Here is a 57,872-nt window from a genome sequence, read left to right on the forward strand (position 1 = left end):
GGTTAGGGGCCACTGAGGAGAGTGCAGTGGAAAGAGCATAGACCTTGAGGAGAATCCAATCCTGTGGTTGCCTCTGCCCTGAAGAGCTCAACTGGACCTCTCATCTGCTATATTTATTCCTGAGGTTGCTCTCCACTGTCCTTCCAGGAAAGTACTAGCCTGAGTGGAGGCCTCCTGGCCAGCTGGGCCTTTCACTGCTCTTAGTTGCAGCAGCTAGCCTGGTCCCTGTCCTTGACATGTCTGATCACCAGGTAAAGACTGGCTAATACCTGCTGTGTCTTGTCTTTTTCCCTCCTGGATACCTGGACTCACCAACTAGCCCCACTGCTTCTAGGAGATTTAAAGGACCAGTACCATATTTCCCCATTCTTTATTTTTCACTTTTAATCCTTTTGGAAGCCAGACGTTTAAGGTCTAGGCTATTCAAAAGCAAGCATATATATGGGGGGATTTAGAAAGGTACCACACAGATCTTACAAGAACCTCTCAGACTGATCCCTGGTGTGGAGACACCATATAACCCAAACACGCATACACTGCAACAAATTCTAAAGAAGTGGCAGAATCTGATTTCCACAGCTACCACATTATAAGATTCAAATATCCATTTAAATAAGTCACAAAGCGTACTAGAAACAGGAAAGGATGGCCCACTCCAAAGGGGAGGAGGTAAATCAATGGAAAAACAATGGAAACTATTTCTGAGAAAGATCAGATTATGGGCTTACTAGACAAAGACTTGGGGCTTCCCTGGTGGCTCAGAGGTTAAAGTGTCTGCCTGCAGTGCAGGAGACCTGGGTTCGATCCCTGGGTCGGGAAGATCCCTTGGAGAAGGAAATGGCAACCCACCCCAGTATTCCTGCCTGGAGAATCCCATGGAGGGAGGAGCAGACTTTAAGCCTAGAGTCTTAAAGATGATCAAAGAGCTAGAAGAAGATGTGGACAAAGTTAAGAAAGCAATGAACGGACAAAACGGAAAGATCAAAAAAGATATAAAAAAACGTAAGAAGGAACCAAAGTAAATTTTAGCGCTGAAAATTACAATAATTGAAATGAAAAATTCACTGGAAGAATTTGAAGGAAGATTCAAGAAGGAAGAAGAAAGAGTCAGGGAAATTGAGGACAATCTAAGTGAAATGATTGACTCTGAGGAACAGAAAGAAAAAAGAAGAAAACTGGATGGAATGTAAGGGGCCTGTGGAACACTTATACACTGTGGGAGTCCTACAGGGAGATGAGAAAGAGACTGAAGATTTCGGAAGAAATAATGTCTGAAATCTTGCCAAATTTGATGAAATACATGAATATAAACATTCAAGAAGCTCAAGAAACTCCTAATAGGATGAATTCAAAGAGATGCACACCAAGACACAGCGCAAATTATTAAAAGACCAGATTTTAAAAGCAGCAAGAAGGAAACAACACATACAAGAGGTTTTCAAAAAGACTGTTATCAGATTTCTCTTAGAAACCTTGGAAGCCAGAAACAGTGAGTTGATATATTCAAAGTGATAAAGGAAATGTTTCCCTGTCAACCAAGAATCCAATATCTGGCAAAACTGTCCTTCATTTATTAGGTGAAATTAAGACATTTCCAGATAAGTGAAAGCTGAGTTTGTCACCAGTAGACCTTTTCTGCAAAAAATGCTAAAAGGAGTCCTTCAGGTTGCAGTGAAAGGACAACTAGAGGGTTATGCGAAACCATGTTGAAGAAGTAAAGAATCCTGCTAAGTCGCTTCAGGCGTGTCCGACTCTGTGCGACCCCATAGACGGCAGCCCCCCAGGCTCCTCTGTCCCTGGGTTTCTCCAGGCAAGAACACTGGAATGGGTTGCCATTTCCTTCTCCAATGCATGAAAGTGAAAAGTGAAAGTCAAGTTGCTCGGTCGTGTCTTAGTCTTTGTGACTCCATGGACTGCAGCCTACCAGGCTCCTCCATCCATGGGATTTTCCAGGCAAGAGTACTGGAGTGGGGTGCCATTGCCTTCTCCGAAAGAATCCTGGAAAAAGTAAATATACATATAATAATAAAAGCTAGTACTACTATTGTTACTTTGTTTTATAACTCTTCTTGTTTTCTATATAATTTAAGAGACTCAGTTCAGTTCAGTCGCTCACTCATGTCTGACTCTTTGCAGCCCCATGGACTGCAGCATGCCAGGACTTCCTGTCCATCACTAACTCCCGGAGTTTACTCAAACTCATGTCCATTGAGTCGGTGATGCCATCCAACCATCTCATTCTCTGTCACTCCCTTCTCCTGCCTTCAATCTTTCCCAGCATCAGGGTCTTTTCAAATGAATCAGTTCTTCGCATCAGGGGCCAAAGTATTGGAGTTTCAGCTTCAACATCAGTCCTTCCAATGAATATTCAGGATTGATTTCCTTTAGGATGGACTGGTTGGATCTCTTTGCAGTCCAAGGGACTCAAGAGTTTTCTCCTATACCATAGTTCAAAAGCTCTCAGTTTTCTTTATAGTCCAAGTCTCACATCCATACATGACCACTGGAAAAACCATAACCTTAACTAGATAGACCTATGTTGGCAAAGTAATGTCTCTGCTTTTTAGTATGCTGTCTAGGTTGGTCATAGCTTTACTTCTAAGCATCTTTTACTTTCATGGCTGCACTCACTATCTGCAATGATTTTGGAGCCAAAAAGAGAAAGTCTGCCACAGTTTCCCCATCTATTTGTCATGAAGTGATGGGACCAGGTGCCATAATCTTAGTTTTCTGAATGTTGAACTTTAAGCCAACTTTTTCACTCTCCTTTTTTTACTTTCATCAAGAGGCTTTTTAGTTCTTCTTCATTTTCTGCCATAAGGGTGGTGTCATCTGCATATCTGAAGTTATTGATATTTCTCCCAGCAATCTTAATTCCAGCCTGTGCTTCATCCAGCCCAGCGTTTCTCATGATGTACTCTGCATAGAAGTTAAATAAGCAGGGTGACAATATACAGCCTTGATGTACTCCTTTCCTGATTCGGAACCAGTCTGTTGTTCCGTGTCTAGTTCTAACCATTGCTTCCTGACCTGCATATAAGTTTCTCAAGAGGCAGGTCAGGTGGTCTGGTATTCCCATGTCTTTCAGAATTTTCCACAGTTTATTGTGATCCACACAAAGGCTTTGGCATAGTCAATAAAGCAGAAATAGATGTTTTTCTGGAACTCTCTTGCTTTTTTGATGATCCAACAGATGTTGGCAATTTGATCTCTGGTTCCTCTGCTTTTTTGAAAATCAGCTTGAATATCTGGAAGTTCACAGTTCATGCATTGTTGAAGCCTGGCTAGGAGAATTTTGAGCATTACTTTGCTAGCGTGTGAGATGAGTGCAATTGTGTGGTAGTTTGAGCATTCTTTGGCATTGCCTTTCTTTGGGATTGAAGTGAAAACTGACATTTTCCAGTCCTGTGGCCACTGCTGAGTTTTCCAAATTTGCTGGCATACTGAATGCAGCACTTTCTCAGCATCATCTTTTAGGATTTGAAATAGCTCAACTGGAATTCCATCACCTCCACTAGCTTTGTTTGTAGTGATGCTTCCTAAGGCCCACTTGACTTCACATTCCAGGATGTCTGGCTCTAGGTGAGTGGTCACACCATTGATTTATCTGGGTCATGAAGATCTTTTTCGTACAGTTCTTCTGTGTATTCTTGCAACCTCTTCTGAATATCTTCTGCTTCTGTTAGGTCCATACCATTTTTGTCCTTTATTGAGCCCATCTTTGCATGAAATATTCCCTTGGTATCTCTGATTTTCTTGAGGAGATCTCATCTTCCCCTTTCTATTGTTTTCCTCTATTTCTTTGCACTGATCCCTGAAGAAGGTTTTCTTATCTCTCCTTGCTATTCTTTGGAACTCTGCATTCAAATGGGTATCTTTCCTTTTCTCCTTTGCTTTTCGCTTCTCTTCATTTGACAGCTATTTGTAAGGCCTCCCCAGACAGCCATTTTGCTCTTTTGCATTTCTTTTTCTTTAGGATGGTCTTGATCCCTGTCTCCTGTACAACGTCACAAACCTCTGTCCATAGTTCATCAGGTACTCTGTCTATCAGATCTAGTCCCTTAAATCTATTTCTTACTTCCACTGTATAATCATTAAGTGGTTTTCCCTAGTTTCTTCAATTTACATCTGAGTTTGGCAATAAGGAGCTCATGATCTGAGCCACACTCAGCTTCTGGTCTTGTTTTTGCTGAATTTATAGAGCATCTCCATCTTTGGCTGCAAAGAATATAATCAATCTGATTTCGGTGATGACCATCTGGTGGTGTCCACATGGAGTGTTCTCTTGTGTTGTTGGAAGAGGGTGTTTGCTATGACCAGTGTGTTCTCTTGGCAAAACTCTATTAGCCTTTGCCCTGCTTCATTCTGTACTCCAAGGCCAAATTTGCCTGTTGCTCCAGTGTTTCTTGACTTCCTACCAGTCCCCTATAATAAAAAGGACATCTTTTTTGGGTGTTAGTTCTAGAAGGTTTTGTATGTCTTCATAGAATGGTTCAACTTCAGCTTCTTCAGCATTACTGGTCGGGGCATAGATTTGGATTACTGTGATAATCCAGACTGAAAACCACAATCACAGAAAACTAACCTAACTCAACGAAACTATGAGCCACACCATGTAGGGCCACCCAAGACGGATGGGTCATGGTGGAGAGTTCTGACAAAATGTGGTCCACTGGAGAAGAGAATGGCAAACCACTTCAGTATTCTTGCCTTGAGAACCCCATGAACAGTTATGAAAAGGCAATAAGAAAGGACTCTGAAAGATGAACTCCCCAGGTTGGTAGGGGCCCAATATGCTACTGGAGATCAGTGGAGAAATAACTCCAGAAAGAATGAAGACACAGAGCCAAAGCAAAACAACACCCAGTTGTGGACGTGACTGGTGATGGAAGGAAGGTCTGATGTTATAAAGAGCAATATTGCATAGGAACCTGGAATGTTAGGTCCATGAATCAAGGCAAATTGTAAGTGGTCAAAAAGGAGATGGCAAGAGTATATGTCAATGTTTAAGGAATCAGCGAAGTAAAATGGACTGGAATGGGTGAATTTAGCTCAGATGACCATTATATCTTCTACTGTGGGCAAGAATCCTTTAGAAGAAATGGAGTAGCCATCATAGTCAACAAAACAGTCTGTAACGTGGTACTTGGATGCAATCTCAAAAAAGACAGAATGATCTCTGTTCGTTTCCAAGGCAAACCATTCAATATCACAGTAATTAAACAGACTAGTCCATTAAAGAAGAATTATTTGTCTATAGTTTTGGACACACATGCATAAAAATGTAATTTTGTGACACCAATAATCAAAGAGAAAGGACAGAGTTGTATAAGAGCAAATTATTTAAGAGCTATTTGAATTAAGCTGGTATAAATTCAAAATGAAAAAACTAAGATCATGGCACATGGTCCCATCATTTCAAGGCCAATAGTAGGGTAAAAAGTGGAAGCAGAGACAGATTTTCTTTCCTGGCGCTCCAAAAGCACTGTGGACAGTGACTGCAGTCATGAAACTAGGAGACGCTTGCTCCTGGGAAGGAAAGCTATGGCCAACCTAGACAGCATGTTAAAAAGCAGAGACTTCACTTTGCCAGCAGAGGCCCCTATAGTCAAAGCTGTGGCTTTTCCAGTAGTCATCTACTGATGTGAGAGTTGGACCCTAAAGAAGGCTTTCCAATTGTGGTACTGGAGAAGACTCTCAAGAGTCCTTTGGACTGCAAGGAGATCAAACCAGTCAATACTAAAGTAAATCAACCCTGAATATTCATTGAAAGGACTGATGCTGAAGCTCTAATACTTTGGCCACCTGATGCAAAGAGCAGCCTTATTGGAAAAGACCCTGATGCTGAGAAAGATTTAAGGCAAAAGGAGAAGGGGGCAGGTGAGGACGAGATGGTTAGAGAACATCACTGATTCAATGGACATGAATTTTAGCAAACTCCGGGAGATAGTGGAGGACAGAGGATCCTGGCACGCTGCAGTCCATCCGGTTGCAAGGAGTCAGACATGACTTAGCGACAGAACAATAACAACAAAGAATAAGAAATCACAAGCTTAGGAGAGAAACTGAAAACACGGAATGCAAACACTTACGGAACACAGCAAGAGCATTGCTAAGGGGGAGATTTATGGCTAGAAATGTCTACTTTAAAAACAAGAGGATCTCAAATAAACATCCTAACTTTATAAATTAAGGAATTAGGAAAAGAATTAAACCGAAATAAATAGAAGGAAACAATAAAGATTATGGCAGAGATAAATAGAAAAATAGAGAAAAATCAATGAAAATTTTAAAGAAATTTCTTTGAAAGATTTATGAAATTAACAAAATTGACAAACCTTTAGCTACACTAAGAAAGAAGGGAGAAGATGCAAATTACTAAAATCAGAAATGAAAGTGGGACAGGACTACTGAGTCTACAGAAATAAAAATATTGCAACAGAGTACTACAAAGAATCATATGCCAACAAACTGGATAATCTAGATAAAATAAAAATGTTCCCAGAAACACAAAACATGACAGGACAGAAACACAAAGAAATGCAATTCCACATGTTATTTGTTTTAAATTTAATTCCTGTTTAAATTCTTGAAGCCTTGCTTATATTTATTTGTTCTGAAAACTATGACATCTGACTCTTTGTGACCCCATGGACTGTAGCCCACCAGGCTCCTCTGTCCACAGAATTTTCCAAGCAAGAATGCTGGAGTGGCAGGCGGATTCTTTACCACTGCACCACCTGTAAAGTGCCCATCTTAAACTATAAATTATAGTTTATAACTATAATTAAGTTTAAGATTTATAACTATAAATCTTACAAATTATGGTTTTTATTTTCTATTCAGATTAAAAAAATATCCTTTATATCCTGGATTACAAAAGTTTATCCAGATAATACTTTAAAAACCTTTAAAAAATTACTATCAAGTAGGACACAATTTAATACTACTGTTGGTATTAACGTGTTGGTTTGTGTTCTGAGGCTGTTTTACATAGAGTTTTAAATTTACTCTGGGAGTTCAGAATGTCAGCAGTAGAGCTGGAAGGATGGAGTGCAGAGCAGAGTCAGATCAGAGGCAGGATTCTTGACTGGATACTGGACACTATGTGTTCTGATGTCCTGTGCAATGTTCTCTAAAATATTAGAACCTGTCAATACTTACAGTCAAGCGAGAGCGCATGTAAATCCAGAAGATGTGGCCGCTTTAACACTGAATTTCAACGAGGCAACCACTGGTTGCATCAGGCCCTTCTGCCCTATCTCCAGTTTTCCCTCTGCCAGAGTCCCCCTGCTCCCTACTGCCTTCCACACACCCACTGCCCCCACCGGTGGGACCCCTGGGCCTGGGGGCTGAGGCTGAGAGCCTGCTCCGCCAGCCCCCTCCTCCTCCTGCAGGACTGATGTCTTCCTCCTGACGGGGCTGCCTGTGCTGGGGCCCATCCCTGTGTCCCCAGTTCCTTGTCCCAGCAGGCACGGCCTCTTTCTCCTGCCTACAACCTCCCACCCTCTCAGTGCTCCTCAGAGATTTTGAACACTTAAAAATCTATTCTGTATTTTGAAATCTCTCCTTGTATTTCCTAGCTGAGTTCCAGCCTTTAGTACCCAGAATTTTCTTTTTCTTAGTGCTGCTCTATGACAGAATTTCAATGATTTTTGTAAATAAATGACTGACTGAATACTAGCATAACAATATCTGATCTACATATTTTAACCGTTATTATTCTGTTTAGTGTTTTTAAGAAAGTCATTTTCTCAGTGGAATCTGGTCATGTGTCTTTTCCAAGCTCAAGATGTGTAAAACTCAGAATGACAACCCCTTTATAATATGAAAAATATAACTATTAAGAGAGGCAGCACTTTTGTGTGGCCAGAGCCACTATCGCCTCCCTTTGGGCAAAACGACAAGGGAATCTGCCTTTTCCTATTTGCCTCCTGAGTCGGACCCCGAGCTGAGCTCTGAGGACTGGCAGGGTGGGAATGGCTAGGGGCATCCACAGAGGGACTGAGCTCTGCTGGTCTCTGCTGATAACACTTTCCCTGCTCCCCAGCTTAGCAGAGATGTGTAGACTCTGAGTCTGTGATTTAACATGGATTAGAGAAAGTCTGTCTTCTTCAAACCCCCACTCCATACTTTATCTTGGTGGTCTGAAACCTTTATTCAATACTGGGACCTTTCTATCCTTAAAAAGTGTTAGCTAATTTTAAACTGACTTTCCTGTAGAGTTCCAAGCTTGCCTTTTAACTTCTGAAATTGATTTGTTTTCAAAAGGTCTTATCGTCCCTTTTTGTGTATCCATTACTTTGTAGTGTACTTTAAACAAGGGAAAAGGAAATACAGGCCAACCTTGTCTTATTCTCGTAATTTTGAAATGGACTTCAATCTTCAAAGAGGAGAGTTGGCAGGTGGGACATTGTTTTTGAGGAGGCTGTATCACAGAGTGACATGAAAGGACACCTGAGCCACCCTCTCCTACACAAAACCACACCTGGGTCAAGATCAGGGCAGGAATCTGTGGACATGGACAGCCAGGCTGTGCTGGGCCCACTCTGACTGCAGTCCTGCATGGTGTCCTCCAGGCTCCTTGCTGGCCACCCCTACCGGTCCCCCTCGCAGCAGGAGAGGCTCCTAGCTGCTCAAAAAACAGCTCTCCCTGCTTCATTCAGAGCCCTCTGTGACTACCACAGTCCAGGTCACTGACCCAGTCAAAATGAAGTGCATCTTGCTGGTTGTCGGGTTATTTCTGGAGTTGCACCTGGATATTTTCTTTGCTGGACCTGCTTCTGTATTTGGATTCATTGTTTAGGCCATAAATCTACTTGATTAATTTACATTTAATGATTATCACTCTTAGCTACACGACTGAAGGGATGAGTCCCCTCTAGTCCCTGAAACGAAAGTATTGACAAACTTCTTCCTGCACCTTGTGGGTGTTTCTTGTATCCCATTAATAGTCTGTTCTAGAAGATATGCTGCCGTCAGGGATTGTAAAGAGTCGGGGGAACGTGAGGATTACTTGGAGTACCGATCTTCCTGTGCCAGCGGCTCATTTAGAGTTTCGATTTGAGGGGCACCCACTCTTAGACTTAACTTGCCAGTTAAGAGCTTCCCAGAGCCCAAAGGAACTCGGTAACCCAGGAGCAAGTCTCAATGATCGTGGGAGGGCAGGGGAGGTGGAAGATTCGTGCTGTCGTTAGGATTCAGGCTTGTTTCCCGAGCTCACTACCAACTTCCCCGATTTAGCTGAAATCGGACTGCCGACGGGAACCAGGCTGCCCTCAGCGTTCTGGTGCCCGGAGCTCGGCTCCCGAGTTTTGAGGCTGGAGGGGGAAATGGACTACTTCGACTGCCCGGGGCGCAGATGCCTCGTTGAAGAGTCCCGGGTGCCCCTAGTGCCAGGAAGCTTTGGAGATTGGGCAATAATTGGGAGCGGGACAGAGAAGCGATGGGGCGTGGCCTCGCTCAGGCCACACCCAGGCATCGGATAAACATCCAAATCAACGGTGCCGAGCTGGAAACCCGATCCACAGACGCTGACTATGGCGATGACCCTGGGTTACTGGGACCTCCGCGGGGTGAGCGGGGGTCCGCTAGGGCGGGTGGGATGGAGGCGGGCGGGGATATGCTGCGCAGTTGGGGACGGGTAAGCCAGAAATGTTTTCTGCTCGCTGCAGCCTAGCCCCTTCGCACCGCCGCCTCCTTCCCAGGGGTGTGTGTGTGTGTGTGTGTGTGTGTGTGTGTGTGCGCGCTCAGAAGTGGGTGGATGGGGGAGAGGGCTGGGAGTATGGGAGTGACTGGAACGGTGAAAGTTTTGCAGTCAAGACCTGACGTCTGCCCTGTGTCCTGGCATCTTTCTCAGCTAGCCCACTCCATCCGCCTGCTCCTGGAGTACACAGACTCAAACTATGAGGAAAAGAAGTACACGATGGGGGACGGTAATGGCATCCTTGTCATGTCCTGACTTCTGCTCAACTCATGCTGGTTTGGTGCCAAGCATCCCATGTCCTGACCCCTGTTGTTCATGTCTAACGCCTTCCACCAGCTGGAGCAGGGACCTGCCCCTTCCCGAACGCTTTAGGGTGCAGCTGGCCTCCAAGGAAGGATATGAGAGCCCACAGCTGGGTCCTGTATCAGCCATTGGCACAGGCTCCCCTTAGTGCTTACCTAAATCCTTTGTAAGGATTACTCATGTAGTTTCAGGAAATTCCTGTTTGTTTTTACCCTCAAAGCTCCATGTGAGATTAGTGGTTCAGATTTCAGATCCACCAGTTCAGGGGGGGTCTTGCCCCTGACTCCTTGGTAGGCCCCCCGGGAAGGAGGGGTGCATTTGTGGGAGGTTGTTTCAGTGCATCTTCTTTTTCTCAGCTCCTGACTATGACAGAAGCCAGTGGCTGAATGAAAAATTCAAGCTGGGCCTGGACTTCCCCAATGTAGGTGCAGGGGCTGAGGTGCTGGGAGGGGGAGTGGACAGTGTCTCCATCCATCTCCTTTCCTGGCTTAGAGGTTTCAGGAACAGGTGCCTTCTGCTCTGTCTCTCAGCTTCCTGCTTCTGTTTTCTGCCTTTCCATGATGCTCTGTGTCCCAGCTCATCCCTCCATTTTATAGCATGTTATTTAGTGCCTACCATGGGACAGGCTCTGTGAAAGCCAGGTTTCATCTCTGCCCTTGCTCAAGGGAGCAGATGCAGGGGAGCCTGGTGGCCCACCTGACCTGGCTTTGTTGTTCTTCCAGTTGCCCTACTTAATTGATGGAGCTCACAAGCTCACCCAGAGCAAGGCCATCCTTCGCTACATTGCTCGCAAGCACAACATGTGTGAGTGGGGCTGGGGTTGGGGGCAGGGATAAAGGTGGCCATGCCCTGGGCTTGGCTGGGAGGGGATACTGAGGGTGAGTCTCTGTTGTGTGGGTACAGGTGGGGAGACAGAGGAGGAGAAGATTCGCGTGGATGTATTGGAGAACCAGGCTACGGACACTGTTAATGACTTTATTATGCTCTGCTACAACCCGGAATTTGTGAGTCTCCTCCTGCTGATCTGGGATGGATGTGCTTTAAAAGGAGACTAGCTTAGTTTATCCCTTCTACAAAGATCATTTTGTAATTTGATCTCCTTGGAGCTACTGAGCTGGTTTATATGGAGTCCTCTGAGTGATTCTCATAACTCTAATTCAGCATATAGAAGCTCTGACTCAGTTCCCCCCAGTCTAAGGATAGAATCTAGACTCCCCAAGGTGGAAATTCAGTTCCTAGACAGGATATTTACCTTGTTAGCCCAATGCCTCCTCTTCAGCATGTCAGGCATAAACCCATTGTGCCTGGTGGGCAGGGCTGGGTCTACTCCACATGGTCAGGATCTGTTAAAGTCCTGACTTTGTGAGTCCACGCCTACTGAGTTGGGCAGGGTCCCATCTACACTGGTCCTTTTGCCGTTTAAACTCCTTAGAGCTACTGATTCACCAAGCTAGTCCCTACAGAGTTCCGAGAGTGACCCTTAGAACTCCCAGTGCGTGAAATGCAAGCTTGGACTCAGTTCCCATTAGTCTTAGGGTAGAGTCCAGCCTCCCAGGGTAGAAATTCAGATCTTAGATCGGTGTTTACGAGTTCAACCAGTGCCTCCTCCTTGGCATCTCAGGGATCAGGACATGTGTCCAGTGGGCAGCCCAGGGTCAGACTTTATTCCTTTCCTGCCTTCCTTTCAGCTTCCAATTCTTTCCAACTGTCCAGAAACTGTCCACGCATTCACAGCATTCTGTCTCCCACACTGGAACAAAGGACTTCTTTCCTAGTTATTTTAGTGTTGATCAGCCTGAGGTTTGAGGCCTGACCTCTACCCAGTCTCACAGCTCTGCTGGTCTGACCCCGGGCAGGAGTCTGGAGCTGACTGGTGGGTGACAGGGTCAGGAACAGTGTGGTTTTGCCCTTTGCCTTCCCATCACCTCTCACAGATGGGAGGTGGTACCCATAGGAGTCTGATGAACACAGGTGGGTTGAATGGCAGCTGGGTACCAACCCAGGTTCAGTCGGGGGACATGGCTGCTCACCTGGCAGCTGAGATCAGACACAGCCCCAGGAGGCCTGTTCTGCCAGGGAGTCTGCTTCTGAGGGCAGTGATGGCTGTTTTGTGTCTCAGGAGAAACTAAAGCCTCAATACTTGATGGAGATCCCTGGAAAGATGAAGCTCTACTCAGAGTTTCTGGGGAGGAGGCCTTGGTTTGCAGGGGACAAGGTAAGTGGGATGGCTTTAGGGGAGGGAGAGCTGTCATTTTCCTGAGGTTCAGAGTTCGGTGCGCATTCATGCTTTGTCTTTCTGCAGCTCACCTTTGTGGATTTCCTGGTTTATGACGTTCTTGACGTTCACCGGATATTTGAGCCCAAGTGCCTGGATGCGTTCCCAAACCTGAAAGACTTCATCTCTCGTTTTGAGGTATTCTCCTGATCCTCCTACTATTAATACATCTCTTTCCTCTACACTCATCTCCCTGCAGCTTTCCTAATTGGAACGAAACCAAGTATAACTAGCATTTATTGAGAACTTGGTTTATGATAGGTTTTCTGCTCAGGGCTTTACATACATTGTGTCAGATTTGATCTTTGCCGTAGTTCTACAAGATAAGGAAGTATCACCTCCATCTAAAAGACAAGGAATAAGCCAAAAGGATATGTAATTTCTGATGGTCACAGAACCAGTGCAGGCTGTGCTGGGCTCCCGGTCAGAGTGTCTGGATTCTATGGGGAGCAGTCAGTGGCTCTCCGTTTCCTGTGTGGAAGAGAGAAGCTCAGGTCCTTTTGTTGTCTGGGCTCAGAGCTCTGGAGAGTGCGGAGGAAGCAGAAATCTCAGGAGTTTGGATGTGGCTGGTATTAGTTGAGTTGAGACACAGTAAGAGTGATGTTAGGTATCAAAGACATAATGTTTTTTCCTGATCACCCAAGGACCCTGCGGCTTATTGGCTCCCTCTCTGGGGTTGTACTGAGATTTCCAAGAATGTAATTGGTTCTGGGATTTTCTTCCATAGGTAGGTGCCTTCTTGGGAAGATTTTATCTTGTCTCTATAGTAGGCAGTTTCCTTCCCTCTCTTTCCTTCTTCCAGTTACTCATAATTCTATCTCAGAGATGGGATGATCCATTCATTTTAAGTCACATTCACTGATCTGACCCTGTCTTCTGTATGAGGCACTGTGTCAGGCACAGGAGGGGTACAGAAGTCACACAATCCTGGAGTCCTAACTGGGGCTCAGTGCAGCTGGAGAACTTCAGGAACCCTGAAGCTGTGTGGTATGGGTGGAGCCCCCTTGGTTCCGGAGGAGCACAGCCTGACCTCACCTTCCAGCTCATCGTCACCCTCAGTCAACAACTGATAATTGGAGAGCAACAAAGAATTGAGATGAGTGCCTGGGAAGGAAGACTGGGACAGATGTGGACTGCAGTGTGTGGCTTGTAGGGCCCTGGGCTGTGGGGTACAGTCAGCCCTAGGTCTGGGACTCCTGGGAACTCTGCGGCACTGTCTGTCTTGAGAAGATGGTGCACAGGTGTATCTGAGTGTCTCACTGCCTGGGTAGCTGTAGCAGGACTGGGGATGAGGTAGGTCGGGGCCCAGTGAGAGTAGGCTCAGGTCCCAGGCCAGGAGTTGGATTCTGTCCTTTAAGTGGAATAATTAGAGCCTGGTCTTGCTGTTTCTCACCCTTCTATCGCCTTTCTTCTGGGTTTTGCTGAGTCATTGGGTGAGATCTGGTCTCTTCTGCAAGCTGCTCATGTATTTTCTGAGGCTGTTGTGCTAGGGGTCCCTCTGTGGGCAAAGCCTGGAGTCTCCCTCTGTGAAAGAACCAAGTTTGTGTGCAGGGGGAAAGACAAGCCCTCCTGTAGGGAAATGGGGGAAGGGAGTGCTTTGTCAAGAGCACAGAGTTGAAGAGAGAGCCAGGCTGAGTTCCACGCTATCACTTATTAGCGGCTTGAACGTGAGGAAGGTGCTTAACCTCTGTGATCCCGTTTCCCCCCAGATAAGGACACACTAGAACCACTCTTAGGCTACTTCTGTGGAGGTTCTCGATTCAGTTCAGTTCAGTTCATTCGCTCAGTCGTGTCCGACTCTTTGCGACCCCATGAATTGTAGCACACCAAGCCTCCCTGCCTGTCACCAACTCCCGGAGTTCACTCAGACTCACGTCCATCGAGTCGGTGATACCATCCAGCCATCTCATCCTCTGTCATCTCCTTCTCCTCCTGCCCTCAATCCCTCCCAGCATCAGAGTCTTTTCCAATGAGTCAACTCTTCGCATGAGGTGCCAAAGTACTGGAGTTTCAGCTTTAGCATCATTCCTTCCAAACAAATCCCAGGGCTGATCTCCTTCAGAATGGACTGGTTGGATCTCCTTGAAGTCCAAGGGACTCTCAAGAGTCTTCTCCAACACCACAGTTCAAAAGCATCAATTCTTCGGTGCTCAGCCTTCTTCACAGTCCAACTCTCACATCCATATATGACCACTGAGAAAACCATAGCCTTGACTAGACAGACCTTAGTCAGCAAAGTAATGTCTCTGCTTTTGAATATGCTTTCTAGGTTGGTCATAGCTTTCCTTCCAAGGAGGAAGTGTCTTTTAATTTCATGGCTGCAATCACCATCTGCAGTGATTTTGGAGCCCCCAAAAATAAAGTCTGACACTGTTTCCACTGTTTCCCCATCTATTTTCCATGAAGTGATGGGACCGGATGCCATGATCTTCGTTTTCTGAATGTTGAGCTTTAAGCCAACTTTTTCACTCTCCTCTTTCACTGTCATCAAGAGGCTCTTTAGTTCCTCTTCACTTTCTGCCATAAGGGTGGTGTCATCTGCATATCTGAGGTGATTGATATTTCTCCCGGCAATCTTGATTCCAGCTTGTGTTTCGTCCAGTCCAGCGTTTCTCATGATGTACTCTGCATAGAAGTTAAATAAGCAGGGTGACAATATACAGCCTTGACGCACTCCTTTTCCTATTTGGAACCAGTCTGTTGTTCCATGCCCAGTTCTAACTGTTGCTTCCTGACCTGCATACAGATTTCTCAAGAGGCAGGTCAGGTGGTCTGGTATTCCCATCTCTCTCAGAATTTTCCACAGTTTATTGTGATCCACACAGTCAAAGGCTTTGGCATAGTCAATAAAGCAGAAATAGATGTTTTTCTGGAACTCTCTTGCTTTTTCCATGATCCAGTGGATGTTGGCAATTTGATCTCTGGTTCCTCTTCCTTTTCTAAGACCAACTTGAACATTAGGAAGTTCACAGTTCATGTATTGTTGAAGCCTAGTGGAGAATTTTGAGCATTACTTTACTAGCATGTGAGATGAGTGCAATTGTGTGGTAGTTTGAGCATTCTCTGGCATTGCCTTTCTTTGGGATTGGAATGAAAACTGACCTTTTCCAGTCCTGTGGCCACTGCTGAGTTTTCCAAATTTGCTGACATATTGAGTGCAGCACTTTCACAGCATCATCTTTCAGGATTTGAAACAGCTCAACTGGAATTCCATCACCTCCACTAGCTTTGTTCGTAGTGATGCTTTCTAAGGCCCACTTGACTTCACATTCCAGGATGTCTGGCTCTAGATGAGTGATTACACCATCATGATTATCCGGGTCGTGAAGATCTTTTTTGTACAGTTCTTCTGTGTATTCTTGCTACCTCTTCTGAATATCTTCTGCTTCTGTTAGGTCCATACCATTTCTGTCCTTTATCGAGCCCATCTTTGCATGAAATGTTCTCTTGGTATCTCTAATTTTCTTGAAGAGATCTCTAGTTTTTCCCATTCTGTTCTTTTCCTCTATTTCTTTGCATTGATCACTGAAGAAGGCTTTCTTATCTCTTCTTGCTATTCTTTGGAACTCTGCATTCAGATGCTTATATCTTTCCTTTTCTCCTTTGCTTTTTGCTTCTCTTCTTTTCACAGCTATTTGTAAGGCCTCCCCAGACAGCCATTTTGCTTTTTTGCATTTCTTTTCCATGGGGATGGTCTTGATCCCTGTCTCCTGTACAATGTCACGAACCTCATTCTATAGTTCATCAAGCACTCTATCTATCAGATCTAGGCCCTTAAATCTATTTCTCACTTCCACTGTATAATCATAAGGGATTTGATTTAGGTCATACCTGAATGGTCTAGTGGTTTTCCCTACTTTCTTCAATTTAAGTCTGAATTTGGCAATAAGGAGTTCATGATCTGAGCCACAGTCAGCTCCTGGTCTTGTTTTTGTTGACTGTATAGAGCTTCTCCATCTTTGGCTGCAAAGAATATAATCAGTCTGATTTCGGTGTTGACCATCTGGTGATGTCCATGTGTAGAGTCTTCTCTTGCGTTGTTGGAAGAGGGTATTTGCTATGACCAGTGCATTTTCTTGGCAAAACTCTATTATCTTTGCCCTGCTTCATTCCTCATTCCAAGGCCAAATTTGCCTGTTACTCCAGGTGTTTCCTGACTTCCTACTTTTGCATTGCAGTCCCCTATAATGAAGAGGACATCTTTTTTGGGTGTTAGTTCTACAAGGTCTTGTAGATCTTCATAGAACCGTTCAACTTCAGCTTCTTCAGCGTTACTGGTTGGGGCATAGACTTGGATTACCGTGATATTGAATGGTTTGCCTTGCAAACAAACAGAGATCATTCTGTCATTTTTGAGATTCCATCCAAGTACTGCATTTTGGACTCTTTTGTTGACCATGATGGCTACTCCATTTCTTCTGAGGGATTCCTGCCCACAGCAGTAGATATAATGGTCATCTGAGTTAAACTCACCCATTCCAGTCCATTTTAGTTTGCTGATTCCTAGAATGTCGACGTTCACTCTTGCCATCTCTTGTTTGACTACTTCCAATTTGCCTTGATTCATGGATCTGACATTCCAGGTTCCTATGCAATATTTCTCTTTACAGCATTGGACCTTGCTTCTATCACCAGTCACATCCACAGCTGGGTATTGTTTTTGCTTTGGCTCCATCCCTTCATTCTTTCTGGAGTTATTTCTCCACTGATCTCCAGTAGCATATTGGGCACCTACTGACCTGGGAAGTTCCTCTTTCAGTATCCAATTATTTTGCCTTTTCATACTGTTCATGGGGTTCTGAAGGCAAGAATGCTGAAGTGGTTTGCCATTCCCTTCTCCAGTGGACCAGTCATCACATATACCTCAGAATTCCTGTGGTTCTCCAGCTGCACTGAGCCCCAGAGGCTGGGCACCAGGACTGGGTGACTTCTGCATCCCCTCTGGGCCTGATACAGTGACTCATACAGGGGGGAGAGTCAGATCAGTGAATGTAACTTAAAATGAATGTATGATCCTGTCTCTGAGACAGAATCATGAGTAACTGGAAGAAGTAAAGAGAGGGAAGGAAACTGCCCACTATAAAGACTTCAAGATACAATCCTCCCTGATGTATTGAGGGTTTGGCTCTAGATGCCCACAATACAGTGAAGCAAGTCACATAGCTTTTTTGGTTTCTCAGGGCATGTGAAAGTTGTTTGTAGTATACTGTAGCCTGTAAAATGTGCAATAGCATTATACCTAAATATATATATATATATATGTTTATCTTAATTTAAATATCCTTTATTGCTGGGCATTACTTCTCTGGCAGTCCAATGGTTAGGACTCCATGCTTTCACTGCCAGGGGCCTGGGTTTGATTCGTGCTCTGGAATCTAAGATCCCACATGCTGCACATCTCGGCCAAACAAACAAACAAACAGACCTGAAACTTTCTTGCCAAAAAATGCTGAGACCTTCATCTGAGTCTTAAAGGAGTTTGATTTTTTTGCCACAGTAACATCAAAGATCACTGATCATAGATCGACATAACAAAGATAATCATAATGAAAAAGTAGAAATATTGGGAAAATCACCAAAGATGACACAGAGACAGAAAGTGAGCAAGTGTGGTTGGAAAAATGGCATCAGTTGACTTGCTCAGTGATGGTTGACACGAGGCTTCAGGCTGTGAAATACGCAAAACGTGCGAATCGCAGTAGTTTGACGTGGACTGGAATGAGGGGTGGCTGTGTATTCTCATCTCTGGGTATATACAGCAGCTAACACGGCCTGTTCTCCATGTGTGGCAGGTCTTAGTAAGACACCATGTTAGTTACAGGAAACTGAAGAGGTAACTTATCAGAACTGGGGACCCTAGGAAGATTGTTTTTTGCTGATTGCTTCACTTCCACAAGGAAGGGTTGGACCAGGGTTCCAACTCAAATCCTGGAGTGGAACTGTGTGAGCCCCAGAGGGGCAGCAGACCTGACCTTCTTTCTCCCACCCTCAGGGCCTGAAGAAGATCTCTGCCTACATGAAGTCCAGCCGCTTCCTCCCACGCCCTGTGTATTCAAAGATGGCCGTGTGGGGCAACAAGTAGTGCTCTGGACGGCAGGAGATGGAGCGAGGAGCCAGTGCTGTGTGTGGAGAGCCGCTGAAGCTTCCTGCTCCCCAGAACCAGATGTTTTGCTTCCTCCTTCTTTCTTTCCATTGGTCACACTTGGGCCTTATTTGGCCCCAACTCTTTCCCAACCCCATTCATCCAGGATCTTTAAGCTCTACAGCACCCCTCTCTTCTTCAGTGAAGTCACCCCCTGACGTTATGCTTTCTGCTCTAAAGCCAACCAGATCATCCTTCCTTTCCATGTTGCTGGGTTTTTTTTTTTTCCCCCTGCTATGAGTAGCCTGACCAGATCCCTTGGCTTGGAGAGCTCAAGCCTGAACCCCCAGCACTGCCCTGAAGACCAGGACAGGCCTAGTATGCAGGCCTTGTTCTCCCAGCGTGGGCCCTGCCCAGCCCTGCCGATCACCAATAAAGCCTTAACCACACCTGCTATGTCTTACCTTTTTTCCTCCTGACCATCTGAACTGTCTAACTGGCCCTGCAGCTTCCTAGGAATGAAGTGGTGATGCTGGCAGTGTCTGGGTGCATGAGGATCCTGTCTGGTAGTAGGATGTTCTGAGACTTCCTGTTCCCATTTCTGAGGCCCTCAGAGCAGGAGTCCTCGAAGGGCTCCTTTTATTATAGAAGGGAGGCCTCTTCCTGAGCCTCCATCTCTCATCCATTCCCCCTCCTTATTAAGAGCTCAGGCGCCCTCTGTTGGCTGCTGCGCAGCTGTTATTCAGGACCTTCTTTCTGGGTTACTTCCTCATTTTCTTAGCTACCCACGAGGTAAATTTCTTCAGTCCTCGCATATCTGAAGATGTGTTGCTAGTGTACACTAAAGTAATGTTTTTATTGGTTATACGATTCTGGTATAAGGACCTTCAGGCCTCTGATGCAATTAGACACAGCTAGAATTAAGCCTTGTTTGTGGGAAGGGTGATGCCAGTCTCTCTTGAATATCTGATGGATATATATATATTTTTTAACTTAAGGCACTTGCTTTTCAGTTCTTGCCAATGTGAGGTATCCAAGTCCAGAGTCTATATAGAGATCTTGGGGCTGTTGTGTTTTTACTTCACATCCTTCTATGAGTATACTAAGTTTCCTGGTCTCCTTTTTATCAGGCACCATTCATCACTGCTTTGCATCCTCTGGAAGTAATTTCAAATCACCCTGTCCAGTGGTCTGCTTAAGAGAAAGTTTCTAGGACCTCAGGAGTTCACAGACCATGCTACCATAAATAGTTGTTTACATTGGGGTCTAGTATTCAGTCAAGACTCAGTTGGGAGAAAATGTTACAAATCACAAAGGACTTTTATCCAAAAATATTTAGCTAAAAATATAACCAATGAAAAGAAGAGGCCTAAGTGGCTTTTTGGCCACAATACGTGGCTTGTAGGATCTCAGTTTCCCAACCACAGGTTGAACCCAGGCCCTGGCATTGAAAGCTCAGAATCCTAAACACTAGGCCACCAGGGAACTCCAAGGCCCACGTCTTGACTGGGCATTACAAAAGAGAATATCCCAAAGGCCAGTCAGCATATGAAAAGGTGCCCAACAATATTGGATTTGGGGAAGTTATGAACACAGTTAATCCAATTATATACCCACACAGGCTAAAATTAAAAGGACCAACAATTATTCACAAATATGTGCGGTAACTGGAACCATCACTCACTGCTGGTGGAACAACCACTTTGGAATACGAACAGCACTTCCTGGAACTAAACATAACATCTACCCTATGCCCCTGGAATGCCATGCCTTGTTATATACTAATGAGGATGTGTGCTTATGTCTTAAACAGACATGTACCATAGTGTTCAAAGCGGCTTTATATGAAAAAGCCAAGAACTGGCAACTTTCCAATGTCTGGCAATGCAAGAATGGACAGATAAGCTGGGATATGTTATATAAGTCCATTATACAAATTCACTATTCATATGATGGATTATTATACAATATATATACTTATGATGAAAATATTATGAAGGGCTACTGCTACACACAATAATATGAATGACTCTCAGAGACACAATGTGGACAAAAGGATGTAGACACCAAATGCACCTACTACATCCTTCTATTTACATGATCATTAATAGGCAAAATAAGTCCAGAGTAACAGAGGTCAGCTGAATGGTGAGCTTGTCTTTGTTGAAGAGATTATGCAGGGCTGGAAATGTTCTCTATCTTGACCCAGGTGGTGATTCCATAAAAATATACATATCTAAAAACCCACTGAGTTGTCCACTTAAGATGGTGCACCTTACTGCTTGTGATGGACATAGTCACGGTCTCACTGTTACATTGCTTATGTTTTTCTTTATCATCAGTCTTCCCTGTAGGATATAAATACCTTTCAGGCAGGCATTTCTGTCTCTTCTTGTTCCTGGTCTTACAGGTGTTTGTATACAACCAGAACAGCACCTGGAAGATACTGGGTGTTCAATGAAGAGTTATTAAGCTAGTGGTGTTTACTATTAGGAGGATCACTTCAAGTATTCACTTGATTTTTACTCATGCCTACTTCTTTGGGTACATGTAATTTGTGCGTACATACATTTTTAGGTTCTGCTCTTTTTTCTCTTAATGTTTCCCTTAAAAATCTATACCTATTAGCCATACACTTGTGCACATACTACTAAGTATTTACTGGATATGTCTCATTGCTTCCAGTAGATAAAGTGTGATTTGCCTAGTCAGTCACTCACTACTGGGCAATGTGGGGTTTTCTATTTTTTACTTTTCCTTACGATAGTGTCATCTTAAGCTGATGTTTTCCTCTGGTTTGTGGCCCTTATTTGGTAGATCCCCTAGCAGATACTAGAAGGCAAAATGTGAGAATGGTTTTAAGCTTTAATAGCAGACTATTTTATTGCTCTGTAGAGAGAGTAACTTACTTGATGGTGCCCCCAGCAAGGCACGTGGGCCTCTTTTTCCTGTACCTTAGGCACTTGGGGTGTCACAATTTCATCATATGCTAATTTTATGGGCTCATTATCATAGCCTGCTGTTTCCCACCTTTACATTTTTCTAATTGTTTATTGGCTGTGCATGTTTCCACTTGCTGAATAAATCCCAGCCTATAAATCTCCCTGTGTCCTATGCTCGCCTCATTACTCATTTAATTCTGGATCACAGTTAAAAGGTGGAGTGATGGTAGTCACAACGTTTATTTAATGGGCAAAGTGGAACTTATTGTGGTTCTATTCCAGCTTATTATCTAGAGCAAATGAACACCCACATTGAATATGATAATAAATATGTTTTTAAAGCAAAATATAAGAGCTAAAGTAATCCATTTTTACAGGACTTATGAATTAGAGGGGACTGGCTGAGATGCCTTATAAAAGAACTCTAAGTAGGTTTGGAGAGAAGAGGTCCTCTTTTCCACTGGTCAATCTTCTTGACATTGTCATTATTTTAAGGTCTTTAAAGGGCAAGTTATGTGTCAGTCTGCATGTTTTGCCAATTTGATGTATATGAGTGTCTCTAGAAGGTCTTGAGTGATGGGCCAACAGCGGTAATTGAGATACACTGTGGTCCTGTCCATCACCAATATTCTTATGTGGCAGTCACTAGATGCTTACATATTAAACTTTCAATCACCCTACAAGGGTGACAAAAACAGGTCTTAGTCTAGACACTGAGTTCGCAGTGACTTGTTGCAAATTTCTGTATAATCTTCTCAGTCATGTGGGTTTTTTATTATTATTATTTTGTTTTTCAAATTTCTTTTCCTGTTTCTCAGGGCCAGGGAGGTTTCCAGCTGTGATCCGAGAGGCAGGGCCAGCCAACCCAGCCCTTCACCTGTGGTGTAATGGGGTTGCTCCACCTCTGTTGCAGGGCCACCCCACTGGCCCAGGGGCTGGAAGCTGGCCTTTAGACTGTCGCAGGAGCTGTGGACCCCAGCGCCTGGCTGTGGGGAGCATGGCTGTCCAGGCTTCTCCTGAGCACGCCACTGCTTTTCAGACACGGGTGTCCTGGTGGCCGCCTGACCCAGCTCCCCCAGTCTAAGTGGGCACCTAAGCAGGGCTGTGCTGTGAGAGCCACACCAAAGACCTCCCCCAAAATTGCCCCTTGGGGGACATGATTTAACAATCCATTCAGTTCTTCCCGGTGTAGGTTTGAAATTTTTCTTCTTAGCATTGTTTCTTATTTTCCATATTTTTCCCCTTGAACTTAGTTTCTTTTCTAAAATCCTGCAGCCCTAGTTTGTCTGCATTTCTTTATTCAAAGTAATATAAGTGGGCAATTTTCTTTTCTGATATCCCACTTGGCAGATTCTTGTCAATGTTTATTTTCATTTTCTTATTTTCAAGTGAAAAATATATTCCTTTGTTTGGCATATTCTAAGCTTACACAGACAACATTTAACAATCTTTAAAAAATTAAATTAGGGCACATTTAAATCTTAATGTTTGTATTTATTTATATGACATAATTTAGTATTCTGAGGTTATTTCACATAGAATTTCTGTTAATTCACTAGAGAGTTCAGAATGTCAGCACTAGAGTTGGAGGGAATTATGGAAGGCCATGCAGGAGACCAGAGGCTGGACTTCTTGACTGGATAGTGGACACTATATGTTCTGGTGTCCTGCACCATGTTCTCTAAAATATTAGAACCTGTCAACATTTTATAGTCAAGAGAGAGCACATGTAAATCCAGAAGATGTGGCCACATTGACTCTGAATATCAGCGAGGCAACCACTGGCTGCATCACACCCTGCATCACTCTTGTTTCAGACACCCAGCGCAGGTGTCTGGAGCTGAGCGGTGACAGGGTTAGGAACAGTGTGGTTTTTGCCCTTTGCCTCCCCATTGCCTCTCACACATGGGAGGTGGTACCCATAGGAGTCTAGTGAACACAGGTGGGTTGAATTGCAGCCCGGGCACCGAGCCAGGTTCAGTCGGAAAACATGGCTGCTCACCTGGCAGCTGGGATCAGACACAGCCCCGGGAGGCCTGCTCTCTGCCAGGGAGTCAGTGTCTGAGGGCAGTGACAACTGTTCTTTCCTTCAGGAGAAAATGAAACCTGCATAATTGGAGGGAATCCCTCTAAAGATGAAGCTTTTATCCCAATTTCTGGGGAAAGGCGTTGGTTTTCAGGGGACAAGGGAAGTGGGGAGGGGGGCAGATTTGAGAGCCAGAAGTTCATTTTGCCCAGGTTCAGAGTTAAAAGCCCATTCTTGCTTTGCCTTTCTGCAGCTCACCTATGTGGATTTATCGACTTATGACATCATTGACCTGCACCACAGATTGGAACTCAAGTGCCTGGATGAGTTCACAAACCTAAAAGACTTCCTCGACCGCTTTGAAGTAATTCTCCTGAACTTCTCACTATTTATATCTCTTCTGTCTTCTCCAGGATACTTTCTTAGTCTTGGGGCTAAAAATTAAGAATATCTACCATTTATCAATGATTGATTTATACCAGGATATCTGCTGAGCATCTTACATATATTGTGTTTCATCTTTGCAACATTTCTACATGGTAGAAGAATTATCACCTCCATCTTTTTAAATTAATTATTTTAACTGGAGGATAATTTCTTTACAATATTGTAGTGGTTGTTGCCATACATTGACATGAATCACCCATGGGTGCACATTATCACCTCTGTCTTAAGTAGTAAGGAATTAAGTTGAAAGGACAAGTAATTGCTGAAGATCACAGACAGCCTGTGCTGGGCTCCCAGTGAGAGCATCTGGCTTCTATGTGCAACAGTCAGTGGTTCTCTGTTTCTTGTACTGAAAAGATAAGCTCAGGTCCTTTTCTTGTCTGAGTTCACAGCCCTGGACAGTATGCAGTGTGATTAGTAGAATGAGACACAGAAGAATTGATATCAAGTAACAAAGACAGACACAGTTTTTTCTCCTGGTTCCTGGGGAGCTTAGCAGCAATCATGTCCTCACCTGGGGTTGTATTATGATTCCTAGGACTAACTGGGGGCTTCTCTGGGGGCTCAGTGGTAAAGAATCTGCCGGCAATGCAGAGCCAGATTCGATCCCTGGGTTGAGGGGGATCCCTTGGAGGCGGGCATGCCAACCCACTCCAGTATTCTTACCTAGAGAATCCCATGGACAGAGGAGACAGGTGGCTGCAGCCCATGGGGTCGTACAGAGTCAGACGTGACAGAAACGTCTAAGCAGCTGCCCCAGGACTAATTGACGCTGACATTTGAAAACACAGGTAGATACCCATGTGGAAGTACTTTTCTTGACACCTCTTGTGACCACTACTCTTCCCTTTCTGTCTTCCTTTCCTTCTTCCTTCCAGTTTCCCCTGATTCTGTCTCAGGGTGTGCTAGTACATCATTTTAAGTCACATTCACTGATCTGACCCTCTCCTGTGTATGAGGCACTGAATCAGGCACAGGGGAGATACAGAAGTCACATAGTCCTGGTGCCCAACCTCTGGGGCTCAGTGTATCTGGAGAACTATAGCAGCCCCAAGCTGTGTGGTGTGGGTGGAGCCACCTTGGTTCTGGAAGAGCACAGCCTGACCTCATTTCCCAACTCACCACTGGTGCCCTCAGTCAACCAACTAGAGAGCGACCAAGTCTGCTTTAGGTCAGGTTTGGGAATTTGAAGCTCTAGTCCAGTAGGTTTTCCACCTACGCTCTGCTTTCTATTCCCCCTCTCCATCATGGAGTCTCTTTTCTCAGCTAGTTCTCATCAGTTCTGGTTCTGGTCCAACCTGATCCGCCTTGGGAAAGAAAATCTGTCACTGCTTCCACTTTTTTTCCTCCTATTTGCCCAGAAGTGATGGGACCAGATGCCATGATCCGCCTTGGGGATCATTCAAGAGTCGTCATCCAGATGACTGCCTGGAAGTGAATTGGAGACAGACGTGGGCTGCACGTGTGTGGCCTCTTGGGGCCTGGACTGTTGGATACACGCAGCCTCAGGATCTTTGAATCCTTGAAACTCTAGGGGCCCAGTGAGACTAAGCTCAAGTCTCAGGCCAGGCAATTGGATTTTGTCCTTTAGGAGAAATAATTACAATCTGGTACTGAGCTTTATACTTTTCTATCAGCTTTCATCCAGGTTTGCTGAGTCGTTGGGTACAATGGTCTCTTCTGTGAGTTGTTTATGTATTTCTGAGCCTCTTTGTGGTGCTAAGGGGCCCCCTGTGGGCAAAGCCTGGAGCCTGTCTCTGATAAAAGTTATGTTTATAGTATACTGTAATCTTTTTTTAAAAAATAATTTTTCTAATTTGTTTATTTTTGGCTGTGCTTGGTCTTCATGGCCGGGCTGGCTTTTCTCTGGTTGTGGCAAGCAGGGGCTGCTCTCTAGCTGCAGTGGGCAGACTTCTCACTGTAGTGGCTTCTCTTGTTGCTGAGCACGGGCTCTAGGAACGCGGGCTTCAGTAGTATAGCATGTGGGCTCAGTAGCCTGGGCTTTAGAGCACAGGCTCAATAGTTGTGGTGCCTGGGCTTGGCTGCTGCATGGCATGTGGGATCTTCCTGGATCAGAGATGGAACTTGTGTTTTTTTTGCATTGGCAGGCAGATTCTTTATCACTGAACCACCAGGAAAGCCCCTACTGTAATCTACAAAGTGTGCAATAGTATTATGTCTACAAAAAGAATGTATTTTACCTTAATTTAAAATAGTTTATTGCTAAGAAATGTTAACCATCATCTGAGCATTCAGGGAATTGTAGTGTTTTTGCAGTTGTTGTTGCTTGGTCACTAATTCAAGTACGACTCTTTGTAACCCCATTGGCTGCAGCATACCAGTCTTCTCTGTCCTTTACTATCTCCTGAAGTTTGCTCAATCTTGTGTCCGTTGAGTCAATGATGCCATCCAACCAACTCATCCTTTGTTGCCTCTGTTGCCCTCAATCTTTCCCAGCATCAGTCTTTTTCAGTGAGTCACCTCTTCACATCAGGTGGCTAAAGTATTGTACCTTCAGCATCAGTCCTTCCAATGAATATTCAGGGTTAATTTCCTTAAGGATTGACTGGTTTGATTTCTTTGCTGTCCAAGGGACTCTCAAGAGTCTTCTCCAGCACCACAATTTGAAAGCATCCATTCTTCGGTGCTCAGCCTTCTTTAGGGTCCAACTCTCACATCCATACATGCCTACAGGGAAAACCATAGCTTCGACTATAGTGACCTTTGTCAGCAAAATGATGTCTCTGCTTTTTAATATGCTGTCTAGGTTTGTCATAACTTTCCTTCCAAGGAGCAAGCATCTTTTAATTTCATGGCTGCAGTCACCATCTGCAGTAATTTTGGAGCCAAAGAAAAGAAAATCTGTCACTGCTTCCACTTTTTTTCCTCCTATTTGCCATGAAGTGATGGGACCAGATGCCATGATCTTAGTTTTTTGAATGTTGAGTTTTGCAATAGTAAGATCGAATGATCACAGACCACCTTAACAAATGCAATGATTATGAAAAATTTGAAAATGGTGCTATAATTACCAAAACGTGACAGAGACATTTAGTGAGCAAATAAATGCTCTTGGAATAAATAGTGGCAATATACTTACTTGATGCAAGGTTGACACCAACCTTAGTTTGTAAAATACACAATACCTGGGATGCACAATTAAGTGAAGTGTGATAGAACCAGAGATGACTATACATCACCCTCTCGTGGATATCCTCAGAGTGGAGTCCCCATGTGTGGTAGGTCTTAGTAAGATAGCACAGTAGTTAGAGGAAACTGAAGGGGTTGAGTTCTGACCACTAGGGACTGCAGGAAGACTGTGCCTTCTGTAACACTTGCCCCCACAAGGAGGGGCTGTACTGGGCTTCCCAACTTGGGTGTCTGAAATGGAGCTGCTGAAGCCCCAGTGGGGCAGCTGATCATGATCCGACTTCTTTTTTCTTAATCTTACGGCCTCGAGAGGATTTCTGCCTACATGAAGGAGCCAGTGCCATGCTTGTTGCCCCCGGGCCCTGGAGAACAGCTGGAGCTTCCTGCACCCCAGGACCAGATGTCTTGTTTTCTCCGCCTTTCTTTCTGTTTGTCCCCACTCAGGTCCTATTTTGCCCCAGCTCTTTCCCAATACCATTCATCTAGGATCTCTAAGCTCTACAGTACCCCATTCTTCAGTGAAATCATCCCCTGATGTTATCGTTTCTGCTCTAAAGCCAACCAGATCATCCTTCCTTTCCATGTTGCTGGTTTTTTTTTTTTTTTTTCTGCTGTGAGTAGCCTGACCAGATCCCTGGCTTGGAGAGCTCAGGCCTGAGCCCCCAGCACTGACCTGAAGACCAGAACTGGCCTAGTGTGCAGGCCTTGCTCTCCCAGCATGGGCCCTGCCCAGCCCTGCTGATCACCAATAAATCTTTAACCATACCTGCTATATCTTATCTTTTTTCCTCCTGACCATCTGAACTGTCCAGCTGGCCCTGCTGCTTCCTAGGGATGGAGTGGTGATGCTGGCAGTGTCTGGGTACATGGGGATCCTGTCTGGTAGTAAGATGTTCTGAGACTTCTTGTTCCCATTTCTGAGGCCCTCAGAGCAGGAGTCCTCAGAGGGCTCCTTCTATTAATAGAAGAAAGGCCTCTTCCTGAGCCTCCATCTCTCATCCATTCCTTCTCCTTATTAAGAGCTCATGGCTTTGTAGAGCTGTATGTCTTAGTAGGGCTCAGAGTGGTGGGAATGCCTAGTGGAGAGAACAGGATTTGTTTCCCCTTATAGTGCCTTGTCTTTATCACCTCTGGAATGTGATCACATCTGGAATGTATCTAGGGCCCCATCTCCACTCTTTTCTCGGATGCCTTCAAGGCGCCTTCTGTTGGCTGCTACACAGCTATTATTCAGGACCTTCTTTCTTGGTTTGCTTCCTCATTTTCTTGGCTACCTAGGAGATAAATTTCTTTAGTCCTTGCATATCTGCAGAAGTATTGCTGCTGCTGCTGCTAAGTCACTTCAGTTGTGTCCGACTCTGTGCGGCCCCATAGATGGCAGCCCACCAGGCTCTCCTGTCCCTGGGATTCTCCAGGCAAGAACACTGGAGTGGGTTGCCATTTCTTTCAATGCATGAAAGTGAAAAGTGAAAGTGAAGTCACTCAGTCGTGCCTGACTCTTAGCGACCCCATGGACTGCAGCCTTCCAGGCTCCTCCACCCCTGGGATTTTCCAGGCAAGAGTACTGGAGTGGGGTGCCACTGCCTTCTCTGGATGTATTGCTAGTGTACATTGAACTAACATTTTGGTTGGGTATAGAATTCTAGGATGAAGATTTTCAAGCCTCTGACAAAATTAGTCATAGCCTCTAGAATTCAGCATTGTTCATAAGAAAGTGATGACATTCTTCCCTGAATCTCTGGTAGATGGCTCTTAATGCTGATGACTCTACTTATAGTATATGTTCTTCCAAAGCAACCACAATATCCGTAACCCTAAAGACGTGGCTGCATTAATTAAACCAACAACTTAAACTGGTTTTCATTCATTAAATATTAAATATAGTTTTTAAATTGGGGACAAGTTTTTGTTACACTTAGAAATATTTAATTTGTAAACATTTTAAAGTCAATTAAGTAGAATCCTTTTATTAATTAATTTTAATAATGCTATGCTGAGGGAAAAGCATATCGTATTTATAATGTGCACAGACAAGCATACATCTAGATAGACACAGAGATCTCACAGTTTTATTTTAAAACTTAGTTATGGGGATTTCCTGGTGGTCTGGTGACTGCATGCTCCCAATACAGGGAGCCCAGTTTTGATCCCTGGTCAGGGAACTAGATTCCACATGCCACAACTAAGAGTTCACATGCTACAAGCAAGCCCTCACACAGCCAAATAAATAAATGAAATATTTTTTAAAAGTAAAAAAAATACTTAGTCAGGAATCAAGTATTGTACTTTAAACTCACTAATTTATAAGTTGGAATAATTCGTTTACACCTTGAATTTAAAGAAAGACCTATAACCCTTTCCCCTTTTTTCTTCATTTTTAGGTTCTACTGATGGACTCAAGGCTGTTGTTTCCCGCAATATGGGCTGTGTTTACAAGTCTCAGGACATGATAAGAATTATAACCACAAGCTTTCTTCTGGGAACACTTTTGTTCCCTCAAGTTCTAAATCTGTAAAAGATGTTTTTCTCTAATTTCAGAAACAAAAAAACGGTTTGGGAATGATGAAAGAGCCCTATCCTGGCCAATTTGGGGCAAGATAGGGACTTTCGGGTATTGGCTGTGTACCAATTGTACACAAAGCCAGCTGGAGTTCTAGTGGGTGGCTGCCAGCCCCAGAGTTGATAGACTTTCAGTTCAGTTCAGTCACTCAGTCATGTCCGACTCTTTGCGACCCCATGGACTGTAGCACGCCAGGCCTCCCTGTCCATCACCAACTCCTGGAGCTTACTCAAACTCAGGTCCATTGAGTCGGTGATGCCATCCAACCACTTCATCCTCTGTTGTCCCCTTCTCCTCCCATCTTCAATCTTTCCCAACATCAGGGTCTTTTCAAATGAGTCTGTTCTTCCCATCAGGTGGCCAAAGTATTGGAGTGTCAGCTTCAGCATCAGTCCTTCCAATGAATCTTCAGGACTGATCTCCTTTAGGATGGACTGGCTGGATCTCCTTGCAGTCCAAGGGACTCTCAAGAGTCTTCCCCAACACCATAGTTCAAAAGCATCAATTCTTTGGCACTCAGCTTTCTTCACAGTCCAACTCTCACATCCATACATGACCACTGGAAAAACTATAGATTTGACTAGATGGACCTTTGTTGGCAAAGTAATATCTCTGATTCTGTCTAGGTTGGTCATAGCTTTTCTTCCAAGAAGAAAGCACCTTTTAATTTCATGGCTGCAATCACCATCTGCAGTGATTTTGGAGCCCATAAAAATAAAATCTCTCACCGTTTCCACTGTTTCCCCATCTATTTTCCATGAAGTGATGGGACTGGATGCCATGATCTTCGTTTTCTGAATGTTGAGCTTTAAGCCAGCTGTTTCACTCTCCACTTTCACTTTGGTTGAGGCATTTTAGTTCGGTTTCAGCCATAAGTGTGGTGTCATCTGCATATCTGAGGTTATTGATATTTCTCCCAGAAATCTTGATTCCAGCTTGTGCTTCACCCAGCCCAGCATTTCTCATGATGTATTCTGCATGTAATTTAAATAAGCAGGGTGACAATATATAGCCTTGACGTATTCCTTTTCCTATTTGAAACCAGTCTGTTGTTCCATGCCCGCTTATAACTGTTGCTTTCTGACCTGCATACAGATTTCTCAGCAGGCAGGTAAGATGGTCTGGTATTCCCAACTCTTAAAGAATTTTCCACTGTTTGCTGTGATCCACACAGTCAAAGGCTTTGGCATGGTCAATAAAGCAGAAATAGATGTTTTTCTGGAACTCTCTTGCTTTTTCCATGATCCAGCAGATGTTGGCAATTTGATCTCTGGTTCCTCTGCCTTTTCTAAATCCAGCTTGAACATCTGGAAGTTCACGGTTCACATACTGTTAAAGCCTGGCTTGGAAAATTTCGAGTATTACTTTGCTAGCATGTGAGATGAGTACAATTGTGCAGTAGTTTGAGCATTCTTTGGCATTGCCTTTCTTTGGGATTGGAATGAAAACTGACCTTTTCCAGTCCTGTGGCCACTGCTGTTTTCCAAATTTGTTGGCATATTGAGTGTGGCACTTTTACAGCATCATCTTTCAGGATTTGAAACAGCTCAACTGGAATTCCATCACCTCCACTAGCTTTGTTTGTAGTGATGCTTCCTAAGGCCCACTTGACTTTGTATTCCAGGATGTCTGGCTCTGAGTGGTCATACTATTGTGAATATCTGGGTCATGAAGATCTTTTTTGTATAGTTGTTTTGTGTATTCTTGCCACCTCTTTTTAATATCTTCTGCTTCTGTTAGGTCCATACCATTTCTGTCCTTTATCGAGCCCATCTTTGCATGAAATGTTCCCTTGGTATCTCTAATTTTCTTGAAGAGATCTCTAGTCTTCCCTATTTATTGTTTTCCTCTATTTCTTTGCATTGACCACTTAGGAAGGCTTTCAGAAACACAATTTTGACAGACTTTAGAAATACATTTCTCATTTTCTTATAAAGTACAAATCTTTCCAATTTTAAGCCATATTAAAAAAAGAGTCAGTCAGATCAATTCATTCCAAGGCTCATTCTAGATTTTTCCTGTCTCTGGATTTCTTCAAGTTTCCTGCTAAGAAGTCACTTCTAGGTCCTTGCCTAGTAAATCACTCCATATTTTTTTTTTTCTAGGCTTTTCTGCCTAGGGATTCCTAGGCTTATTTCACTGAGGAAATGTGCAAATTTCTTCTAGACCTTTCATGCCTATAGATTCCTCATAGGGTCCTTTGATCTAGGAAATGTACTAGTACCCTATTAAGACTTCAGGTCTTGGGAATTCCCTGGCAGTCCAGTGGTTAGGACTTGGTGTTTTCACTGCTATGGCTCAAGTTTGATCCCTGGTCAGGGAACTAAGATTCTGCAAGCCATGAAGCTCAGACAAAACAAAGCAGAACTTAAAGACTTCAAGTCTTAATATCCTAAGATTTCAAATAATAATCCTTATTAAGTGAAACTATCCTAAGATTTCAAATAAAGTTACCATACGGAGGTCCAGATATCAGAAAGAGCTCCCAGAAGTGCCTGAAGTGCTCTGTACGGCTAAGGGAAAGGGGACACAGAAGGTGCAAGCTCAGTACTGAGCACTGTGCCAAGTGCTGTGCTAAGTCTACCACGTGGACTCCAAGTGCCCTCAGGTAGATTTTCAGATATCTTGTCCACTATGCCAAGCAATGTCTGCGGAAATAATCAACAATCCAGTCTATAACAGAAAAGAGTTTTCTCTGAGGCAAACTGAGAAATTCAGCCCAGGAAACACAGATTCAAGAAGCACTTGAATTGTGTTCCTCCAAACTGCAAAATAGAGGAGGCTTATAATGGCAAAAAAACCACCCACAAAATTATGTAAGTTGTTTGTGAAGAATTATAATTGAAGTTGGCAAGAAGTAAGGGTGCTTGTTAAGCAAGGCTTGATTGGGATCCAGAATGGTTGCATAGTTGTCAGGGGAGACCTTGAGAACATAAGGTTGCAGCTGGGAGGGCTAGTGTCCTAGATCTTGTCCCTTCTGATCTTGCTCAGAAAAAAAAGTTCGCGGCAGCACAGGAACATGTCTGGAAATTATATTTACGATGGCCATAGGGCTCCGTTTTGGATGCCTGAACCACAGTTACTGCATTTTGATCTGTAGAGGCATTCTTTTCTTTAAAGATTAAAGCAGATATATAATCCATGTTTGACAGATCACAAAATAGGCTGTTTTGTTGGCATAATGTTTAAGTCATAAAAGCCAATGACTTTCTCTAACCTCCATAGGTGAAATTTTTTTCCGTTACACCCTTCCATGAATATTTTAAGCACAAGTTTTCTCCACCATGATTTACCAGTCACCACTCCTCTCTCTGCATTGCATCCACTGGAAGGAATTTCAAATCACACTGCCCAGTGGTCTGCTTAAGAGGAAGTTTCTAGTATCTCAGGAGTTCCCAAACTGTCCTACCATACGTACGTAGCTGCTGATTTTGTGGGTATGGTATTCAGGCAACACTCTGTTGGGAGAAAACATTGTAAATCGACAAAGGACATTTATCTAAAAATGTAATTCAGTGAAAAAAAGCCCAAGTCTTGAATGGGCGTTTCCTAAAAGAGAATACCCAGAAGGCCAATAAGCATATGAAATAGCGCTTAGCATCATTAGATACCAGAGAAGTTAAGAACTCAGATCGTATTACATACCTACATAGACAAAAATTAGAAGAACAGAAAAGAGTGCTTTTTTTTAAATTTAATTTTTCAGGTTGAAGTATAGGTGATTTTCCCCTTCATGGATCACAGCCTTATCATGGCAAAGAGGCTTGTGTAACTCAATGAAGCAATCAGCCATGCTGTGCAGGGCCACCCAAGTCTGACAGGCCATAGTGGAGAGTTCTGACAAAAAACATGGTCCACTGGAAGAGGGAATGGCTGACCACTACAGTATTCTTGCTGTGAGAACCCCATAAACAGTATGAAAAGGCAAAAAGATATGACACTGGAAGATGAGCCTCCCAGTTCAGAAGGTGTCCAATATGCCACTGGGGAAGAGCAGAGGGTGACTACCAGAAAGAATGAAGCAGCTGAGCTAAAGTGGAAAGGGTGCTCAGGTGTGGATGTGTCTGGTGATGAAAGTAAAGTCCAATGATGTAGAGAACAATGTTACACAGGAACCTGGAATGTTAGGTCCATCAGTTCAGTTCAGTCGCTCAGTCGTGTCCGACTCTTTGCGACCCCATGAATTGCAGCATGCCAGGCCTCCCTGTCCATCACCAACTCCCGGAGTTCACTCGGACTCACATCCATCGAGTCAGTGATGCCATCCAGCCATCTCATCCCCTGTCGTCCCCTTCTCCTCCTGCCCCCAATCCCTCCCAGCATCAGAGTCTTTTCCAAGGAGTCAACTCTTCGAGTGAGGTGGCCAAAGTACTGGAGTTTCAGCTTTAGCATCAGTCCTTACAAAGAAATCCCAGGGCTGATCTCCTTCAGAATGGACTGGTTGGATCTCCTTGCAGTCCAAGGGACTCTCAAGAGTCTTCTCCAACACCACAGTTCAAAAGCATCAATTCTTCAGCGCTCAGCCTTCTTCACAGTCCAACTCTCACATCCATACATGACCACTGGAAAAACCATAGCCTTGACTAGGCGGACCTTAGTCGGCAAAGTAATGTCTCTGCTTTTGAATATGCTATTTAGGTTGGTCATAACTTTTCTTCCAAGGAGTAAGCGCCTTTTAATTTCATGGCTGCAATCACCATCTGCAGTGATTTTGGAGCCCCCAAAATTAAAGTCTGACACTGTTTCTACTGTTTCCCCATCTATTTTCCATGAAGTGATGGGACCGGATGCCATGATCTTCGTTTTCTGAATGTTGAGCTTTAAGCCAACTGTTTCACTCTCCTCTTTCACTTTCATCAAGAGGCTTTTTAGTTCCTCTTCACTTTCTGCCATAAGGGTGGTGTCATCTGCATATCTGAGGTTATTGATATTTCTTCCATAAATCAAGGTAAATTGGACCTGCTCAAGCAGGAGATGGCAAGATTGAACATTGACATCTTAGGTATTGGTAAAGTAAAATGGATGGGAATGGGAGAATTTAATTCAGATGACCATTATATCTACTGTGGGGAATAATCCCTTAGAAGAAATAGAGTAGCCTTCAAAATGCAGCACTTGAATGCAATCTCAAAAATGACTGAATGATCTTGGCTCGTTTCCAAAGCAAACCATTCAACATCACAGTAATCTAAGTCAATGCCCCAACCACTGATGCCAAAGAAGTTGAAGCCGACTGGTTCTATGAAGACCTACAACACTTTCTAGACCTAACACCAAAAAAAAAAAAAAGTCCTTTTCATCATAGGGGACTGGAATGCAAAAGTAGGAATTCAAGAGATACTTGGAGTAACAGGCAAGTTTGACCTTGGAGTACAAAATGAAGCAGGGCCAAGGCTAACAGAATTTTGTCAAGAGAACATGCTGGTCATAACAAACACCCTATTCCAATGACATAAGAGACAACTTTACACAAGGACATCACCAGATGGTCAAAACTGAAATCAGATAGATTATATTCTTAGCAGCTGAAGATGGAGAAGCTCTATACAATCAGCAAAAACAAGATCGGGAGCTGACTATGGCTCAGACCATGAACTCCTGTGCAAAATTCAGACTTAAATTGAAATAGGGAAAACCACTAGACCATTCAGACATGACCTAAATCAAATTCCTTATGATTAACAGTGGAGGCGAAAAGCAGATTCAGTGCCTGAAGACCTTATGGACAGAGGTTGGTAACATTGTACAGGAGGCAGTGACCAAAACTATCGCAAAGAAAAAGAAATGCAAGAGGGCAAAGTGGTTGTCTGAGAAGGCTTTATAAATAGCTGAGGAAAGAAGAGAAGTGAAAAGCAAGGGAGAAAGGGAAAGATATACCCAACTAAATACAAACTTACAGAGTATAGCAAGGAGAGATAAGGCCTTAAACGAACAATCCAAAGAAGTAGAGGAAAGCAAGAGAATGGGAAAGACTAGAGATCTATTCAAGAAAATTGGAGAGATAAAAGGAACATTTCATGCAAGGATGGGCATGATAGAGGACAGGGATGCTAAGGACCTAACAGAAGCAGAAGAGATAAAGAAGAGGTGGCAAGAATACACAAAACTATACGAACAAAGTTTTAATGACCAGGATAACCACGATGGTGTGGTCATTCACCTAGAATCAGACATCCTAGAGTGTGAAGTCAAGTGGGCCTTAGGAAGCATTACTGAGAACAAAGCTAGTGGAGGTGATGGAATTCCAGTTGAGTAATTTACAGTCCTAAAAGATGCTGCTGCAAAAGTGCTGCACTCAATATGTCAGCAAATTTGGAAAGCTCAGCAGTGGCTACAGGAGTGGAAAAGATAAGTTTTCATCCCAATCCCAAAGAAGAGAAATGCCAAAGAATGTTCCAGCGACTGTGCCGTTGCCTTCATTTCACATGCTAGTAAGGTTATGCTCAAAATCCTTCAAGCTAGGCTTCAGGAGTACGTGAACTGAGAACTTCCAGATGTACAATATGGTTTTAGAAAAGGCAGAGGAACCAGGGATCAAATTGCCAACATTTGTTGGATCATAAGAATGGCAAGGCGATTCCAGAAAAACATCTACTTTTGCTTCATTGATTACTTGAAAGCCTTTGACTGTCTGGATCACAACAAACTGTGGAAAATTCCTAAAGAGATGGGAATACCAGACCATCTTATCTGTCTCCTGAGAAACCTGTATTTGGGTCAAGAAGAAACAAAACCTTAGATGGGACAACTGATTGGTTCAAAATTGGGAAAGGAGTAACACAAGGCTGTATATCGTCACCTTGTTTATTTAACTTATATGCAGAGTATATCATGAGAAATGCTGGGCTGGATGTCAAGATTGCCAGGAGAAATATCAGCAACCTCAGATATGCAGATGTTACCACTCTAATGGCAGAAAGTAAGGAGGAACTAAAGAGCCTCTGGAAAATGTGAAAGAGGTAGGTGAAAAAGCTGGCTTAAAACTCCCCATTCAAACACTAAGACTGTGGCATCCAGTCCCATGACTTCATGGCAAATAGGAGAAGAAAAAGTGGAAGCAGTGGCAGATTTTATTTTCTTGGGCCCCAAAATCACCGTGGATAGTGACTGCAGCCATGAAATTAAAAGACGCTTGCTCTTTGGAAAGAAAGCTATGAGAAGACTAGGCAGTGTATTAGAAAGCAGAGACATCACTTTGCCAACAAAGCTGCCTATAGTCAAAGCTATGGTTTTTTTCAGTAGTCATATATGGATGTAGAGTTGGACCATAAAGAAGTCAGAACACTGAAGAAGTGATGCTTTTGAATTGTGGTGCCGGAGAAGACTCTTGAGAGTCCCTTGGACTTTAAAGAAATCAAACCAGCCAATCCTAAAAGAAATCAACCCTACATATTCATTGGAAGGACTGGTGCTGAAGCTGAAGCTCCAATACTTCCAATACCTGATGTGAAGAGCCAATCATTGGAAAAGACCTTGATTTTGGAAAAGATTGAAGGCAAAGGAGAAGAGGGCAGCAGAGGACGAGGTGGTTAGATAGCATCATGACTCAATGGACAGGAATCTGAGCCAACTCCAGGAGATAGTGAAGGACAGGGAAGCCTGGTGTGCTGCAGTCCATGGAGTCACAAGGAGTCGGACGTGGCTGAGCTACTGAACAACAACGACAATAGCTGGTTTACAAAGTTGTTCCAGTCTCTACTGTCTAGCATCGTGACTCAGTAATACACAACCTAGTTGTGTAAAAAACAGTCTCTTTTGGAAAGATTCTTTTCCATTATGGTTTCTCACAAGGGAATCAAGTATGATTGCCTGCGCTATTGGATTTGTTTTTTACCTATTGCATATATAGCAGTTCACATCTGCCAGTCCCACACTCCCGGTCCTTCCCTCCCCATCTCACCCCACACAAGTCTGTTCTGTCTGTCTATGAGCGTTTCTGTTTTGTAGATCGATTCACTTGTGCCATATTTTATATACCACATATGGTATTAGTCTTGCTCTTTCTGACTTATTTCACTTAGTATGCTAATCTCTAGGTTCATCCATGTTGCTGCAAATGGCATTATTTCATTTTCCCTATCCTCATCCCAGCTTCTTCCTCCCATTTGCTTGTGGCTGGTCCCAGGTTACAGAGGTGCACTACCATGGTAAGATTCCCAAATGCTATTAGTTTTTACTTGGGATTTTGAAACTATTGTGGCCCACTTTGACAGCTCCCTATCATTGCTTGAAAGGGGAAATCCAGAATTACCTTGGGGCCCCTGGCCTCCTGCCTGAGTGGGGCTTGTTTCCTGGGCTGGGCTGGGCAGTGAGGCTAGCTCCCCAGGTGTCTGAAACAGCCTGCAGGGGTTCTGAGCCCTGTCTACAGGAAGCAGAGGACCCATGCCTCTCCAGGGATATGCCAAGACCCTGTTGAGGTGGCCCAGAAAAGCTATGTTATTTACAAGCTCAGCACAGCTGTTACTTTAAGATACTGATGGAAGGCAGTGTGAGGCATGAGACCCCAGGTTGGGTTGGGGCTGGGGGGAGTTGCTAGGCACACTAGCGGGGCAGACAGCCACAACTCTTTTCAAAATATAGGTTCCATAAGGCCTCAGCCAGAGCATGGACCTCAGAGTGGATTTTCTCTTCCTCCTAGCCCTAGGCAGAGACCCATAGGACTAGGTTTATATAACCCTAGGCAGAAAGTGAAGAGGAACTAAAAAGCCTCTTGATGAAAGTGAAAGAGGAGAGTGAAACAGTTGGCTTAAAGCTCAACATTCAGAAAACGAAGATCATGGCATCTGGTCCCATCACTTCATGGCAGATAGGTGGGGAAACAGTGGAAACAGTGTCAGACTTTATTTTTTGGGGCTCCAAAATCACTGCAGATGGTGACTGCAGCCATGAAATTAAAAGGCGCTTACTCCTTGGAAGGAAAGTTATGACCAACCTAGATAGCATATTGAAAAGCAGAGACATTACTTTGCCAACAAAGGTCTGTCTAGTCAAGGCTATGATTTTTCCTGTGGTCATGTATGGATGTGAGAGTTGGACTGTGAAGAAAGCTGAGCACCAAAGAATTGATACTTCTGAACTGTGATGTTGGGGAAGACTCTTGAGAGTCCCTTGGACTGCAAGGAGATCCAACCAGTCCATTCTGATGGAGATCAGCCCTGGGATTTCTTTGGAGGAAATGATACTGAAGCTGAAACTCCAGTACTTTGGCCACCTCATGCAAAGAGCTGATTCATTGGAAAAGACTCTGATGCTGGGAGGGATTGAGGGCAGGAGGAGAAGGGGACGACAGAGGATGAGATGGCTGGATGGCATCACTGACTTGATGGACTTGAGTCCGAGTGAACTCTGGGAGTTGGTGATGGACAGGGAGGCCTGGTGTGCTGCGATTCATGGGGTCGCAAAGAGTCGGACACGACTGAGCAACTGAGCTGAACTGAACTGACGTACATATGTATGTGGAATACATATATATACCACATCTTGTCTATTCATTTTTCTGCCGATGAACACTTGGGTTATTTCCATACTTTAGTTATGTGAACAGTGCTGCTATGAACATGGAGGGAAGGTATCCTTTTAAATTACAGTTTTATCCAGGTGCATGCCCAGGAATGGTGTTGTTGTATCATAGGGTAGCTCTATGTTTAGTTTTCTGAGGAATCTCCACACTGTTCTCCATAGTGGCTGCACCAGCTTAAATTCCCAGCAACAGTGTAGGAGGTTCCCTTTTCTCCACACCTTTTCCAGCATGTATTATTTTTTTTCTCCTTTTTTAAAATTTGTTTTTTGTAGACTTTTGGTGGTGATTTTCACTGGTGTGAGATGGTACCTCATTGTAGCTTGGATTTGCAATTTTCTAATAATTTGTCATGTTGAGCATCTTTTCATGTACCTACTGGCCATTTGTATGTCTTATTTGGAGAAATGTCTTTTAAAGTATTCTGCCCATTTTTTGCTCGGGTTGTTTTTTGTTGTTGTTGTTGCTGAGTTGTACGAGCTATTTGTATGTTTTGGAGATTAAGCCCTTGTCTGTTGCACCATTTGCAAATATTTTCTCCCATTCTGTAGACTATCTTTTCATTTTTTAATGGTTTCCTTTGCTGTGCAAAAGCTTGTAGGTTGATTAGGTCCCATTTGTATATTTTTGTTTTTTGTTTCTATTGCCTTGGGAGATTGACCTAAGAAAACGTTGGTATGATTTATGTCAGAGGATGTTTTGTCTATGTTCACTTCTATCTGTGTACATATATCCTTGGGTTCTTCTTCTTTTCCTTTAACATTTCCATTTAAATCTATACCTATTGGTCATACGCTTGTCCACATACTACTAAGTATTTACTGGATATGTTTCATTCTTTCCAACAGATAAAGTGCAATTTGCCTTGTCAGTCGCACACTATTGGACATGTGGGGTTTTCTAATTTTTTACCTTTTTATACCACACTATAGGATTATCTTAAACTAATGTTTTCCTTTGTCTTATTTTCTTTATTTGGTAGATCCCCAAGCAGATACTAGAAGGCAAAGGGTGAGAACGGTTTTAAGCTTTGATAGTAGATTACTTTATTGCTCTGCAGAGAGAGTAATTTACATGATGGTGCCCCCAGCAAGGCATGTGAACCTCTTTCTACAGTATCTTAGGTAGCTGGGGTGTCACAATTTCATCTTATGCTAGTTTTATGGGCTCATAATCATACCTTATGGTTCTCCAACATAAGGTGTTGCCACTTTTGGTGTTTATTGACTGTACTTGTTTACAGCTGATGAATGAATCCCTGTCTATGAACCTCCCTGTGTCCAGCGCTGTTTGACTTTGTTCGTCCATGACTTATTTAATTCTGGATCATAGTTAAAAGATGAGGTGGCAGCAGTCACAACCTTTTTTCATAGGCAAAGTGGAACTAATTGTGGTTTTATTTTGCACTTTTTACCACATAGCAAATAAATATATAAACTAATTATAATAATCAATGAATATGTTTATAGAACTAATCATAATATAGAAAGCTAAAGCACCCCATTTTTTTGAAGTCTCCTCTATCAAACTGGAATGGCTGAGATGTCTTATAATGGAACTCTAAGGAGGCTTGGAGAGAAGAGGTCCTTTTTTCTACTGGTCAGTCTCCTCGATCATAGGGACTGTTTTGAAGCCTTTAAAGAGCAAGTCACAAACATGTCTGCCTGCAAGTTTTGCCCACCTGATGTGTGTCATCAGTGTCTCTAGGAGGCCTTGAGTGGTACGTAAAATATGGAGAAGGAGCTGTTTCTATGTTACTTCCATTGCTGATATCCATGTGTGTGGCAGTCATTAGGTGCTGACATATTCAACATATTCACCCTATGAGGGTGTTAAAAACAGAGAGGATCCTGGTCTAGACATTGTGAGTTGCCAGTGTCATCCTTAATAGAAATAGCCCCCAGAGAAAAATTAGGGATATCTTGAAGCAAAAGGACAGCTTTATTCTCAAGGTTTGCAAACTGAGGATATTCAGTCTTCGGCTGGAATGGAAAATATGTTGGGAGGCGGGGCGCAGGGAGAGGGAGTGAGTAATTTTTGTAAACAAAACCAAAAAACACAGAAACCATAGTTTGAGAGACTTGTAATGGGACTGGATGGTCCTTGCAGCCACAAATCTTGGCCGAGTGATGGCAAGATTGTTTTCAATGACTGGCTGTCATCAGAGCTTCCTGTTAGGGTGTTTTTTTGGTTTGTTTTTTGTTTTTTTAAGTTAGGACCCTTCGCAGAAACAGGCATCCTTGTAGATTTTGCTTGTGGTTTTCTAAGAAAACAGAGCACATGACTGAAATCCAGGTCCTTCATAACTGCCTAGCTTCATTTTATTTTGGGTCCTCATTAGCCACAGGGGTCCATTTTCTATATTTTCCTTTGTGGATTTTTCTTCATTTTCCTTTCCTTAGGGGATGTAAGAATTTTCTGTACGTCCTTCTCAGTCATGTGGACAGTTTTTTTTTTCTTTTAACTTTTTCCCTTTTTCCTTGGGGCCAGGTCAGTTCCCAGCAGGGCCCCCAGAAACTTGGCTGGTCAATCTCAGCTCTTCACCTGTGGTGTAATGGGGTTGCTCCACCTCTGTTGCAGGGCCACCCCACTGGCTCAGAGGCTGGAAGCTGGCCTTTAGACTGTCACAGGAGCTGTGGACCCCAGCGCCTGGCTGTGGGGAGCATGGCTGTTCAGGCTTCTCCTGAGCATGCCACTGCTTTTCAGACAGCAGTGTCCTGATGACCACCTGACCCAGCTCCCCCAGTCTAAGTGGGCACCTAAGCAGGGCTGTGCTGTGAGAGCCACATCAAAGACCTCCCCCAAACTTGCCCCTTGGTTCGGTTCAGTTCAGTCGCTCAGTCATGTCCGACTCTTTGTGACCCCATGAATTGCAGCACGCCAGGCCTCCCTGTCCATCACCAACTCCTAGAGTTCACTCAAACTCATGTCCATTGAGTTGGTGATGCCATCCAGCCATCTCATCCTCTGTCGTCCCCTTCTCCTCCTGCCCCTAACCCCTCCCAGCATCAGAGTCTTTTCCAATGAGTCAACTCTTTGCATGAGGTGGCCAAAGTATTGGCATTTCATCTTTAGCATTAGTCCTTCCAAAGAACACCCAGGACTGATCTCCTTTAGGATGGACTGGTTGGATCTCCTTGCAGTCCAAGGGATTCTCAAGAGCCTTCTCCAACACCACAGATCAAAAGCATCAATTCTTTAGCACTCAGCTTTCTTCACAGTCCAACTCTCACATCCATACATAACCACCGGAAAAACCATAGCCTTGACTAGATGGACCTTTGTTGGCAAAGTAATGTCTCTGCTTTTGAATATGCTATCTAGGCTGGTCATAACTTTCCTTCCAAGGAGGAAGTGTCTTTTAATTTCATGGCTGCAATCACCATCTGCAGTGATTTTGGAGCCCCCTAAAATAAACTCTGACACTGTTTCCACTGTTTCCCCATCTATTTGCCATGAAGTGATGGGACCAGATGCCATGATCTTCGGTTTCTGAATGTTGAGCTTTAAGCCAACTGTTTCACTCTCCTCTTTCACTTTCATCAAGAGGCTTTTTAATTCCTCTTCACTTTCTGCCGTAAGGGTGGTGTCATCTGCATATCTGAGGTTATTTGTATTTCTCCCAGTAATCTTGATTCCAGCTTGTGCTTCTTCCAGCGCAGCCCCTTGGTGGACACTGTTTAACAATCTATTCAGTTCTTCCTGTGTAGCCATGTCAGCAGCTCCTGGAGAATTAACTGTCCTGGTGGAGGTCAGCGCTGCAGCCCTGGAATGAACCTTGGGGAGCTCCGCATGAGCCCACTGTCTAACAACCAGAGCAACCCCACACTACAGTCTGCACCTGGGAGGCCCAAGCTGCCAGCCCAGCACCACATTCTCTGCCCCGCTCTCCTGCTCTTGTCCTGATCTGCTGTCTGGTGCCTGCGGAGACAGCCCCCAGAGCAAGACTGTTTCAGGGCGTCCCTGCAGACAGCCCTTCCTGCTGTCAGTCTGTGACCAGGCTCGAGGGTGCTCTGGCTCCTCCTGCCAGGGCAGTAGGAGGAAAACCAGCTGCAGGTTTTGACCTATGGCCGCAGACCTCGGACAGTTTAGATGGCGTATTTCTAGATTGTGGGGGGCTGTCCTATGCATATTGAGGTTTTTTGCAGCATCCCAACACCTCAGCCTTTAGATGCCAATAGTACTTCCCAGTCGTGACAATCACAAGTGTCCATAGACACTGAAAATGTCCCCTGAGGGAAAGAATCACTCCCTGCCCCAAAGGAAGACAAATGATGTAGTGAATGGAGGCTAGCATTTAAAAAGAAAGGAAAATCAGACTTCCTTGGAGGTGCAGTGAATAAGAATCCATCTGCCTATTCAGGGACATGGGTTCAATCCCTGGTCAGGGAAGATTCTACATGCTGAGAAGCAACTAAGCCCGTGGGCCACAACTACTAAAGCGTACACACTCTAGGGTCTGAGAGCCACAACTACAGAGCCTGATGCTGCAACTACTGAAGCCTGTGCTCCTAGAGCCTGTACTCTGCAACAAGAGAAGCCACCACGATGAGAAGCTCACCACAATGAGAAGCTCTGCAACGAGAGAAAGCCCTTAGCAGCAACGAAGACCCAGTGCAGCCAGAGGTAAATAAAATAATAAGTAAATAAATATAGAAGTGTATACATGTCCACAAATAATAGAAATAAATTTAAAAAAAGAAGAAAGGAAAATCAGAATGCACCACATGTTGATAAGGTCAGTCTTCCTTGACGAAACTTCTATTTTGATTAATAATATATCCATGTATGTCCTAGATCATCTGGTAAATTTCTTTAAGCTTTGACATTTCAGACTTTCAGAAAATTTTTAAAAGTACAAAGAACTTGTGTAGACCCCGATACTAACTTTCCACACTTGATTTCTCCGCCTTCTCCCCTCCCTCTCCTTCCTTCTTCTCTCTGTTTCTCAAATGCTCCCTATGAGGACAGGGGCCTTTTGTACCAAAATACCACCCTCTGTGCTCTAAGCTGTCATTGCTAATGTTTGGGTTTAGGTTCATAAGTGACAGTGATTTATAATTGTTCTCACTTGTGTTGTCATTTTAGGGTATTCAGGCCACACTTGTCTATAGTTTGTGACAATTTCTGTATTGCATTTCTGTTTAGAAAGTTTTGAAAAATTACCAAAAAAATTCCCAAGGACCAAGTGTCCTTTTGGGTTATTATTTTTCTTTATAATGCTATTATTCATCCAGGATCTTTGTTTCTTTAGCACATGTTTTGATGTGCGTATGGTTGTTCCATTTGTTTGTAACATTAATTAGCCATTACCTGAGAGAGATTTCGCAACCTTTAGAAATTGTTTGACTAATTTTTAGGTATCTTCCTCAGTCCTGATTTTTACTATCATGTAAAGTTTTTGTTTTTGCTGTTAGACTACTGTTATATTGATTTACTAATGTTTTCAGACAATTAACTAAGGGTTTTATAAACATTTGTTTAAATGTGGAATTTTTGTTCTTAGCATTGTTTATTTTCCATAATTTTCACCTTGAACTTGGTTCCTTTTCTAAATTCCTGAAACCCAAGTTCATCTGTCTTTCCTTATTGAAAATAATATGAGCAAGTAGTAAAAATTTGTCAAACACACAATTTGGCAGTAAATTGTCACTGGGTCTTTTATTTTGTTATTTTCATGTTAAAAATTGTTCTTTATATCTTGGATATCCTAAGCTTACACAGACTATTTCCGAGTCTTAAAAAAATTAATAAGTAAGGCACATTTTAATTCTATTGTTTGTACTCACTTATACTGTATAATTTAGTATTCTGAGGCTATTTCACATGCAGTTTCTGTTAATTCACTAGAGAATTCAAAAGGCCAATAGTAGAGCTGGAGGGAATATGGAAGGCCATGCAGGAGACCAGAGGCTGGACTTCTTGGCTGGATACTGGACACTATATGTTTTGATGTCCTGAACAGTGTTCTCTAAAATATTAGAACTTGTCAACATGTTACAGTCAAACAAGAGCATTTGTAAATCCAGAAGACTAGCCACACTGACGCTGAATATCAGCAAGGCAACCACTGGCTGCATCAGGCCCTTCAGCCCCCTCTCCAGTTTCCCGGGTCCCCCTGCCCCCTACTGCCTTTCACACACCCACTGCCCCCACTGGTGGGACCCCTGGGCCTGGAGGCCGAGTCTGAGAGCCACCTCTGCCAGCCCCCTCCTCCTCCTGCAGGACTGACGTCTTCCTCCTGATGGGCTGCCTGTGCTTGGGGCCCATCCCTGTGTCCCCAGTTCCTTGTCCCAGCAGGCACAGCCTCTTTCTCCTGCCTTCAACCTCCCTCCCTCTCAGTGCCCCTCGGGGTTTGAGCACTGAAAATCTCTCCCATACTTAAAAATTCCTCCCTGTATTTCCCAGAAGACTTCCAGCCTTTATTACCCAGGATGTTCTTACTCTCATGGCTACTATACGACAGGATCACAATGATTGTTTTTTGCATAAAAGGAATGAAGGACGGATGAATAAATTACATTATATTACAGTATCAGCTTTACCTACTTTAAAAGCTATTATTCTCTTTGTTCATTTGAAACAGCCATTTTCTTCATGGAATCTAGTCATGTTTCTATTCTAAGCTCAAGATGTGTAAACAGAATGGCAACTCCTTAATGTGCTATGAAACATATAATTTTCAAGAGGGCCAGAACTTTTGTGTTTGCATGGACACCATCATCTCCCTGTGGACAAACCTACCAGGGTATCTACCTGACTTGAGCCACATCCTGAGTCTGTACCCAGAGCTGAGCCCTGAAGACTTGCACGGAAGGGACTAGAGGGACCTAGAGGGACTGAGCTCTGCTGGTCTCTGCTGATACACTCTCCCTTCTCCCTAACTTAGCAGAGATGTGCACACTCTGTGATTTAATGCAAATTAGATAAAGTCTATCTGTATCCTCAACCCCTTGGTGGTTTGAAACTTTTATGAATACCTGGTTCACATTAGTTCAATCTGAACAAAGTGTTACCTAGTTTAACTTATTTTTCTAGTACATCAACCTTGAATTATTTTAAAAAATATTTATTCATTTATTCGTCTGCACTGGGTCTTAGTTGTGGCATAGGGGATCTTTGATCTTCCTTGTGGCATGTGGGATCCTTTTTTAAGTTGTGACATGTAAAACTCTTAGTTTTGGCATGTGGGATCTAGCTCCCCAACTAGGGATCGAACCTTGGCCCCTTGCATTGGGAGCATGCAGTCTTAGCTACTGGATCACCCAGGAAGTCCCTCAACCTTGTGTTTTAACTTATAGACCCATTTGTTTTTAAATGTTCTTCTCATCTGTTTTCATATATCCACTAATTTGTAATAATCTTTAAACAAAGAATAGGAAACACAGGCCAACTTATGTCCTATTCTCCTAAATTTGAAATAGTCTTCAAACTTCCAAGAAGAACACTGACAAGTAGAAGCTGGTTTTCTGGAGGTTATATCACAGAGAGAATTCAAAGGACCCTTGAACCATCCTCTCACACACAGAACCACACAGGGGTCAGGAGGCAGGATGAGGGCTGGAATCTGTGGACCTGGGCAGCTGAGGGTGTGCTGGGCCCACTCTGACTGCGGTCCTGTACACCATCCTTCGGGTTCCTGACTGCCATCCCTTCTGGCAACTCTCTGCTACAAGAGAGGAGACTGACTACTCTGAGGACAGCTCTTCCCCTTTCAGTCACATTCCTTCTGTGACCACCATTCTCCCCATCACTGTATCATGTGAGGGACATCTAGCTGGCTGTTAGGATATTTCTGGACTGCACTTTGATATCTTCTTTGCTGGGCCTGGTTCTGGATTTAGATTCACAATCCAAACCATAAACTAGTTGATTAACTTACATTTGATCAGTTTCACTCTTAGAACAGCAGGGAAGGGCTGGGTCTTCCATAGGAAGGCACTGGGACAGTTTTCTTGATCTGGGTGGTTCTTCCTATCCCCGTGATCGGATTTTCTTCCAAGACTTGAGGCTGTTAGGGATCGTTAACTGACTGAGGAGCTTTAGGACTGCCTGGAGTCCTGTTCTTCCTGTGACAGGTGCCAATTAAACTCAATTTGAGGGGTACCTGCTCTTGGCCTAAACTTAGTGGTCAGAGCTCCCCAGAGCTCGCGGAATATCTGAAACCCAAGGGCAAAACTAAGCGGTTCCTGAGAGGGAAGGGAAGGCAGAAGAGCCTTGCTGCTGTTGATTCCGGTTTGTTTTCCTGAGCGTGCCACCAACTCCACCGACTTAGCAGAGATCTGACTGGGATCAGGAACCAGGTGAGCCCGACCTGGGGATTCTTGGCATCTCAGAACCCACACCATGTCTCTGGAGACCCCTCGGCTCTGAGGCGGAAATAGGTCTCATTTTCGCTTGCCTAGGGCTGCATCTGGGAAAGGCCTCGCCGAGTTGGGGGCCCGCGCTGGGTGGGGGTGGGGCCTAGAAGAGGGGCGGGTGCTTCCGGCCGCGCCTTTACCGCCGGGTCAGAGGATAAATTTCCAGACCAGCCCCTGTGAAGTGTTTCCACTCAGCACGGAAACCAGCCCCATGACCGTTATCCTGGGTTACTGGGACATCCGCGGAGTGAGCTGGGGTCACAAAGGCGGGAAGGATGGAGGCCGGCAGGGTAGGGCGGGTTGGGGGTGGGAAATGCTGTGCAATGGGGATTGATTTCACTAGAATATTCCTCTTCAGAGCTTGGTGGAGCCAAGCCCAAAGTCCTATCCCTCTGCCCTTTTTTCTCAAGCGGGGCTTGTGCGCGGGAGGGTGGGTGGGGCTTGGTGTTGAGGTTGTGGGATCACAGAAAGTCAGGCAATTAGGACCTAACATCTGCTCTCCCTCTGGCCGTCTCTCTCAGTTGGCCCACGCCATCCGCCTGCTCCTGGAGTACACAGACTCAAACTATGAGGAAAAGAAGTACACGATGGGGGACGGTAATGGCATCCTTGTCATGGCCTGACTTCTGCCCAACTCATGCTGGTTTGGTGCCAAGCATCCCATGTTCTGACCCCTGTTGTTCACGTCTGTCGCCCTCCCCTCCAGCCCGCCCAGCTGAAGCAGGGACCTGCCCCTTCCCGAACCCTTTAGGGTGCAGCTGGCCTCCAAGGAAGGATATGAGAGCCCACAGCTGGGTCCTGTATCAGCCATTGGCACAGGCTCCCCTTAGTGCTTACCTAAACCCTTTGTAAGGATTACTCACCTAGTTTCAAGAAGTTTCTAAGCTGGTTTTTCCCCTCAAAGCTCCATGTGAGATTAGTGGTTCAGATTCCAGATCCACCCGTTCAGGGGGGTCTTGCCTCTACTCCTTGCTGGGTCCCCCTGGAAAGGAGGGTTGGATTCCTGGGAGGTTGTTTCACTGCATCTTCTTTTTCTCAGCTCCTGACTATGACAGAAGCCAGTGGCTGAATGAAAAATCCAAGCTGGGTCTGGACTTTCCCAATGTAGGTGCAGGGGCTGGGGTGCTGGGAGGGGGAGTGGACAGTGTCTCCATCCGTCTCCTTTCCTGGTTTAGAGTTTTCAGGAACAGGTGCTTTCAGCTCTGTCTCTCAGCTTCCTGGTTCTGTTTTCTGCCTTTCCATGATGCTCTGTGTCCCAGTTCATCCCTTCATTTTACAACATATCATTTAGTGTCTGCTGGAGAAGGAAATGGCCCCCACTCCAGTACTCTTGCCTGGAAAATCCCATGGATGGAGGAGCCTGGTAGGCTGCAGTCCATGGGGTCGCTAAGAGTTGGACACAACTGAGCAACTTCACTTTCACTTTTCATTTTCATGTATTGGAGAGGGAAATGGCAACCCACTCCAGTGTTCTTGTCTGGAGAATCCCAGGGACGGGGGAGCCTGGTGGGCTGCTGTCTATGGGGTTGCACAGAGTCAAACATGACTGAATCGACTTAGCAGCAACAGCATTTAGTGTCTGCAGTGGGCCAGGCTCTGTGAGTGCCAGATTTCATCTCTGCTCTTACTCAAGGGAGGAGATGCAGGTGGCCCAAGTGACCAGGCCCTGTTCTTCCAGCTGCCCTACCTAATTGATGGGACTCACAAGCTAACCCAGAGCAATGCCATCCTTCGCCACATCGCTCGCAAGTACAACATGTGTGAGTGGGCATGGGGTTGGGAGCAGGGGCACAGGTGGCCATGCCCTGGGCTGGACTGGGGTGGGACGCTGAGGGTGAGTCTCTGTTGTATGGCCACAGGTGGGGAGACAGAGGAGGAGAAGATTCGAGTGGACTTATTGGAGAACCAGGTTATGGATGTCCGCTTGCACATGGCCAGGATCTGCTACAGCCCTGACTTTGTGAGTCGTTTCACATTGGACTGGACAGGGTTTGAAACGCTGGACACAGTCCTCTATGCTGGAGAATCTTAGGAAAGACTCCAGCTTCCTCTGGGTGGAAATTCAGTTCCTAGACAAGTGTTTACATTGTTAACCCAGTGTCTCTTCCTCAACATCTCCGGCATAAACACAGGTGCCTAGTAGGCAGCCCGGGGTCAGACTTTATTCCTCTCCCTCTTGTCTTTCAGCCTATCAGATTCTCCAACTGTCCAGAAACTGCTCAAGCGTCTCTACCATTTCTGACTCCCAAACTGGAATATAGGACTTTTTCCTAGACATTCTAGTGTTTATTGGCCTGAGGTCTGAGGACCGAGCTTTGCCAGGTCTCACAGCACTGCTGGTCTGACCCCGGTCAGGTGTCTGGAGCTGAGTGGTGACAGGTTCATGAACAGTGTGGTTTCGCCCTTTGTCTTCCCATCGCCTCTCGCAGATGGGAGGTGGTACCCAGAGGAGTCTGATGAAGACAAGTGGTTGAATTGCAGCCTGGGCACTGACCCAGGTGCAGTCAGTGGACATGGCTGCTCACCTGACAGCTGGAATCAGACACAGCCCTGGGAGGCCTGCTGTCTGCCAGGGAGTCTGTCTGAAGGCAGTGACAGCTGTTTTGTGTCTCAGGAGAAACTGAAACCTGGTTACTTGAAGGAAATTCCTGGAAGGATGAAGCTCTTCTCAGTTTTTCTGGGGAAGAGGTGTTGGTTTGCAGGGAACAAGGTAAGGGGGATGGCTTTAGGGGAGGGAGAGCTGTCATTTTTCCCCAGGTTCAGAGTTCGGTGCGCATTCATGCTTTGTCTTCCTGCAGCTCACCTATGTGGATTTCCTGGCTTATGACATCCTTGATTTGCAACGCATATTTGAGCCCCGGTGCCTGGATGAATTCCCAAACCTGAAAGATTTCCTCACCCGTTTTGAGGTCATTCCCATGATCCCCCCTAGTATTTATGTCTCTTCTCCCGCCTTTCCCTGATGCTTTCCTGGGTGTATGCATGCTAAGATGCTTCAGTCATGTCCAACTCTTTATGACCCTACAAACTGTAGCCTGCCAGGCTCCTCTGTCCATGGGATTATCCAGGCAAGAATACTGGAGTGGGTTGCTATGCTCTTCTCCAGGGGATCTTCCCAATCCAAAGATCGAACCTGCATCTCTTTTACCTCCTTCATTGGTAGGTGAGTTCTTTATCACTAGTGCCACCTGGGAAGCCTGGATGATTTCCTAGTTGGAACTACAATGAAGAATAGCATTTATGGAGAACTTGGTTTATGCTATAATCTCTGCTCAGCAATGACATGTATTGTGTCAAATTTAATCTTTATAACATTACTACACGGTAGAAAAATTATGCTCTGCATTTTACAGATAAGGAGTCAGCCTGAAAGGACAAGTAGTTTCTGCAGGTCACAGAACCAGAACAGGCTGTGCTGGGCTCCCAGGCAGAGCGTCTGACTTCCATTGGCAGCATCAGTGGCTCCTCATTTCCTGGAGGAATAAAACCCTCAGGTCCCTTTCATGACTGTGTTGACAGCTCTGGAAAGTGTGGGGGAAGCAGAACCTTGAGGAGATGGTATGAAGCTGGCATTAGTAGAGTGAGACACAGTAGGATTGATATCAAGGACTAAAAACACAGACAATATTTTCTCCTCGTCTCCAAAGGGCTTTGCAGCAATTGAGTCTCTGCCTGTTGTTCTGAGATTCTCAGAGCTGTAGTTGGTGGCTTCCCTGGTGACTCAGATGGTAAAACATCTGCCTGCACTGTGGGAGACTCTGGTTTGATCCCTTAGTTGGGAAGATACCCTGGAGGAGGAAATGGCTACCCACTCCAGTATTGCCTGGAGAATTCCATGGACAGAGGAGCCTGTGTGGGCTACAGTCTGTGGGGTCCCAAAGAGTCGGATATGACTGAGTGACTAACATAACATTTCTGCTAACGTAATATAGATGTCCTGTGCAAGGATTTTATCTTGACTCCTCATTTGGTGGGTGCTTTCCTTTCCTCATCTCCTATCCTGTCTTCCTTCCTGTTACTCCAGATTCTGTCTGAAAGATGGGTTAGTATTTTCATTTTAAGTCACATTCACTGATCTGATCCTCTCCCCTGTATGAGACACTGTGTCAGGCACAGTGGGATACAGAAGTCACACAATCCTGGTGCCCTGTGTCTGGGGCTCAGTGTAGCTGGAGAACTATAGGAACCCTGAGCTGTGTGGTGTGGATGGAGCCACCTTAGGGCTGGAGGAGCACAGCCTGACCTCACCTCCCAGCTCATCATTCACCCAACTGGAAAGCAACAGAGTCTGCTTTGTGACAGATATGGGAATTTGAAGCTCTTATCCAAGAGGTTTTTCAGTCTACAGTCTGTTTTGAATGCCCATGTCTATCATGAAATCTGCTTTCTCAGCTAGTTCTCATCAGTTCTAGTTCTGGTCCAAGCCTTAGTGCTTTGAGAATTTTGCAAGAGCTGGGGTGACTGCCCAGCAGGGAGGATGGGGACAGATGTGGCCTGCAGTATGTGGCCTGTTGGGCCCTGGGCTGTGGGGCACAGGCAGCCCTGGATCTTAGAGTCCTGGGCACTCTTGGGCACTGTCTGTCTTGGGAAGATGGTGCACAGGTACACTTGAGTGTTGCTGGGTTGGCTTTAGCAGGACTGAGGATGAGGTAGGTTGAGGGCCAGTGAGAGTGGGCTCAGGTCCCAGTCCAAGCAGTTGGTCTATGTCTTTTAAGTGGAAAAATCAAAGTCTGGCCTAGCCTAGTTTTGTTGCTTCAACCCTTATATCATATTTCATCCATGTTTTCCTGAATAATTGGGTGAAATGTGGTCTCTTCTGCAAGTTGCTTGGGCACTTTCTGAGCACTTTTGTTTTTCTAGGGCCTATCTCTTTGTGGAAACCCTTGCAACTAGTAGCCTTTTCTGAGAACGAGAATAATTTTGGAGAATGAGAAGAACAAATACTCTTAGACCAGATGTCAATTGGAAAAAACACCCTCACAATTTAAGAACAGTGTTGTTCAGTTGCTCAGTTGTGTCTGACTCTTTGCAATCCCATGAACTGCTACACACCAGGCCTCCCTGTCCTTCACCATCTCCCGGAGTTTGCTTGAACTCATGTCCATTGAGTTAATGATGCCGTCCAACCTTCTCATCCTCTGTTGCCCTGTTATCTTGCCCTCCATCTTTCCCAGCATCAAGGTCTTTTCCAATGAGTCAGTTCTTCCTATCAGGTAGCCAAAGTATTGGATCTTCAGCTTAAGCATCAGTCCTTCCAATGAATACTCAAGGTTGATTTCCTTTAGGATTGACTGCTTTGATCTCCTTGCAGGTCAAGGGACTCTCAAGAGTCTTCTCCAGCACCACAATTCAAAAATATCAATTCTTTGGCGATGAGCCTTCTTTATGGTCCAACTCTCACATCCATATGTGACTACTGGAAAAACCATAGCTTTGACCAAACAGACCTTTGTTGGCAAAGTGATGTCTTTGTTTTTTAATGTGCTGTCTAGGTTTGTCATAGCTTTCTTTCCAAGGAGCAACTGAAAGTGAAAGTCACTCAGTTGTGTCTGACTCTTTGTGACCCCATGGACTGTAGCCTGCCAGGCTCCTTTGTCCATAAAATTGTCCAGGCAAGAATACTGGAGTGGGTAGCCTTTCCCTTCTCCAGGGAATCTTCCCAACCCAGGAATTGAACCCAGGTCTCCTACATTAGGCGAATTCTTTACCGTCTAAGCCACCAGGGAAGCCCTTCAAGAAGCAAACATCTTCTAGTTTCATGGCTTCAGTCACCGTACACAGTGATTTTGGAGCCCAGGAAAGTAAAATCTGTCACCGCTTCCATGTTTTCCCCTTCTGTTTGCCATGAAGCAATGGAACTGGATGCCATAGTCTTATTTTTTTGAATGTTGAGTTTCAAGCCAGCTTTTTCACTCTCTCTTTCACCCTCATCAAGAGGCTCTTTAGTTCCTCTTCACTTTCTGCCATTAGAGTGGTATCATCTCCTTATCTGAGGTTGCTGATGTTTCTCCTGGCAATCTTGATTCCATCTTGTCATTCATCCAGGCCAGCATTTCGCATGATGCACTCTGCATGTAAGTTAAATAAGCAGGCTGACAGTATGTAGTCTTGTCTTACTCCTCTCCCAATTTTGAACCAGTCTGTTGTTCCATCTAAGGTTCTAACTCCTACATACAGGTTTCTTGGGTGATAGATAAGTGGTCTAGTATTTCCATTTCTTTAAGAATTTTCCACAGTTTGTTGTGATCCACACAATCAATGAAGCAGAAGTGGATGTCCGTCTGGAACCCCCTTGCTTTTTCCATGGTCCAACAAATGTTGGCAATTTGATCTCTGCCTTTTCTAGACAGCTTTTACATCTGGAAGTTCTTGGTTCACATACTGTTGAAGTCTAGCATGAAAGATTTTGAGCATAACCTTGCTAGTATGTGAAATAAGTGCAATTGTACAGTAGTTTGAACATTCTTTGGCATTGCTCTATTTTGGGATTGGAATGAAAATTGACCTCCTCCAGTCTTGTGGCCACTGATCAGTTTCCCAAATTTATTGACATATTGAGTGCAGCACTTTAACAGCATCATCTTTAAGGGTTTTCAATAGCTCAGGTGGATGTCTGTCACCTCCGCTAGCTTTGTTCATGTAGTTTCCTAAGGCCCACTTGACTTCACACTCCAGGATGTCTAGCTCTAGGTGAGTGGCCACACCATTGTGGTTATCTGGGTCATTAAAACCTTTTTTGTGTAGTTCTTCAGTGTATTCTTGCCATCTCTTCTTAATCTCTTCTGCTTCTGTTATGTCCTTACTGTTTCTGTCTTTTATTGTACCCTTCCTTGCATAAAATGTTCCCTTGATCTCTCCAATTTTCTTGAAGAGATCTATAGTCTTTCCCATTCTGTTGTTTTCCTCTACTTTGCATTGTTCATTTAAGAAGGTCTTATCTCATTTAATAGATCTTGCTATTCTCTGCTGCTGCTGCTAAGTCGCTTCAGTCGTGTCCAACTCTGTGCGACCCCAGAGATGGCAGCCCACCAGGCTCCCCCGTCCCTGGGATTCTCCAGGCAAGAATACTGGAGTGTGTTGCCATTTCCTTCTCCAATATCAGTTGAGTATATCTGTCCCTTTCTCCTTTGCCTTTCACTTCTCCTTTTTCCTCAGCTATTTGTAAAACCTCCTCAGACAACCGCTTTGCCTCCTTGCATTTCTTTTTCTTTCAGATGATTTTGGTCACTGCCTCTTGTCCAGTGTTATAAACTGCCATCCATGTTCTTCAGGCGCTCTGTCTACCAGACCTAATCTTTTGAATCTATTAACCACCTCCACTGTATAATTATCAGGGAATGGATTTAGGTGCTACCTGAATGGCCTAGTGGTTTCCCCTACATTCTTCAATTTAAGCCTAAATTTTGCAATAAGGAGCTGATGGTATGAGCCACACTAAGTTCCAAGTTTTGTTTTTACTGACTGTGTAGAGCTTCTCCATCTTTGACTGCAAAGAACATAATCAGTCGGATTTTGGTATTGGCCATCTGGTGATGTCCTTGTGTAGAGTTGTCTCTTGGTTTGTTAGAAAAGGGTGTTTACTATGACCAGCTTGTTCTCTTGAGAAAACACTGTTAGCCTTTGCCCTGCTTCATTTATGTACTTCAAGGTCTAAATTGCCTGTTATTCAGGTATCTCTTGACTTCACAGTTTTCCATTCCTATTCCTGATGATGAAAAAAGACCGTTTTGTTTTGATGTTAGTTCTAGAAGGTGTTGTAGGTCTTCATAGAACTAATCAACTTCAGCTTCTTTGGCATCAGTGGGGGGGGGGCATAGATTTGGATTACTGTGATGTTGAATGGTCTGTCTTGAAATGAACCAAAATCATTCTGTCGTTTTTGAGATCGCACCTAAGTACTGCATTTTGGAATCTTGTTGACTATAAGGGCTATTCCATTTCTTCTAAGGGATTCTTCGCCACAGTAGTAGATATAATGGTCCTCTGAACTAAATTCTCCCTTTTCCATCCATTTTATTTCACCAATTCCTAAGATGATGTTTAATCTTGCCATCTCCTGCTTGACCACAACCAATTTACCTTGATTCATGGACCTATCATTCCTGGTTCCTATGCAGTATTATTCTTAAAAGCATCAGACTTTGCATTTACTACCAGATACATCCAGAACTGAGCATTGTTTCTGCTTTGGCCCAGCCACTTCATTCTTTCTGGAGCTTATGCATCTTAACCATCAAGGGACCATGTATCCAAAACACAGAAAGTTTCATCTTCTTTTTTCCCATCCTGAATTCCCTTGCAGGCACTATTGGTGGGCAACTGCCCTGTGGGTCACTTAACTGTTTGTGTAAGTGGCTGATGAGTGAGCCTCCTTGTTTTCAGCTGTGGGGAAGGGGGTACAGCAGAGAGACTCAGAATGGAGAGGGAGAGCAAGCAGGCTACATTCTAGCCATATTGCTTACATGTGGTGTGATCATGAGGGAGGTGCTTATCTTCTGAGTGCCTCAGTTTCCATTCTGATAAATGATCTCAGTAGAATCCATCTTGCGGGGGAGTCGTGAAGAGATTCTGAACCTATGTTATAATGTCTAATGGATATACAGCACCATTTAATACAGTATAGAGTCTCTGTATGTGGTGAGTCTGGATGTCAGATGAATTACAGGAAATTGGAAGAGATAACTTCCCAGAGCTGGGGACCCCAGAAGACTTATCTTTTGCCCCAACATTTGACTCCCACATGGAAGGGCTGTACCCCAGGTCCCAAACTTGGGGAGAGCTGCCTGGGTTCCACTGGGGCAGCAGGAGGCCTGGTGTTCTTTTTCCCACCCTCAGGGCCTGAAGAAGATCTCTGCCTACATGAAGTCCAGCCGCTTCCTCCCAAGCCCTCTGTTCCTGAAGCTTGCCGTGTGGGGCAACAAGTAGTGCCTGCAACCAGGAGATGGGTGTGAGGAGCCAGTGCCTTGGAGACCAGGTGGACCTCCTGCCCGTGGAACCATCTGTCTTTTTCTTTTTCCTTCTGTTCACTCTAGATGGCTTCTTGGCCCCCTTATCCCCCTCCCACACCCCTTTCCATCCCTACTTTAAAGATCCAGTTTCCCACTATTTTTGAGCAAAGTTCCTCCCCCACTGCACATTATCCCTCCTGCACTAAAGCCACCCAGACTGTCCTTCCCTTCCATGATTACTTCTGCTGTGAGCAGCCCAGCCAGACCCCTGGCCCACAGGGCTCTGCTCTGAGCTGCCAGCGCTGCCCTGAAGACCAGACCTGGCCTGGTGTGCAGGCCCTGCTTCCCAGTGTGGTTCCTGCCCAGCCTGTCTGATGCCCAGTAAAGCTTTATCACACCTGCTGTGTCTTGTCTTATTCTCTCAGGGCTTCCTGGAGTCATGACTGAGTGTGTTGGGTGTGTGGGGGTGTCTATTTTCCCCTCTTGTCCACTGTGGGGCTCCATGGATAGGTATGGGTATGTGGGGGGATGGAGTGGGGTAGACTGTTGGGGATGAGTAGGTTATATGATTGCTTGTTCATTTCTATCTCCACTTCATGTACCTCTGTTTCTTAGCATCAGATCTCTGCAGAAAGGGAGCCCTTCTATGTCTGGTTCCCTCTTTAATTCGTCATTCATGGGCTGCCTCCTGTCAGCTTGCAGTATTCTGTGCCATGGTTCAGGGCGCTCTCGGGTGCTGGGGAAGGGGTCTGAGTAGTCTACTGATGGTGTGGGATCCTGGTGGATTTGCTTGTCACCCTTTCATGGAAGCTTACCCTGCTTTAGATACCCTTCATCTGTGTTCTTACAACATGCATATGTATGTGCATGCATGCTAAGTTGCTTCAGTTGTGTCCAACTGTTTGCAACCCTATGGATCTAGCCTGCCAGGATTCTCTGTCCATGGGATTCTCAAGGCAGGGATTCTGGAGTGGGCTGCTATTCCCTTCTCCAGGGGATCTTCCTGACCCTGGGATCAAACCTGAGTCTCCAGTGCCCCCTGCATTGACAGGCAGATTTGTTACCACTGAGCCACCTGGGAAGCTTTATTTTTAAATGCGTTTTTTGTGGTATACGAACTTTGTGTATTAACTTACAAAATTTATTTGTTTTTTAAAGTTCCTCTCATTAATTACCTATATCCACTAGTATGTAGTAGCCTTTCAACAAGGAAAAGAAACCACAGTCCAACCTATGTTCTGCTCTCCTAATTTTGAAATAAACTTCTGCCTGCAAAGAGGACAGTTGGCAGGTAGGACATTATTCTTGTGCAGATTGTACCTCAGATCACAGATCACAGAGTGACATCAAAAGACACTGAGCCCTCACACTACAGATGCATTACCAGTAAGGACGTACTGTACAGTGCAGGGAACTCTACTTAATATTCTGTGATAATCTATGAGAAGAGGATCTGAAAAAGGGTGAACACCTGTATATGTATAACTGAATCACTTTGTGGTACACCTGAAACTAACACACCATTGTAAATCAACTATACTTCAATATAATTTTTT

General features: G+C 44.4%; 2 protein-coding genes and 1 long non-coding RNA gene across 5 annotated transcripts; all 3 read left to right on the forward strand.

The window, feature by feature from the left end:
* Positions 1–8,474: 8,474 nt before the first annotated feature.
* LOC138445555 (glutathione S-transferase Mu 1-like) lies at positions 8,475–18,815 on the forward strand. Its single transcript, XM_069599445.1, has 8 exons — positions 8,475–9,575; positions 9,860–9,935; positions 10,366–10,430; positions 10,732–10,813; positions 10,913–11,013; positions 12,129–12,224; positions 12,312–12,422; positions 18,277–18,815. The coding sequence occupies exons 1-8, from the start codon at positions 9,540–9,542 to the stop codon at positions 18,364–18,366; spliced, it is 657 nt and encodes a 218-aa protein (XP_069455546.1). The 5' UTR covers positions 8,475–9,539; the 3' UTR covers positions 18,367–18,815.
* A 4,772-nt stretch (positions 18,816–23,587) lies between these two features.
* On the forward strand, positions 23,588–32,633 carry LOC138445567 (uncharacterized). Its single transcript, XR_011258920.1, has 2 exons — positions 23,588–23,698; positions 29,313–32,633. It is a non-coding gene; the product is annotated as an uncharacterized lncRNA (long non-coding RNA).
* Positions 32,634–41,665: 9,032 nt separating this feature from the next.
* LOC138445568 (glutathione S-transferase Mu 1-like) lies at positions 41,666–56,718 on the forward strand. Of its 3 annotated transcripts, XM_069599477.1 has the most exons (9): positions 41,666–43,634; positions 47,087–47,311; positions 47,890–47,965; positions 48,408–48,472; positions 49,047–49,128; positions 49,228–49,328; positions 49,983–50,078; positions 50,167–50,277; positions 56,204–56,718. In XM_069599477.1, exons 3-9 carry the CDS (start codon positions 47,956–47,958, stop codon positions 56,291–56,293), a joined length of 555 nt encoding a protein of 184 aa, XP_069455578.1. In that variant the 5' UTR covers positions 41,666–43,634; positions 47,087–47,311; positions 47,890–47,955; the 3' UTR covers positions 56,294–56,718. The 3 variants fall into 3 exon arrangements, with proteins under 3 accessions (XP_069455578.1, XP_069455577.1, XP_069455567.1); XM_069599476.1 differs by lacking the exons at positions 41,666–43,634; positions 47,087–47,311 and adding an exon at positions 47,485–47,658; XM_069599466.1 differs by lacking the exons at positions 41,666–43,634; positions 47,087–47,311 and adding an exon at positions 47,516–47,615.
* The last annotated feature ends 1,154 nt before the right edge of the window (positions 56,719–57,872 follow it).

Source organism: Ovis canadensis, chromosome 1 (assembly GCF_042477335.2).
Source record: "Ovis canadensis isolate MfBH-ARS-UI-01 breed Bighorn chromosome 1, ARS-UI_OviCan_v2, whole genome shotgun sequence".
Lineage (NCBI taxonomy): Eukaryota > Metazoa > Chordata > Mammalia > Artiodactyla > Bovidae > Ovis > Ovis canadensis.

What these genes read in the sequence shown, in the direction of transcription:
- LOC138445555 (XM_069599445.1), top strand. Translation starts at nt 9,540, where the DNA reads ATGGCGATGACCCTGGGTTACTGGGACCTCCGCGGG. An exon ending in GAAGTACACGATGGGGGACG is followed by an intron (nt 9,936 to 10,365) that starts GTAATGGCATCC and finishes TCTTTTTCTCAG; the next exon opens with CTCCTGACTATGACAGAAGC. An exon ending in TCTGCTACAACCCGGAATTT is followed by an intron (nt 11,014 to 12,128) that starts GTGAGTCTCCTC and finishes TTTGTGTCTCAG; the next exon opens with GAGAAACTAAAGCCTCAATA.
- LOC138445568 (XM_069599466.1), top strand. Translation starts at nt 47,580, where the DNA reads ATGACCGTTATCCTGGGTTACTGGGACATCCGCGGA. An exon ending in CGCTCGCAAGTACAACATGT is followed by an intron (nt 49,129 to 49,227) that starts GTGAGTGGGCAT and finishes GTATGGCCACAG; the next exon opens with GTGGGGAGACAGAGGAGGAG. An exon ending in GTTGGTTTGCAGGGAACAAG is followed by an intron (nt 50,079 to 50,166) that starts GTAAGGGGGATG and finishes GTCTTCCTGCAG; the next exon opens with CTCACCTATGTGGATTTCCT.